This window comes from Zingiber officinale, chromosome 1B (assembly GCF_018446385.1).
Source record: "Zingiber officinale cultivar Zhangliang chromosome 1B, Zo_v1.1, whole genome shotgun sequence".
In the NCBI taxonomy this organism is placed as follows: domain Eukaryota; kingdom Viridiplantae; phylum Streptophyta; class Magnoliopsida; order Zingiberales; family Zingiberaceae; genus Zingiber; species Zingiber officinale.
Genome location: NC_055986.1, coordinates 6,002,248 through 6,070,946, shown reverse-complemented (window position 1 = coordinate 6,070,946; position 68,699 = coordinate 6,002,248). Strand labels below are relative to the sequence as shown.

The 68,699-nt window shown below is 40.1% G+C and overlaps 1 protein-coding gene and 1 long non-coding RNA gene across 2 annotated transcripts; both read right to left on the bottom strand.

Moving 5' to 3' along the window:
- Nucleotides 1–50,120: 50,120 nt before the first annotated feature.
- Nucleotides 50,121–50,705, bottom strand: LOC122029879. Its single transcript, XR_006125337.1, has 3 exons — nt 50,592–50,705; nt 50,258–50,404; nt 50,121–50,175 (listed from the first exon to the last, which is right to left on the bottom strand). It is a non-coding gene; the product is annotated as an uncharacterized LOC122029879 (long non-coding RNA).
- Nucleotides 50,706–52,235: 1,530 nt separating this feature from the next.
- On the bottom strand, nt 52,236–56,040 carry LOC122023005. The gene is made up of 5 exons (XM_042581136.1): nt 54,709–56,040; nt 53,672–54,486; nt 53,478–53,583; nt 52,839–53,400; nt 52,236–52,600 (listed from the first exon to the last, which is right to left on the bottom strand). Exons 1-5 carry the CDS (start codon nt 56,038–56,040, stop codon nt 52,236–52,238), a joined length of 3,180 nt encoding a protein of 1,059 aa, XP_042437070.1.
- Between the last annotated feature and the right edge of the window lie 12,659 nt (nt 56,041–68,699).

Genomic DNA, 68,699 nt, shown 5'->3' with positions numbered 1-68,699 from the left:
GTTTTTAAAGCATGTCATTTGAAATATATGCTGAACAGGTAAAAGTATGGCATGGTAGCATACAACATGGAAACCAAAACTGATCATGGAACAATCACGTGCAACAATAATGAAAAACTAAGCTGAAGCATGAATTGAGCTAGACTAAAACTATGCTAACACTGAATTTAAACTGTATACACAACTAATTTGTGAGTTTTGAAAACTATTTATCATAATAGATTAAAATACATAATCATGCTGCTGATGGGCCCGGCAACTGTACGTGCTATGCGCGCATCCCTAACTAGACCCGAGTTTGCAAGTCCCGAATTTAGTAGGGTTACTAGGTTATCTAAACCTAGGGACAACTGTGGGAGCCCAACCCAATGGATATCTAATCCAGTACAGTGCCATTGCTAAAATAAAATACTGATTATAGCTAAACTTTACTTATCTTGCTATTTCTAGGTTATCTGAACCTAGAGCTAGGTTATCTGAACCTAAAGGCGACTGTGGGAGCCCACCCATGGATCGTAGTCCCATATAAGCTGTACTAAAACTGAATATACTGAATAAATGTTTCTATTGCATTTAGCTAAGCCATTAAAATGCCTAAGTTGCATTTTAAATGTGCTGTACATACTATCAAGCATTTGGTGTGCGCTAAAGCACATCCTATGTGCCTAAAGTCTGTATACTAACAAACGAAGCATAAAAATGGATAAAAAGCTACTTATACTGCAGGTGAGGGGTTTCTTACCTTCCGCTCTAATTTTCTGACGATTCTAATCGCTAGATTTCCGGAGAAGATGATCCTTTCGACAATCTTCTCGCGTCTATGTGTTCCTCTCGCGGAGGGGAGCGCCCCCGTATCCTAGATGTCGCCGGAAGGAGCCCTTCGGACCCTAGGGATGGAGCCCTATGTGTGCTTGTGGTTGGCGCCGAAAAGAGGAACGGGAGAAGGGAGGGGCGACGTGACTAGGGTGAGGGAGAGGAGAAGTTGCATTAAAACCCAACCCCACTTAATAATTCCCTATTTATATTAAGTGGGTAATTCACCCAACTTAAATATAAATATAATTGATTCCCCTTTCTTTCAGCACGGCCCTGCTGGGTTCTCCTGGTTACTAGAGTTTACCTTAAGTCGTAGGACCCAATAGGTCTTGGGTTCAATTCCCGCGTAGGCTATTTTACGATTCTATTTAATTTTTTGCTATTTCTGCTACTCTAAAAATTCTGTAAAAATATCCTAAAATTCCATAAAAATCATAGAATATTTCTAAAATAATTTTGAGAATTTTCGGGTGCTACAATCCCCCATACCTTATAGAAAGTTCATCCTCGAACTTAGAATAACTCTGAGTACTCCTGTCTCATACTGGCTTCTGTCTCCCAAGTTGCCTCTTCCGCTGTGTGACTTTGCCAAATGACTTTTACTAATGATACCTCATTGTTCCGCAATTTCTTAACTGCTCGGTCTATTATCTGAATAGGTCGACTATCATAGTTGAGGTCTTCGCGGACTGGTACCGACTGGGGCTCAATCACCTGGGTGGCATCTGGGATATGCTTCTTCAGCATAGAGACATGAAATACATTATGGATGACTGACATCTCCTGTGGTTGCTCTAGATCATATGCTACCTTGCCAACTCTTCTAGTGATAAGGTACGGTCCCACATATCTGGGACTTAGCTTTCCCTTTTTCCCAAAACGCATTACTCCCTTCATGGGAGCCACTCTGAGGAATACTGAATCCCCAACTAAAAACTCTAATGGTCTGCACCGTGTATCAGCATAGCTTTTCTGGCGGCTCTGAGCTGTCTCTATCCTCTGGCGGATCTGCTGTATAGCTGCTGTGGTATCTGCTACTAGATCTGTCTGAAGTTCTAGTTCTTTCTGTTCACCACTCTCATACCACCAGATTGGAGATCTACACCTCCGCCCGTAGAGAGCCTCGTAAGGTGCCATGCCGATGGTGGCCTGATAGCTATTGTTGTATGCAAATTCTGCTAGACTCAGATATTTGCACCTACCTCCCTTGAAATCTAGGGCACATGCTCGGAGCATATCTTCGAGTACCTGATTTACTCGCTCCGTCTGACCATCTGTCTGAGGATGGAAAGCTGTGCTGAATTTCAACTATGTGCCCAATGCTGACTGTACACACTCCCAGAAGTGTGATGTGAATCGACTGTCTCTGTCTGAAATAATGGTCCATGGGACTCCATGTAGTCTGACGATCTCCTTGAGATACAACTGAGCTAGCTGTTCCATGGAGTAGGATATCCTGATAGCTAAGAAGTGGGCTGATTTAGTCAATCTGTCGACTATTACCCAGATGGTATCAAAACCATTCGTGGTTCTGGGTAGTCCCACTATAAAATCCATAGAAGTGTCTTCCCACTTCCATTCTGGGATCTGGATAGGCTGCAGAACTCCTCCTGGTATCTGATGTTCTACCTTGACCCTCTGACAGGTCAGGCAGATGCTAACATATCTAGCGATGTCTCTTTTCATCCCGGGCCACCAAAAACGTTTCTTTAGATCTTGGTACATATTGGTGGAGCCTAGATGCATCGCATAAGATGTCCTGTGAGCCTCGTCTAAAATCTTCCTCTTTAGTTCCTCCTGATCTGGAACACAGAGTCTGTCACCGAAATATAATACCCCACTATCGGACACTCTGAATTCTCTATTTTCTGATTCTGCTAACCCTTGCTTGATTTTCTGAATTTCAGGATCCTGTTCCTGAGCTGTCTGGATGTCACCAAGCAGGGTAGATGCTAATGTCATAGTAGAGAGCTGTCCCATTATGAGTTCGAGACCAAAATCTGTGATCTCTTTCTGTAGGGGCGGTGACATGGCTGCTAGTGATAGTAAGGTGGCGCTTGACTTCCTGCTAAGTGCGTCTGCCACCTTATTGGCTTTTCCTGGATGGTAGAGGATGTCTATGTCGTAGTCTTTGACCAGCTCAAGCCATCTACGCTGTCGCATATTCAGATCCTTCTGAGTGAAGAAGTATTTCAGACACTGATGATCTGTATACACTCTACACTGAGCTCCATATAAGTAATGTCTCCAGACTTTGAGAGCGAACACTACTGCTGCAAGCTCAAGGTCATGAGTAGGGTAATTCTTCTCGTATTCCTTGAGTTGTCTGGAGGCATAGGCAATCACCTTGCCATTTTGCATCAGTACTGCTCATAGTCCCAACTTAGAGGCATCACTATAAATATCAAAGCTGTCTGTGTTTTCTGGTAGAGTCAAAATGGGAGCACTGGTCAATCTCCTCTTTAACTCGCTGAAGCTGTTCTCACAATCCTCTGTCCATTGAAATTTTCTGTTCTTTCGGGTAAGAGCTGTCAGTGGGGAGGCTATTCTGGAGAAGTCCTCTACAAACTTTCTATAATAACCTGCTAGTCCCAAAAAGCTTCTGATCTCACTAGCGTTCTTGGGTCTTTTCCAGTTACTTACAGCTTCTATCTTACTGGGGTCTACCATGATACCATCCTTTGAGATGATGTGACCCAGGAAGGCTACCTGATCTAACCAAAATTCACATTTCGTGAACTTGGCGTACAGCTGGTTCTGCTGAAGGGTCTGCAATACTATTTTCAGGTGCTCTGCGTGTTCTTCCTGAGTTCTTGAATAGATAAGAATGTCATCGATAAACACGATAACAAATCTATCTAGGTAGTCCCTGAATACTCTGTTCATGAGGTCCATGAAAGTAGCTTGAGCATTTGTCACATCAAAGGGCATGACTACGAACTCATAATGTCCGTATCTAGTCCTGAATGAAGTCTTGGGTATATCCCCTTCTTTAACTTTCACCTGATGATAACCTGATCTGAGGTCTATCTTAGAGAACACTGCTGCTCCCTTTAGCTGATCGAACAGGTCATCTATTCTGGGAAGAGGATACCTGTTCTTGATGGTGACTTGGTTCAGTGCTCTGTAATCTATGCACAGGCGCATGCTCCCGTCCTTCTTCTTCACGTACAATATATGCGCTCCCCATGGTGAGTGACTAGGACGTATGAAGCCTTTGTCAAGCAGCTCCTGTAGTTGCTCATAAAGTTCCTTCAGTTCTACTGGAGCCATGCGGTAAGGCGCTTTGGAGATAGGATTTGTACCTGGAATGAGCTTTATCTCAAATTCAATCTCCCTGTCTGGTGCTAGGCCTGGTAACCCTTCGGGGAAGACTGCTGGGTAGTCACATACGACTCGGACCTCTGCTAGCTGGTGGTCCTTGTTCTGAATGGCACTGACTACATGCGCTAAAAATCCCGTACATCCTGAATCCATTAATTTTTGTGCTTTTAGAGCTGAGAGAAACTTCTTGGCCTTTCTCTTTGGTTCTTCGATGTACTCGAATTGTACTTCTGCTTCAGGTTGGAATACGACTTTCTGTTTATGGCACTCTATAGAGGCACCGTATCTGATCAGGAAGTCCATCCCAAGGATGACATCATAATCAGTCATATCTAGCACTATCAGATCCCAAAAGAGTTCTCTGTCTGCTATAATGACTGGCACTGCCCGGAGCCAGTGCGTGGACGCCATAAATTCTCCCGAAGGTAGCGTCGTCAAATAGTGACCACTGAATACCTCTGGGGGTACTGCTAACTTTTCGGCGAATGCCCTGGATATATAAGAATGGGTTGCCCCAGTTTCGAATAAGACAGTTACACTTTGCTGTAAAATACTAATCTGACCTGTAACAACTGTCGAGGCATTCACTACGTCTTCTCGGGTTAAGGAGTAGATCCTTGCATTCATTATAGCTGGAGGGGCTTCTAGTCTGTCCTGGTTGATGTGTGGACCATCTAACACGGCCTGCATCTGATGTAGCTGTGCTGGCTGTCCTCCAAACTGTATCGGCTGTGGTTGAGGAAGACTTGTCTTGTTCGGGCATTGCTTAGCCATATACCCTTCTTGTCCACATTCAAAGCATCCTCGTGTGCCCTTGCGACAAACTCCTGGGTGAAATTTCCCACAAGTAGCACATTTGGGATAACTAGGCTGTTTGCTGGCTGGTCCTCCCTTTGGGTAACTCCCTGGTTTGCGCTTGTTGATGGAGTTCCCTTTCCAGTTAGAGCTGTGGCCCTGTTGTTTCTGAGTACCTGAGCCTCCTTGCCTTTTGGACTCTGAGAGGACTTGCTTCTGCTGCTTGATATTATTCTGGTAGTGCTTGGTGGTCAGAGCACTGCTGACTAGTTCTTAGGTGGTTTGCAGCCTATGAACGCCGCCAGCCACGTTCATTGCTATTTCCGGCCTCAGCATCTTGAGCATCAACCGGACTCGTTCTTTTTCTCTGCTGACTAGTTCAGGGCATAGACGAGCGAGTCTATTGAATTTCTTCACAGCTTCCTCAACTGATAGGTTGCCCTGACGAAACTCAGTGAACTCATCGTAGTGGCGGTTTGTGACCCGCATGTGAAAGAACTCCTCGAAGAATTCTTTCTCGAAGTCGGCCCATTTCATCTGGATCACTGGGCGCTTCGCTCTAATTCTCTCCCACCATATACGTGCATCTCCTGTCAAGCAGAAGGAGGCGCACTTCACCTTTTCATGCTCTGGCCAGTCCAGAAGCTCCATCGTACTCTCCAGTGTTTTGAACCAGGCTTGTGCATCCCATGGTTCACTGGTGCCTGAGAAGTTCTCTGGCTTAACTCTCTGCCACTGGATCAGATAGGCTTCTCTCTTTGCCTTTGTTGCTGCTGGGGCTACTGGTGCTGTTGGCTGGACTGGTGGAACCTCTATAACTACTGGGGTTGCTATGTTTGGTTCCGGGGTGACAGTGGGAGTATTCTGGTGATTAGCCTTTAAAGTGGCTATCTCCTGTTGCTGTTCTGCTAGCTGCTGCTATAACTGAGCCACTAATGCTGTAAGGTCTGGGGGAGGCACTGAACTGCCTGCCTCATGCTGGGGCTCAGTAGCTAGTGCCCTTCTAGCTGGGCGTACTCTTGCCATTTCTAAAGGAACAAATGACATACATAACTAAAGCATCATATTTACATAGCTAATATTATCATGTTAGTTACTATCACAGATAAGCATACTTTAGTTATCTACAAACATGAAAGCAATAAACATAACTAAGTAACAGGTAATCTTACTTGGAAGCTACAGGTTCAATGCTGATGTGTGTGTAGGAAGTAAAGAACTTTGCTCTGATACCACTCTGTAACGACCCACCTTCTACTGGCTAGGCTGTAAGGCCGGACCGTCACAATATGCTGTGCTAAGCTATATCCATGACCATCACTAAGTCTAGGTGCGGAAAACTGTACCAGATTAAAACTTTACTATGCTAATCCAAGTTCTTGGCCCTACATGTGCTAAGGGATGCAATCTAAGGTATACATGGCATATCCTGAATCCCCTATGGTTAAGGAGCTGAACTACAAGGTCTCTTGGTCGAAACCCAGCTTCCCAATCGATCCAGATTGAAATCAATCGATTGCAAGCTGTTGAATCGATCCGTGGATCGATTCCGATGGCTACTGTGCTCGGGTTAATATTCTGGATCGATCGGCTGATCGATCCAGACTGGCCAATCGATCCATTGATCGATTCTAGAGTTCTCTGTTCGCGGGGTCGATTTCCCCGATTGATCGAACGATCGATCCCCAAACTCTTTGTTCACGACAGAACGCGACTGGATCGATCGACAGATCGATCCAGAAGCTTACTGTTCGCGTCAGAATGCGACTGGATCGATCGGCAGATCGATCCAGAAGCTTACTGTTCGCGACAGAATGCGACTGGATCGATCGGCTGATCGATCCAGAAGCTTACTGTTCGCAGAACCAAGCTCCCAATCTATCCGCTGATCGATTGAGGGTCCCCAATCGATCCACTGATCGATTGGGGTTTCTGATTTCGCAACAAACTCTGATTTTAGCACTGTTTCGTGACAAACTCACATACATAAGTTCTAAAATAGCTGGGAAACATTCTAACAACAAATATTTAGTATTCTAAGCATAGCCTAATGCATAGTTCACTAGTTCATGGCATTTAAACATACTAAAATGCGGAATGAATAGAAACTACAGAGTTCTAATGCTTAAAACAAAACTGGCTCAATCCCTAAGAACTTTATTCCAAACTCCTTTTCCACACACATCTTCGTTGCATTGACCTCCAGCCTCCGCTAGTCCATCTTTCCTTTACGTTTATCTGCAGTATAAGGAAAAGAGTATCTGTAAGCTTGAGAGCTTAGTAAGAAACCATCTACCTCACTAAAACATGCATACGATGCAAATTATATTTTTAAAGCATGTCATTTGAAATATATGCTGAACAGGTAAAAGTATGGCATGGTAGCATACAACATGGAAACCAAAACTGATCATGGAACTATCACGTGCATCAATAATGAAAAACTAAGCTGAAGCATGAACTGAGCTAGACTAAAACTAAGCTAAAACTGAATTTAAAATTTATACACAACTGATTTGTGAGTTTCAAAAACTATTTATCATAATAGATTAAAATACATAATCATGCTGCTGATGGGCCCGACAACTGTACGTGCTATGCGCGCATCGCTAACTAGACCCGGGTTTGCAAGTCCCGAATTTAGTAGGGTTACTTGGTTATCTAAACCTAGGGACAACTGTGGGAGCCCAACCCAATGGATATCTAATCCAGTACAGTGCCATTGCTAAAATAAAATACTGATTATAGCTGAACTTTACTTATCTTGCTATTTCTAGGTTATCTGAACCTAGAGCTAGGTTATCTGAACCTAAAGGCGACTGCGGGAGCCCACCCATGGATCGTAGTCCCATATAAGCTGTACTAAAACTGAATAAATGCTTCTATTGCATTTAGCTAAGCCATTAATATGCCTAAGTTGCATTTTAAATGTGCTGTACATACTATCAAGCATTTGGTGTGCGCTAAAGCACATCCTATGTGCCTAAAGTCTGTATACTAACAAACGAAGCATAAAAATGGATAAAAAGCTACTTATACTGCAGGTGAGGGGTTTCTTACCTTCTGCTCTAATTTTCTTACGATTCTAATCGCTAGATTTCCGGAGAAGACGATCCTTTCGACAATCTTCTCGCGTCTATGCGTTCCTCTCGCGGAGCGTCCCCGTATCCTAGATGTCGCCGGAAGGAGCCCTTGGGACCCTAGGGTTGGAGCCCTAGGCGTGCTTGTGGTTGGCGCCGAAAAGAGGAACGGGAGAAGGGAGGGGCGGCGTGATTAGGGTGAGGGAGAGGAGAAGTTGCATTAAAACCCAACCCCACTTAATAATTCCCTATTTATATTAAGTGGGTAATTCGCCCAACTTAAATATAAATATAATTGATTCCCCTTTCTTTCAGCACGGTCATGCTGGGTTCTCCTGGTTACTAGAGTTTACCTTAAGTCGTAGGACCCAATAGGTCTCGGGTTCAATTCCCGCGTAGGCTATTTTACGATTCTATTTATTTTTTTGCTACTTCTGCTACTCTAAAAATTCTGTAAAAATATCCTAAAATTCCAATAAAATCATAGAATATTTATAAAATAATTTTGAGAATTTTTGGGTGCTACAATCCCCCATACCTTATAAAAAGTTCGTCCTCGAACTTAGAATAACTCTGGGTACTCCTGTCTCATACTGGCTTCTGTCTCCAAAGTTGCCTCTTCCGCTGTGTGACTTTGCCAAATGACTTTTACTAATGGTACCTTCTTGTTCTGCAATTTCTTAATTGCTCGGTCTATTATCTTAATAGGCCGACTATCATAGCTGAGGTCTTCGCGGACTGGTACCGACTGGGGCTCAATCACCTGGGTGGCATCTGGGATATGCTTCTTCAGCATAGAGACATGAAATACATTATGGATGGGTGACATCTCCTGTGGTAGCTCTAACTCATATGCTACCTTGCCAACTCTTCTAGTGATAAGGTACGGTCCCACATATCTGGGACTTAGCTTGCCCTTTTTCCCAAAACGCATTACTCCCTTCATGGGAGCCACTCTGAGAAATACTGAATCCCCAACTAAAAAATCTAATGGTCTGCGCCGTCTATCAGCATAGCTTTTCTGGCGGCTCTGAGATGCCTCTATCCTCTGGCGGATCTGCTGTATAGCTGCTGTGGTATCTGCTACTAGATCTGTCTGAAGTTCTAGTTCTTTCTGTTCACCACTCTCATACCAGCAGATTGGAGATCTACACCTCCGCCCGTAGAGAGCCTCGTAAGGTGCCATGCCGATGGTGGCCTGATAGCTATTGTTGTATGCAAATTATGCTAAACTCAGATATTTGCACCAACCTCCCTTGAAATCTAGGGCACATGCTCGGAGCATATCTTCGAGTACTTGATTTACTCACTCCGTCTGACCATCTGTCTGAGGATGGAAAGCTGTGCTGAATTTCAACTTTGTGCACAATGCTGACTGTACACACTCCCAGAAGTGTGATGTGAATCGACTGTCTTTGTCTGAAATAATGGTCCGTGGGACTCCATGTAGTCTGATGATCTCCTTGAGATAAAACTGAGCTAGCTGTTCCATGGAGTAGGATATCCTGATAGCTAAGAAGTGGGCTGATTTAGTCAATCTGTCGACTATTACCCAGATGGTATCAAAACCATTCGTGGTTCTGGGTAGTCCCACTATAAAATCCATAGAAATGTCTTCCCACTTCCATTTTGGGATCTGAATAGGCTGCAGAACTCCTCCTGGTCTCTGATGTTCTGCCTTGACCCTCTTACAGGTCAGGCAGGTGCTAACATATCTAGCGATGTCTCTTTTCATCCCGGGCCACCAAAAACGTTTCTTTAGATCTTGGTACATCTTGGTGGAACTTGGATGCATCGCATAAGGAGTCCTGTGAGCCTCGTCTAAAATCTTCCTCTTTAGTTCCTCCTGATCTGGAACACAGAGTCTGTCACCAAAATATAATACCCCACTATCGGACACTCTGAATTCTCTATTTTCTGATTCTGCTAACCATTGCTTGATTTTCTGAATTTCAGGATCCTGTTCCTGAGCTGTCTGGATGTCACCAAGCAGGGTAGATGCTAATGTCATAGTAGAGAGCAGTCCCATTATGAGTTCGAGACATGGCTGCTAGTGATAGTAAGGTGGCGCTGGACTTCCTGCTAAGTGCGTCTGCCACCTTATTGGCTTTTCCTGGATGGTAGAGGATGTCTATGTCGTAGTCTATGACCAGCTCAAGCCATCTACGCTGTCGCATATTTAGATCCTTCTGAGTGAAGAAGTACTTTAGAGTCTAATGATATGTATACACTCTACACTGAGCTCCATATAAGTAATGTCTCCAGACTTTGAGAGCGAACACTACTGCTGCAAGCTCAAGGTCATGAGTAGGGTAATTCTTCTCGTATTCCTTGAGTTGTCTGGAGGCATAGGCGATCACCTTGCCATTTTGCATCAGTACTGCTCCTAGTCTCAACTTAGAGGCATCACTATAAATATCAAAGCTGTCTGTGTTTTCTGGTAGAGTCAAAATGGGAGCACTGGTCAATCTCCTCTTTAACTCGCTGAAGTTGTTCTCATAATCCTCTGTCCACTGAAATTTTCTTTTCTTTCGGGTAAGAGCTGTCAGTGGGGAGGCTATTTTGGAGAAGTCCTCTACAAACTTTCTGTAATAACCTGCTACTCCCAAAAAGCTTCTGATCTCACTGCGTTCTTGGGTCTTTTCCAATTACTTACAGCTTCTATCTTACTGGGGTCTACCATGATACCATCCTTTGAGATGATGTGACCCAGGAAGGCTACCTGATCTAACGAAAATTCACATTTCATGAACTTGGCGTACAGCTGGTTCTGCTGAAGGGTTTGCAATACTATTTTCAGGTGCTCTGCGTGATCTTCCTGAGTTCTTGAATAGATAAGAATGCCATCGATAAACACGATAACAAATCTATCTAGGTAGTCCCTGAATACTCTGTTCATGAGGTCCATGAAAATAGCTGGAGCATTTGTCACACCAAAGGGCATGACTACGAACTCATAATGTCCGTATCTAGTCCTGAATGCTGTCTTGGGTATATCCCTTCTTTAACTTTCACCTGATGATAACCTGATCTGAGGTCTATCTTAGAGAACACTGCTGCTCCCTTTAGCTGATCGAACAAGTCATCTATTCTGGAAAGAGGATACCTGTTCTTGATGGTGACTTGGTTCAGTGCTCTGTAATCTATGCACAGGCGCATGCTCCCGTCCTTCTTCTTCACGAACAATACAGGCGCTCCCCATGGTGAGTGACTAGGACATATGAAGCCCTTGTCAAGCAGCTCCTTTAGTTGCTCATGAAGTTCCTTCAGTTCTGCTGGAGCCATGCGGTAAGGCGCTTTGGAGATAGGATTTGTACCGGGAATGAGCTCTATCTCAAATTCAATCTCCCTGTCTGGTGCTAGGCCTGGTAACCCTTCGGGGAAGACTGCTGGGTAGTCACATACGACTCGGACCTCTGCTAGCTGTTGGTCCTTGTCCTGACTGGTACTGACTATATGTGCTAAAAATCCCGTACATCCTGAATCCATTAAATTTTGTGCTTTTAGAGCTGAGAGAAACTTCTTGGCCTTTCTCTTTGGTTCTCCGATGTACTCGAATTGTAATTCTGCTTCAGGTTGGAATACGACTTTCTATTTACGACACTCTATAGAGGCACCGTATTTGATCAGGAAGTTCATCCCAAGGATGACATCATAATCAGTCATATCTAGCACTATCAGATCACAAAAGAGTTCTCTGTCTGCTATATGACTAGCACTGTCCGGAGCCAGTGCGTGACGCCATAAATTCTCCCGAAGGTAGCGTCGTCAAAAACTGACCACTGAATACCTCTGGGGGTACTGCTAACTTTTCGGCGAATGCCATGGATATATAAGAATGGGTTGCCCCAGTATCCAATAAGAGAGTTGCACTTTGCTGTAAAATACTAATCTGACCTGTAACAACTGTCGAGGCATTCGCTACGTCTTCTCGGGTTAAGGAGTAGATCCTTGGATTTGTTATAGCTGAAGGGGCTTCTAGTCTGCCGTGGCTGATGTGTGGACCATATTACACGGCCTGCATCTGATGTAGCTGTGCTGGCTGTCCTCCATACTGTATCGGCTGTGGTTGAGGAAGACTTGTCTTGTTCAGGCATTGCTTAGCCATATGCCCTTCTTGTCCAAATTCAAAGCATCCTCGTGTGCCCTTGCGACAAACTCCTGGGTGAAATTTCCCACAAGTAGCACATTTGGGATAACTAGGCTGTTTGCTGGTTGGTCCTCCCTTTGGGTAACTCCCTGGTTTGCGCTTGTTGCTGGAGTTCCCTTTCCAATTAGAGCTGTGGCCCTGTTGTTTCTGAGTACCTGAGCCTCCTTGCCCTTTGGACTCTGAGAGGACTTGCTTCTGCTGCTTGATATTATTCTGGTAGTGTTCGGTGGTCAGAGCACTGTTGACTAGTTTTTCAGTGGTTTGCGGCCTATGAACGCCGCCAGCCACGTTCATTGCTATTTCCGGCCTCAGCATCTTGAGCATCAACCGGACTCGTTCTTTTTCTCTGCTGACTAGTTCAGGGCATAGACGAGCGAGTCTATTGAATTTCTTCACAGCTTCCTCAACTGATAGGTTGCCCTGACGAAACTCAGTGAACTCGTCGTAGTGGCGGTTTGTGACCCACATGTGAAAGAACTCTTTGAAGAATTCTTTCTCGAAGTCGGCCCATGTCATCTGGTTCACTGGGCGCTTCGCTCTAATTCTCTCCCACCACATACGTGCATCTCCTGTCAAGCAGAAGGAGGCGCACTTCACCTTTTCATGCTCTGGCCAGTCCAGAAGCTCCATCGTAATCTCCAGTGTTTTGAACCAGGCTTGAGCATCCCATGGTTCACTGGTGCCTGAGAAGTTCTCTGGCTTAACTCTCTGCCACTGGATCAGATAGGCTTCTCTCTTTGCCTCTGTTGCTGCTGGGGCTACTGGTGTTGTAGGCTGGACTGGTGGAACCTCTATAACTACTAGGGTTGCTATGTTTGGTTCCGGGGGTGACAGTGAGACTATTCTGCTGATTAGTCTTTAAGGTGGCTATCTCCTGTTGCTGTTCTGCTAGCTGCTGCTGTAATTGAGCCACTAATGCTGTAAGGTCTAGGGGAGGCACTGAACTGCCTGCCTCATGCTGGGGCTCAGTAGCTGGTGCCCTTCTAGCTGGGCGTCCTCTTGCCATTTCTAAAGGAACAAAGGACATTTATAACTAAAGCATTATGTTTACATAGCTAATATTATCTTGTTAGTTACTATCACAGATAAGCATACTTTTGTTATCTACAAACATGAAAGCAATAAACATAACTAAGTGAGAGGTAATCTTACATGGAAGCTACAGGTTCAATGCTGATGTGTGTGTAGGAAGTAAGGAACATTGCTCTGATACCACTCTGTAACGACCCGCCTTCTACTGGCTAGGCTGTAAGGCCGGACCGTCACAATATGCTGTGCTAAGCTATATCCATGACCATCACTAAGTCTAGGTGCGGAAAACTGTACCAGATTAAAACTTTACTAAGCTAATCCAAGTTCTTGGCCCTACATGTGCTAAGGGATGCAATCTAAGGTATACATGGCATATCCTGCATCCCCTATGGTCAAGGAGCTGAACTACAAGGTCTCTTGGTCGAAACCCAGCTTCCCAATCGATCCAGATTGAACTCAATCGATTGCAAGCTGTTGAATCGATCCGTAGATCGATTCCGATGGCTACTGTGCTCGGGTTAATATTCTGGATCGATCGGCTGATCGATCCAGACTGGCCAATCGATCCATTGATCGATTCTAGAGTTCTCTGTTCGCGGGGGCGATTTCCCCGATCGATAGAATGATCGATCCCCAAACTCTCTGTTCATGACAGAACGCGACTGGATCGATCGGATGATCGATCCAGAAGCTTACTGTTCGCGGAACCAGGCTCCCAATCGATCCGCTGATCGATTGAGGGCCCCCAATCGATCCACTGATCGATTGGGGTTTCTGATTTTGCAACAAACTCTGATTTCAGCACTGTTTCATGCCAAACTCATATACATAAGTTCTAAAATAGCTGGGAAACATTCTAACAACAAATATTTAGTATTCTAAGCATAGCCTAATGCATAGTTCACTAGTTCATGGCATTTAAACATACTAAAATGTGGAACGAATATAAACTACAGAGTTCTAATTCTTAAAACAAAACTGGATAAATCTCTAAGATCTTTATTCCAAACTCCTTTTCCACACACATCTTCGTTGCATTGACCTCCAGCCTCCGCTAGTCCATCTTTCCTTTACGTTTATCTGCAGTATAAGGAAAAGAGTATCTGTAAGCTTGAGAGCTTAGTAAGAAACCATCTACCTCACTAAAACATGCATACGATGCAAATTATGTTTTTAAAGCATGTCATTTAAAATATATGCTGAACAGGTAAAAGTATGGCATGGTAGCATACAACATGGAAACCAAAACTGATCATGGAACTATCACGTGCATCAATAATGAAAAACTAAGCTGAAGCATGAACTGAGCTAGACTAAAACTAAGCTAAAACTGAATTTAAAATTTATACACAACTGATTTGTGAGTTTCGAAAACTATTTATCATAATAGATTAAAATACATAATCATGCTGCTGATGGGCCCGACAACTGTACGTGCTATGCGCGCATCGCTAACTAGACCCGGGTTTGCAAGTCCCGAATTTAGTAGGGTTACTAGGTTATCTAAACCTAGGGACAACTGTGGGAGCCCAACCCAATGGATATCTAATCCAGTACAGTGCCATTGCTAAAATAAAATACTGATTATAGCTGAACTTTACTTATCTTGCTATTTCTAGGTTATCTGAACCTAGAGCTAGGTTATCTGAACCTAAAGGCGACTGCGGGAGCCCACCCATGGATCGTAGTTGTTAGGATGTATACTAAAAGCCTAGCTTTTGGTATAAACATTTATCTAGAAATAAGAATCACATTGGTCAAATGTCTACATTTATGATAAATGTAGTTGTTCAATTAATTTATATTGAAAATAACATGGTGTGTGGTGTCACACACAGAAGATCATGTTATCGGTTCCTTATAAATTATAAACAGTAGCTCACGACCAAGATGGAAAGGAACAAACCATTGGAAGGTCGAAGTGTAATTAGGTATTAGTTTATCTTAACTATATAATTACACTAGTACACTTAGAGTGTATTGAGTAGGACCATTTGAGTTCATTCCTTTTATACTGACTTTATAAAAGAACAAAGACCTCAGTTATTATGGAAGTGTGTGCTCTTAATCCTAATATAATAACAAGCACATATATTTGATATTTATTTCTTTAATTTATCAATGGGTGAGATTTAGTTCGATGAATCAATAAGCCCGATAAGTTGGGAAATGATATCACTTATAGTGTGTGTTGTTGATTATAGAAGGAAACTGTGTCCTAGAGATACTAGGTTGAGAATGTCCCCAAGAGGAGCTCAAAAGGATTGTTATGTTAAACCCTGCAGGTGGACTTAGTCCGACATGACTATAAAGTTGAGTGGTACTACTCTTGGAGCTAGATATTAATTAAGTGAGTTGTCAGTAACTTACTTAATTAGTGGACATTTGTTATCTTAAACATAGGGAGATTAACACACTCATAATAAGAAGGAGCCCAAAAATGTAATTTGGGATTGGTGCGGTAGTTCAATAATAATTCTCTAGTGGAATGAATTATTATTGATAAAATTAAGTTGTGTGTTCGAGGCGAACACGGGATGCTTAATTTTATCGGGAGACCAAAACCAATTTCTCCTCTCGGTCCCTATCGTAGCCACTTGATTATAGAGTACTATACCCACCATATACCCACCTTTTACCCATCCTATAGGAGGTCGGCCATGTTTTGGTTCATGGGTGAATTCATGTGGCCGGCCCTAGCTTGAACTCAAGCTTAGGTGGCCGGCCCTATTAAAATAAAAAGGAATTTTATTTTATTTTTAAAATTTTTCTTATGTGGATAACATGATTTAAAAGAGAGTTTAAAAATTTAAATCTTTCCTTTTATAAGATTCTACAAAATATTAAGAGAAGAGTTAAATCTCTTTCCTTATTTGTAGATTAAAAGGTTGATTTTAATTTTGGTAAAAACTTACCTTTTAATCATGTTTATGATTTAAAAGAGAGTTTAAAAATTAAATATCTCTTTTATAAAGCATCTACAAAGATTAAGAAAAGATTAGATATCTTTCCTTATTTGTAGATTGGAAGAGATTTTAATTTTTAAAGATAACTTTCTTTTTATCCACATGTTTAAAAGAAATATTTTAATTTATAAAATTTCCTTTTTATTAACCATCATGAAGGAAAAAATTATTAGAGAAATTTTTTATAAAATTTCCGGAAACAAATTAGGAAAGTTTTAATTTTTGATTGAATTAAATTTCCTTTGCTTGGTTTAAAGTGGCCGGCCACATTGTTGATGAGAAAAAAAATTGTTTTTAATTAAATAAATTTTCCTTATCAATGGCAAAAGAATTAAGGAAATTTTTATTTAAATTTCCTTATTTGCCAAGGCCAAGGATTATAAAAGAGAGGGTAGAGGTGCCTTCATGGTGAACAACTCTATTATTTTTCCTCTCTCTTTTTCTTCCTTGGTGTGGCCGGCCATCCTCTCCTCCTTTCTTCTCTTTGATGGCCGAACCTCATCCTTCTTGTGGAGACTCATATGGTGGCCGGATCAAGTTTAGAGAAGAAGAAGAAGAAGGAGAGAAAGAAAGCTTTGTTTCTAGCATCCCTTGGAGCGTGGTGGTGGTGGCCGAACCTCTTCATCCTAGAAGATGTTTTGATGGCCGAAACTTTCAAGGAAGAAGAAGGTGCTTGGTGGTTCTCATCTCGGAAGATCGTTGCCCACACAACGTCCGAGGTTAGAAGAGGAATACGATAGAAGATCAAGAGGTCTTTCTAAAAGGTATAACTAGTATTTTTCCTTTCCGCATGATACTAGTTATTTTTGGAAATAATACCAAATACAAGAGGCATACGATTTTAGTGTTTTGAATTTGTTTTTGATATAGTGTTCTTTTGTTTTTCTTTTTCTTGTGATTTGATTGTTCTTTTCGGTTGACCTAAAGTTATTTTAGGAAATTAAATATTAGCTTTCTATAAAAGGTTTTGTCTAGTCGGTGGTGGTTGCTCCCATATCCAAGAAGGCCATGTGCCTCGCCACGTCAGTTCTAAGAACCAATTATGAAAATTAATATTTAATGGAATTAATAACTTAAGGTGATTTGGATCGAACGTGTTAAGTTCCGCAGGAGATCCAAGTCTAAACCTAAGAGAACAAATAGATTAAGTTTTGGATCAAATATGTTAAGTTCCGCAGGCGATCCAAAATTTAATTTAAAAGAACACATGGTAGCTAGGAAAAGGTTCAGACCTTTGTACAAAATTTTTGTACAATGGAACCTCTAGGTTTTCCGAGTAGCAACCAACAATTGGTATCAGAGCTAGGGTTTTGCCTCTGTGTATTTGGTATTTAGGATAATTATGCACATGTCAAACATAATTTAAGCAGGATAATAGTAGGATGTGCTAACTCTTTGGTTGCAGGCTCCAACTATTATGCCTTTTAGTTATTATGTGTGTGATTAGACCCTTGGACATGTCAAGGGCATTTATATGTGTGTGCATGATTGTATTATAAAATACAGCAGGAGCTGTATTTAGTTTTATTAGGATTTTATTTTTTGATCTAGTATCATGTACATTCCTTTTATGGAATATAGGATCGATGGATGTAAATTTTATTTTATGTTCGATCTAGTTTACATGTACATTCCTTCGAGGAATATAGGATCAAAAAATGTAAAATTTTATTTATGTCGCGGATCAAATCTTGCAAGGCGTGGAACCTTTTGAGGACCAGAGGCGCAGCGGAACAAGGAGCAAGATGGATGCGGCAACTAGACCCGGTGGCGGTAGCCAAAGATGGCAGCAGCTAGGGTTGGTGACACACGGAGGACATCAATAGATAAAAGCCATAATAGTTGAAAATTAGTTTTTCTATTTATTGCTTTTTATGCTGTGTTGTGTGTGCTTGCTAGTATGCATATTAGGTAGGCTAGCATAGTCAAAATTCCTCACTTTCAATAACTAAGTGGGAGAGGGATTTATTTTAAATAAATTCCATGGTCTCCATTACTGGTTTATAAGTGATGCAACAAGGTTGCGCGTTGGCTCTGAGTGCCTTCCTCCATATCGGATGAGCTTGTTTGCGGATCACTAGATTAAACTTCCATTTTGGATGACTATAGGAAGTTAATTAAGAGCGTGTGATCTTCCTCATCGGAAGGGGCATAATCTTATTAATGGACTTAGTGTCAAGTAATGGTATACACTTAGGCACGTCTAATAGTATCCTCCTCATCGGAGTCACTGCTATTATTTGTGTGACCGAAGAAAACCAACTATTAATTTGTCAAATAACTAGGTTGACAAGATAATAAAATTAATGGGTTAAAACCTCTCTTACAAATGATTGATTTTGTATACGTCCACACTAACGTGGCATACAAAATTAACGGTGTTTGAGATAATTTTATTTGTCATAAAGTTAGGTTGACAAGATAATTAATGGGTAAAACCCTCCTCTTACAAATGTTGATTTTGTATACGTCCACACTAACGTGGCATGCAAAATTCACGGTGTTTTGAGGTGTTGGTAAATTTAAATAGTATTGTTAGAGGAATCAATATTATTTTAAATTTAGAGTCTTGACCAAATATTTGATCAAAGACAGACCAACTATTAATTTTATTTGTCATAGGTTGACAAGATAATAAAATTAATGGATAAAATCTCCTTTTAGAATTTGTATACGTCCACACTATCGTGGCATACAAAATTCATGGGGATTTTGAGATGTTGGCCTTGACCAAATATTTTTGTGATTCTTAGGTTTTCAAATGATTAGTCAATTCCCTAGTTGTTATACTATAGAATAGACTTAATTGTCCCAATTTGTAATGATTGGAAATAGGACTTGGACATTAAGGTAAACTGTCTTCTTAGAACTAAGAACAATATAGGTGTATTTAATTCATTAGTTGAAACATGTTTAGTGGTGTTATCTACCAGAACCTGGAGTGTAGATACAGATACCATTAATCATGTCCGCAATTCATTGCAGGGTTCCAGGAAACCCGACAACTAAATGAAAATTAAAACACCGTCCACATGGGCACTACTGTAAAAATGGTAGCTGTTGCAGTGGGAGATGTTTATCTTTTGATAAGAATAAAACATGGATTTTTGAGTAATTGTCTTTATATACCAAGTTTAGAAAGAACTAGTTTTCAGTTTCTAAACTATTTAAAGAACTTGATATTCTGCCTCTTTTACTAACAAAGTTGTTATTAAGAAAAAGAGAGAAGTTATCTGTTCTGGTATGTTGGTTGGCAATTTAAAAATCTAATAACTCCCACGATGCAACAAATGGAAATTAGTAACACATCTTCTAACTTTAAGAGAAAACAACCTTCAGAAATGAACCAATTATATCTTTGGCATCTAAGGCTAGGTTATATTATCTTGAGTAGGATTCATTGGTAGCTGATGAACTATTGGGTTTATTAGTATTGGAAATCTTTCCAACCTATGAGTCTTACTTGGAAGGAAAAATAACCAAGAAGCTTTTAAGTATAAGGGGTATGGAGCCAAAGATATGTTGGAATTAGTTTATTCTGATTTGTGTGATCCTATGACTATCCAGGCAAGAGGTTCTTTCAAATATTTCATCTATTTTATAGACAACTATTTGAGATATAAATACATTTACTTTATGTGCCGCAAGACTAAGTGCTTTGATTAGTTCAAAGAGTACAAGGCTGATGCGGAGAAATGTTAAAGTAAAAGTCACTATGGTAAGATAGTAGTGGCAAGTACCTCTTGGGAGAATTTAAGAGTTACTTATCAAAAGTAGGGATTCAATCCCGACTAACTGCACCTGGTACACCCCAATAGAATGGTGTAGAAAAAGGAAGGTATAGGACTCTTATGGAAATAAGTAGATTGATGAGTTATTTAGAATATTACCAAAATCATTTTAAGGATATACTCTGGAAACGGAAGTGAATATAGTACTTTCCAAAGTTAGAACTCTCTACTCATATAGAATTGCTGAATAGGCGTAAGCCTATTTCGATGCATATTCGGATTCAGGTAATCCAGGACATATGCCGAAGAGAGACAATGATAAGTTGGACAGGAATTCACTTGTTTGTGGGTTATCCTAGAGAAATGAAAGTAGGTTTATAGTCTTAAAAATCAGAAGGTCATTGTTAGCATCAATGACTGATTTTTAGAAAAGGACTATGTAATAAACCACGTGCCCATAAGAAAATTTATTCTTAAGGAAATAATAAAAGACATGTCTAATCTAGTACCAACTGTACAAGATGAGATACCACAAGGAAGCTGCAACACGTATCACAAATGATACACAATTGCAGAAAGTGCCTCGTCGTAGTGGGAGGGTTGTTAGGCAACCTAAAAAGATTCATGTTTTGGGAGAGTTTTTGGACTCGATCCCTGGAGGACATGAACCTGATCTCCAGACATATGACGAAGCACTCCAAGATAAAAATACAGCATCTTGGCAAAGAGTAAATGAATAAAAGAATTAGAATATATGTATTCTAATAAAATCTGGAAGCTTGTAGAACCACCAAATGATATAAAAGCCTTTAGGTGTAAAAAGTTCTATAATAGGAAAAGAGGGATAGACAGGAAGGTAGAAACTTTCAAAGCAAGGCTTGATGAAGAGGAAACTTTTTCACTGGTAGCCATGCATAAGTCTATTCCGATTCTTTTATCTATTTAGCAAGTGGATGTTAAGACAGCATTCCTTAATGGAAGTCTTGAAGAAAGCATCCATATAAAGCAACCAGAAGGGTTCATTGCAAAGGGCTAAGAGCATCTTGTGTGTAAGCTTAATCAGTCTATGGACTGAGGCAAAGCTTCAAGATCTTGGAACATCCAGTTTATTAAAGTAATCCAGACCTATGGATTTATTTAGTAACCGGATAAGTCTTGTGTATACAAAAGGTGTGATGGAAGCGTGGTGGTATTTCTTGTACTATACGTAGAAAACATTTTTGGTAGTTGGAAACAATATCAAAATGTTGTCAGAAGTAAGGGTATGGTTGTCCAAACAATTCGATATAAAGGACTTGGAGAATGTATATATTCTTGAGATCGAAGTAATAAGGGATCGCAAGAAAAGAATATTTTACTTATCCCAAGCTTCATACATCGGAAAAATCCTTGCTTGTTTTAAGCATGCAAAACTCCAAGAAAGGTTTCTTACCTTTACAGGATGGATAACTTTATCTAAAGATATGTCTCTGTAGACATCAAAGGAGATAAAGGAAATAAAGGCAGTTCTTTATGCTTCGGCTATCGAAAGCCTAAAGTATGTTATGCACAAGATCAGAAATCTATTTTGCCAAGGGCATAGTTAGCATATATCAAAGTAACCCTGGACAAGGACAGTAGACTGCAGTAAAGCATATATTGAAGTATCTTAGAGGCACTAGAGATTATATGCTAGCTTACAAGGCAGTTAATTTGGTCCCTGTGGGTTGCATGGATTTTGACTTCCAATCGGATAGGGACAATAATAAGTCAACCTCGGGGTTTTGTGTTTACTTTAGGAGGTAAAGTCATAACTATGGAAGAGTGATAAGCATAGGTGTTTTTCTAGATTCCACCATAGAAGCTTAGTATATGGCAAGCCTCTAAGGTAGCCATAAAAGCTGAATGGCTCAATAACCTCAAGATAGACTTAGATATGATTTCTGGTTTGTCCAAGAATTATTACAATTTATTGTAATAATATTGGTGCAGTAACAAACTCGAAGAAACCATAAGTCTATAAGGCAAGTAAACACAATAGAGCGCAAGTACCACCCAATACGAGAAATCGTATAAACGAGGAGAAGTTGTTGCCGCCTAGATTGCATCAGGTGATGACCTATAGATCCTTTCACTAAGGTCCTTAAGGTAAGAGCTTTTGATGGGCATGTTGAAGGGTTGGGAATCAGATGTATGGTAGTAGATATAACAGCTTAGTCTTTTAGTATAAGTGGGAGATTGTTAGGATGTATACTAAAAGCCTAGCTTTTGGTATAAACATTTATCTAGAAATAAGAATCACATTGGTCAAATGTCTACATTTATGATAAATGTAGTTGCTCAATTAATTTATATTGAAGATAACATGGTGTGTGGTGTCATACACAGAAGATCATGTTATCGGTTCCTTATAAATTATAAACAGTAGCTCACGACCAAGATGGAAAGGAACAAACCATTGGAAGGTCGAAGTGTAATTAGGTATTAGTTTATCTTAACTATATAATTACACTAGTACACTTAGAGTGTATTGAGTAGGACCATTTGAGTTCATTCCTTTTATACTGACTTTATAAAGGAACAAAGACCTCAGTTATTATGGAAGTGTGTGCTCTTAATCCTAATATAATAACAAGCACATATATTTGATATTTATTTCTTTAATTTATCAATGGGTGAGATTTAGTTCGATGAATCAATAAGCCCGATAAGTTGGGAAATGATATCACTTATAGTGTGTGTTGTTGATTATAGAAGGAAACTGTGTCCTAGAGATACTAGGTTGAGAATGTCCCCAAGAGGAGCTCAAAAGGATTGTTATGTTAAACCCTGCAGGTGGACTTAGTCCGACATGACGATGAAGTTGAGTGGTACTACTCTTGGAGCTAGATATTAATTAAGTGAGTTGTCAGTAACTTACTTAATTAGTGGACATTTGTTATCTTAAACACAGGGAGACTAACACACTCATAATAAGAAGGAGCCCAAAAATGTAATTTGGGATTGGTGCGGTAGTTCAATAATAATTCTCTAGTGGAATGAATTATTATTGATAAAATTAAGTTGTGTGTTCGGGGCGAACACAGAATGCTTAATTTTATCGGGAGACCAAAACCAATTTCTCCTCTCGTTCCCTCTCGTAGCCTCTTGATTATAGAGTACTATACCCACCTATATCCACCTTCTTACCCATCCTATAGGAGGCCGGCCATGTTTTGGTTCATGGGTGAATTCATGTGGCCGACCCTAGCTTGAACTCAAGCTTAGGTGGCCGACCCTATTAAAATAAAAAGGAATTTTATTTTTATTTTTTTAAAATTTTCTTATGTGGATAACATGATTTAAAAGAGAGTTTAAAAATTTAAATATTTCCTTTTATAAGATCCTACAAAAGATTAAGAGAAGAGTTAAATCTCTTTCCTTATTTGTAGATTAAAAGGTTGATTTTAATTTTGGTAAAAACTTTCCTTTTAATCATGTTTATGATTTAAATGAGAGTTTAAAAATTAAATATCTCTTTTATAAAGCATCTACAAAGATTAAGAAAAGATTAGATATCTTTCCTTATTTGTAGATTGGAAGAGATTTTAATTTTTAAAGATAACTTTCTTTTTATCCACATGTTTAAAAGAAATATTTTAATTTATAAAATTTCCTTTTTATTAATCATCATGAAGGGAAAAATTATTAGAGAAATTTTTTATAAAATTTCCGGAAACAAATTAGGAAAGTTTTAATTCTTGATTGAATTAAATTTCCTTTGCTTGGTTTAAAGTGGCCGGCCACATTGTTGATGAGAAAAAAAATATTTTTAATTAAATAAATTTTCCTTATCAATGGCAAAAGAATTAAGGAAATTTTTATTTAAATTTCCTTATTTGCCAATGCCAAGGATTATAAAAGAGAGGGTAGAGGTGCCTTCATGGTGAACAACTCTATTATTTTTCCTCTCTCTTTTTCTTCCTTGGTGTGGCCGGCCATCCTCTCCTCCTTTCTTCTCTTTGATGGCCGAACCTCATCCTTCTTGTGGAGACTCATATGGTGGCCGGATCAAGTTTAGAGAAGAAGAAGAAGAAGGAGAGAAAAAAAGCTTTGTTTCTAGCATCCCTTGGAGCGTGGTGGTGGTAACCGAACCTCTTCATCCTAGATGATGTTTTGATGGCCGAAACTTGCAAGGAAGAAGAAGGTTCTTGGTGGTTCTCATCTCGGAAGATCGTTGCCCGCACAACGTCTGAGGTTAGAAGAGGAATACGATAGAAGATCAAGAGGTCTTTCTAAAAGGTATAACTAATATTTTTCCTTTCCGCATCATACTAGTTTTTTTTTGGAAATAATACCAAATACAAGAGGCATACGATTTTAGTGTTTCGAATTTGTTTTCGATATAGTGTTCTTTTGTTTTTCTTTTTCTTGTGATTTGATTGTTCTTTTCGGTTGACCTAAAGTTATTTTAGGAAATTAAATATTAGTTTTCCATAAAAGGTTTTGTCTAGTAGGTGGTGGTTGTTCCCATATCCAAGAAGGCCATGTGCGTCGCCACGTCAGTACTGGGAACCAATTATGGAAATTAATATTTAATGGAATTAATAATTTAAGGTGATTTGGATCGAACGTGTTAAGTTCCGCAGGAGATCCAAGTCTAAACCTAAAAGAACAAATAGATTAAGTTTTGGATCAAACATGTTAAGTTCCGCAGGCGATCCAAAATTTAATTTAAAAAACACATGGTAGCTAGGAAAAGGTTCAGACCTTTGTACAAAATTTTTGTACAGTGGAACCTCTAGGTTTTCCGAGTAGCAACCAACAGTAGTCCCATATAAGCTGTACTAAAACTGAATATACTGAATAAATGCTTCTATTGCATTTAGCTAAGCCATTAAAATGCCTAAGTTGCATTTTAAATGTGCTGTACATACTATCAAGCATTTGGTGTGCGCTAAAGCACATCCTATGTGCCTAAAGTCTGTATACTAACAAACGAAGCATAAAAACGGATAAAAAGCTACTTATTCTGCAGGTGAGGGGTTTCTTATCTTCTGCTCTAATTTTCTTACGATTCTAATCGCTAGATTTCCGGAGAAGACGATCCTTTCGACAATCTTCTCGCGTCTATGCGTTCCTCTCGCGGAGGGGAGCGTCCCCGTATCCTAGATGTCGCCGGAAGGAGCCCTTGGGACCCTAGGGATGGAGCCCTAGGCGTGCTTATGGTTGGCGCCGAAAAGAGGAACGGGAGAAGGGAGGGGCGGCGTGACTAGGGTGAGGGAGAGGAGAAGTTGCATTAAAACCCAACCCCACTTAATAATTCCCTATTTATATTAAGTGGGTAATTCGCCCAACATAAATATAAATATAATTGATTCCCCTTTCTTTCAGCACGCCCATGCTTGGTTCTCCTGGTTACTAGAGTTTACTTTAAGTCGTAGGACCCAATAGGTCTCGGGTTCAATTCCCGCGTAGGCTATTTTACGATTCTATTTATTTTTTTGCTACTTCTGCTACTCTAAAAATTCTGTAAAAATATCCTAAAATTCCAGAAAAATCATACAATATTTCTAAAATAATTTTGAGAATTTTCGGGCACTACAATCCCCCATACCTTATAAAAAGTACGTCCTCAAACTTAGAATAACTCTGGGTACTCCTGTCTCATACTGGCTTCTGACTCCCAAGTTGTCTCTTCCGCTGTGTGACTTTGCCAAATGACTTTTACTAATGGTACCTCCTTTTCCGCAATTTCTTAACTGCTCGGTCTATTATCTGAATAGGCCGACTATCATAGCTGAGGTCTTCGCGGACTGGTACCGACTGAGGCTCAATCACCTGGATGGCATCTGGGATATGCTTCTTCAGCATAGAGACATGAAATACATTATGGATGGCTGACATCTCTTGTGGTAGCTCTAGCTCATATGCTACCTTACCAACTCTTCTAGTGATAAGGTATGGTCCCACATATCTGGGACTTAGCTTGCTCTTTTTCCCAAAACACATTACTCCCTTCATGGGAGCCACTCTGAGGAATACTGAATCCCCAACACTAAAAACTCTAATGGTCTGCGCCGTGTATCAGTATAGCTTTTTTGGCGGCTCTGAGCTGTCTCTATCCTCTTGCGGATCTGCTGTATAGCTGCTGTGGTATCTGCTACTAGATCTGTCTGAAGTTCTAGTTCTTTCTGTTCACCACTCTCATACCAGCAGATTGGAGATCTACACCTCCGCCCGTAGAGAGCCTCGTAAGGTGCCATGCCGATGGTGGCCTGATAGCTATTGTTGTATGCAAATTCTGCTAAACTCAGATATTTACACCAACCTCCCTTGAAATCTAGGGCACATGCTCGGAGCATATCTTCGAGTACCTGATTAACTCGCTCCGTCTGACCATCTGTCTGAGGATGGAAAGCTGTGCTGAATTTCAACTTTATGCCCAATGCTGACTGTACACACTCCCAGAAGTGTGATGTGAATCGACTGTCTTTGTCTGAAATAATGGTCCATGGGACTCCATGTAGTCTGACGATCTCCTTGAGATACAAATGAGCTAGCTGTTCCATGGAGTAGGATATCCTGATAGCTAAGAAGTGGACTGATTTAGTCAATCTGTCGACTATTACCCAGATGGTATCAAAACCATTCGTGGTTCTGGGTAGTCCCACTATAAAATCCATAGAAATATCTTCCCACTTCCATTCTGGGATCTGGATAGGCTGCAGAACTCCTCCTGGTCTCTGATGTTCTGCCTTGACCCTCTGACAGGTCAGGCAGGTGCTAACATATCTAGCGATGTCTCTTTTCATCCCGGGCCACCAAAAACATTTCTTTAGATCTTGGTACATCTTGGTGGAACCTGGATGCATCGCATAAGGAGTCCTGTGAGCCTTGTCTAAAATCTTCCTCTTTAGTTCCTCCAGATCTGGAACACAGAGTCTGTCACCGAAATATAATACCCCACTATCGGACACTCTGAATTTTCTATTTTCCGATTCTGCTAACCCTTGCTTGATTTTCTGAATTTCAGGATCCTGTTCCTGAGCTGTCTGGATGTCACCAAGCAGGGTAGATGCTAATGTCATAGTAGTGAGCTGTCCCACTATGACTTCGAGACCAAAATCTATGATCTCTTTCTGTAGGGGCGGTGACATGGCTGCTAGTGATAGTAAGGTGGCGCTGGACTTCCTGCTAAGTGCGTCTGCCACCTTATTAGCTTTTCCTGGATGGTAGAGGATGTCTATGTCGTAGTCTTTGACCAGCTCAAGCCATCTACGCTGTCGCATATTCAGATCCTTCTGAGTGAAGAAGTACTTCAGACTCTGATGATCTGTATACACTCTACACTGAGCTCCATATAAGTAATGTCTCCAGACTTTGAGAGCGAACACTACTGCTACAAGCTCAAGGTCATGAGTAGGGTAATTCTTCTCGTATTCCTTGAGTTGTCTGGAGGCATAGGCGATCACCTTGCCATTTTGCATCAGTACTGCTCCTAGTCCTAACTTAGAGGCATCACTATAAATATCAAAGCTGTCTGTGTTTTCTGGTAGAGTCAAAATGGGAGCACTGGTCAATCTCCTCTTTAACTCGCTGAAGCTGTTCTCGCAGTCCTCTGTCCACTGAAATTTTCTGTTCTTTCTGGTAAGAGCTGTCAGTGGGGAGGCTATTCTGGAGAAGTCCTCTATAAACTTTCTGTAATAACCTGCTAGTCCCAAAAAGCTTCTGATCTCACTGGCGTTCTTAGGTCTTTTCCAGTTACTCACAGCTTCTATTTTACTGGGGTCTACCATGATACCATCCTTTGAGATGATGTGACCCAAGAAGGCTACCTGATCTAACCAAAATTCACATTTCGTGAACTTGGCATACAGCTGGTTCTGCTGAAGGGTCTGCAATACTATTTTCAGGTGCTCTGCGTGTTCTTCCTGAGTTCTTGAATAGATAAGAATGTCATCGATAAACACGATAACAAATCTATCTAGGTAGTCCCTGAATACTCTGTTCATGAGGTCCTTGAAAGTAGCTGGAGCATTTGTCACACCAAAGGGCATGACTACGAACTCATAATGACCGTATCTAGTCCTGAATGATGTCTTGGGTATATCCCCTTCTTTAACTTTCACCTGATGATAACCTGATCTGAGGTCTATCTTAGAGAACACTGCTGCTCCCTTTAGCTGATCGAACAGGTCATCTATTCTGGGAAGAGGATACCTGTTTTTGATGGTGACTTGGTTCAGTGCTCTGTAATCTATGCACAGGCGCATGCTCCCGTCCTTCTTCTTCACGAACAATACAGGCGCTCCCCATGGTGAGTGACTAGGATGTATGAAGCCCTTGTCAAGCAGCTCCTATAGTTGCTCATGAAGTTCCTTCAGTTCTGCTGGAGCCATGCGGTAAGGTACTTTGGAGATAGGATTTTTACCGGGAATGAGCTCTATCTCAAATTCAATCTCCCTGTCTGGTGCTAGGCCTGGTAACCCTTTGGGGAAGACTTTTGGGTAGTCACATACGACTCGGACCTCTGCTAGCTGTTGGTCCTTGTCCTAACTGGCACTGACTACATGCGCTAAAAATCCCGTACATCCTGAATCCATTACTTTTTGTGCTTTTAGAGCTGAGAGAAACTTCTTGGCCTTTCTCTTTGGTTCTCCGATGTACTCAAATTGTACTTCTGCTTCAGGTTGGAATACGACTTTCTGTTTACGGCACTCTATAGAGGCACCGTATCTGATCAGGAAGTCCATCCCAAGGATGACATCATAATCAGTCATATCTAGCACTATCAGATCACAAAAGAGTTCTCTGTCTGCTATAATGACTAACACTGCCCGGAGCCAGTGCGTGGACGCCATAAATTCTCCCGAAGGTAGCGTCGTCAAAAACTGACCATTGGATACCTCTGGGGTACTGCTAACTTTTCGACGAATGCCCTGGATATATAAGAATGGGTTGCTCCAGTATCGAATAAGACAGTTGCACTTTGCTGTAAAATACTAATCTGACCTGTAATAACTGTCGAGGTATTCGCTACGTCTTCTCGGGTTAAGAAGTAGATCCTTGCATTCGTTATAGCTGGAGGGGCTTCTAGTCTGCCCTGGCTGATGTGTCGATCATCTAACACGGCCTACATCTGATGTAGCTGTGCTGGCTGTCCTCCATACTGTATCGGCTGTGGTTGAGGAAGACTTGTCTTGTTCAGGCATTGCTTAGCCATATGCCCTTCTTGCCCACATTCAAAGCATCCTCGTGTGCCCTTGCGACAAACTCCTGGGTGAAATTTCCCACAAGTAGCACATTTGGGATAACTAGGTTGTTTGCTGGTTGGTCCTCCCTTTGGGTAACTCCCTGGTTTGCGCTTGTTGCTGGAGTTCCTTTTCTAGTTAGAGCTGTGGCCCTGTTGTTTCTGAGTACCTGAGCCTCCTTGCCCTTTGGACTCTGAGAGGACTTGCTTCTGCTGCTTGTTATTATTCTGGTAGTGCTCGGTGGTCAGAGCACTGTTGACTAGTTCTTCGGTGGTTTGCGGCCTATGAACGCCGCCAGCCACGTTCAATGCTATTTCCGGCCTCAGCATCTTGAGCATCAACCGGACTCGTTCTTTTTCTGTGCTGACTAGTTCAGGGCATAGACGAGCAAATCTATTGAATTTCTTCACAGCTTCCTCAACTGATAGGTTTCCCTGACGAAACTCAGTGAACTCGTCGTAGTGGCGGTTTGTGACCCACATGTGAAAGAACTCTTTGAAGAATTCTTTCTCGAAGTCGGCCCATGTTATCTGGTTCACTGGGCGCTTCGCTCTAATTCTCTCCCACCACATACGTGCATCTCCTGTCAAGCAGAAGGAGGCGCACTTCACCTTTTCATGCTCTGGCCAGTCTAGAAGCTCCATCGTACTCTCCAGTGTTTTGAACCAGGCTTGAGCATCCCATGGTTCACTGGTGCCTGAGAAGTTCTCTGGCTTAACTCTCTGCCACTGGATCAGATAGGCTTCTCTCTTTGCCTCTACTGCAGCTGGGGCTACTGGTGTTGTAAGCTGGACTGGTGGAACCTCTATAACTACTGGGGTTGCTATGTTTGGTTCCGGGGTGACAGTGGGAGTATTCTGCTGATTAGCCTTTAAGGTGGCTATCTCCTGTTGCTGTTCTGCTAGCTGCTGCTGTAACTGACCCATTAATGCTATAAGGTCTGGGGGAGGCACTGAACTGCCTACCTCATGCTGGGGCTCAGTAGCTGGTGCCCTTCTAGCTAGGCATCCTCTTGCCATTTCTAAAGGAACAAAGGACATACATAACTAAAGCATCATGTTTACATAGCTAATATTATCATGTTAGTTACTATCACAGATAAGCATACTTTAGTTATATACAAACATGAAAGCAATAAACATAATTAAGTGAGACGTAATCTTACTTGGAAGCTGCAGGTTCAATGCTGATGTGTGTGTAGGAAGTAAGGAACTTTGCTCTGATACCACTCTGTAACGACCCGCCTTCTACTGGCTAGGCTGTAAGGCCGAACCGTCATAATATGCTGTGCTAAGCTATATCCTTGACCATCACTAAGTCTAGGTGTGGAAAACTGTACCAGATTAAAACTTTACTAAGCTAATCCAAGTTCTTGGCCCTACATGTGCTATGGGATGCAATATAAGGTATACATGGCATATCCTGCATCCCCTATGGTCAAGGAACTGAACTACAAGGTCTCTTGGTCGAAACCCAGCTTCCCAATCGATCCAGATTGAACTCAATCGATTGCAAGCTGTTGAATCGATCCGTGGATCGATTCCGATGGCTACTGTGCTCGGGTTAATATTCTGGATCGATCGGCTGATCGATCCAGACTGGCCAATCGATCCATTGATCGATTCTAGAGTTCTCTGTTCGCGGGGACAATTTCCCCGATCGATCCCCAAACTCTTTGTTCACGACAGAACGCGACTGGATCGATCGGCAGATCGATCCAGAAGCTTACTGTTCGCGACAGAATGCGACTGGATCGATCGGCTGATCGATCCAGAAGCTTACTGTTCACGGAACCAGGCTCTCTATCGATCCGCTGATCGATTGAGGGCCCCCAATCGATCCACTTATCAATTGGGGTTTCTGATTTCGCAACAAACTCTGATTTCAGCACTGTTTCATGCCAAACTCACATACACAAGTTCTAAAATAGCTGGGAAACATTCTAACAACAAATATTTAGTATTCTAAGCATAGCATAATGCATAGTTCACTAGTTCATGGCATTTAAACATACTAAAATGCGGAACGAATAGAAACTACAGAGTTCTAATGCTTAAAACAAAACTGGCTAAATCCCTAAGATCTTTATTCCAAACTCCTTTTCCACACACATCTTCGTTGCATTGACCTCCAGCCTCCGCTAGTCCATCTTTCCTTTACCTTTATCTGCAGTATAAGGAAAAGAGTATCTGTAAGCTTGAGAGCTTAGTAAGAAACCATCTACCTCACTAAAACATGCATACGATGCAAATTATGTTTTTAAAGCATGTCATTTGAAATATATGCTGAACAGGTAAAAGTATGGCATGGTAGCATACAACATGGAAACCAAAATTGATCATGGAACTATCACGTGCATCAATAATGAAAAACTTAGCTGAAGCATGAACTGAGCTAGACTAAAACTAAGCTAAAACTGAATTTAAATTGTATACACAACTGATTTGTGAGTTTTGAAAACTATTTATCATAATAGATTAAAATACATAATCATGCTGCTGATGGGCCCGGCAACTATACGTGCTATGCGCGCATCCCTAACTAGACCCGGGTTTGCAAGTCCAGAATTTAGTAGGGTTACTAGGTTATCTAAACCTAGGGACAACTGTGGGAGCCCAACCCAATGGATATCTAATCCAGTATAGTGCCATTGCTAAAATAAAATACTGATTATAGCTTAACTTTACTTATCTTGTTATTTCTAGGTTATCTGAACCTAGAGCTAGGTTATCTGAACCTAAAGGTGACTGTGGGAGCCCACCCATGGATCGTAGTCCCATATAAGCTGTACTAAAACTGAATATACTGAATAAATGCTTCTATTGCATTTAGCTAAGCCATTAAAATGCCTAAGTTGCATTTTAGATGTGCTGTACATACTATCAAGCATTTGGTGTGCGCTAAAGCACATCCTATGTGCCTAAAGTCTGTATACTAACAAACGAAGCATAAAAATGGATAAAAAGCTACTTATACTGCAGGTGATGGGTTTCGTACCTTCCGCTCTAATTTTCTTACGATTCTAATCGCTAGATTTCCGGAGAAGACGATCCTTTCGACAATCTTCTCGCGTCTATGCATTCCTCTCGCGGAGGGGAGCGTCCCCGTATCCTAGAAGTCGTCGGAAGGAGCCCTTGGGACCCTAGGGATGGAGCCCTAGGCGTGCTTGTGGTTGGCGCCGAAAAGAGGAACGGGAGAAGGGATGGGCAGCGTGACTAGGGTGAGGGAGAGGAGAAGTTGCATTAAAACCCAACCTCACTTAATAATTCCCTATTTATATTAAGTGGGTAATTCGCCCAACTTAAATATAAATATAATTGATTCCCCTTTCTTTCAGCACGACCCTGCTGGGTTCTCCTGGTTACTAGAGTTTACCTTAAGTCGTAGGACCCAATAGGTCTCGGGTTCAATTCCCGCATAGGCTATTTTACGATTCTATTTATTTTTTTGCTACTTCTGCTACTCTAAAAATTCTGTAAAAATATCCTAAAATTCCAGAAAAATCATAGAATATTTCTAAAATTATTTTGAGAATTTTCAGGCGCTACATTAGTTACATGCATTGACTTTGATTTTCCAATTTTTTATATTCTTTAATTCATATATATATATATATATATATATATATATATAATCCCCCTTGCTCGATTGGTGGTTCAATACCTATTTTTCTTTTAAAAAGAACCCCCTTGCTCGATTGGTGGTTGCACCAATTCAGAGTGGTACCTGCTCTGATACCACTTGTTGGATCATGAAGAATCGATAGAGGGGGGGTGAATATCGATAACAAAAAATTATCGAGTAAAGTACGTAGCGGAAACATAAAAAACAATGCTAACACTGGTCTTTTTACTTGGTTCGGAGCCTGTGTCGACTCCTACTCCAAGGCCCGCACACAAGGGTGCTTTCGATGGGCAATTCACTAGCAGTTCCAAAGTTATTACAAACTAAGTACAAAGAAATGACAATGAAAAATTAAAGCAATACCGACAAAGTAAGAGACCAAAAGAAAAACAGCACGTTTGTCGGAGCTTCGTAGTGTCGCAGGAGCACAGGAGAGCGAATTCTGAGTTGTGTTGGAGCTTCAGCCTTAACCTTCCTTATATAGGAGGTTCGGGGGCACCTGGAACCTTCAGGGTGCCCCGGTGTGACGTAGCTGACCCAACCAGGAGCCTCCATGTGGCGTTGACGCGAAGGGGATAAAACTTTGCCTCCGGGTGCCCGGACCTCCGGGTGCTTGGGTACCTCCCGGGCGCCCGGACCCACGTTTTCCAGCAGACTCCTTCCTACACGAAACACATTAGTCCGAGGCAATTTTACCCTGCAAAACAGATTATTAACACAATTCATTGTTTAACAGAAATGAGTATGACTTAGATTCATCTTTCCGAGACCGGAATCTAGTCACGATCTCAACTTAGATTTCCGAAATGGATCTAACTTGGATCGACGCCTAAGTTCTCTTCTCGGGAACGCGTCATCACAGTCACTCCCCTCCAGTGACTTACCTTTACTTACCTGCCAGACGTTCGGTCAGCCCTTCGACCCGTCTGGACTTCTTGCCAGCTATCCTATCAGCTCGTCGACCTAGCTGGACTTCGTGCCAAACGTCCGGTCAGCCCGTCAACCTGTTTGGATTTCGTGCCAACTATTCGGTCGACCCGTTGACCTAGCTGGACTTCGTGCTAGACATCCGGTCAGCCCATCGACCTGTCTGGGCTTCTCCAGCACACTCGGTCAGAATGTTAGATTAACAACAAAACTAACTTAACCAATTTTGTCATTCATCAAAACTCAGGTTAGACCGTTAGTGTTAATCGCACCAACACTGTCGGCCCATTGACCTATCTAGTTAATCTCCTGCACACTTGGTAAGGTTGTTAGATCACACCAATACCTAATTTAACTTACTTGTCATTCATCAAAATCTGAGTTAGACCATTAGTGCAAACTGCACCAATAATTAATAGAATTTATTGTTTGGTCAATCAATCCTTAGGTTTAGTCGACTGATTAGCCCAATTTCCATCTTTGTAGAGATTCTATCTTCTTCGTCATTAATGATTTTAATTGTTCGATCAACTGATCGTTGGGTTCAGTCGGCCGATCAACCTAAATTCTAACTTTGTCGAGATTCGATCTTCCAGGTTGTTTATCAAAATATGTTCGGTCGATCGATCCTTGTGTTCATTTGACCGATCCTTCTTGAATACCAGATGTGCTTTGCTTGATCTAAAATCTATGCCATGTCAGCTTGGTTCTGTCAATTGAACCTCCTATTCAGTTAATTGATCCTTTAGAATCCACAAAATAGAGTTAGATGCACAATATATAAAAGATATCCTTGCAACACAAAGTTAGCACAGAGATATGATGAATGAGTAATAATAATAGAGAGTAAAATTTGTCTCAATCTCAACTTGGAAACATCAAAATATTTCAGTTGGATCAGCGACCTAGGGTTTATCCCTTCCCCAGACACGACCTCCCTGGCGCACCTCTCCAGTTGCTTACCTCAACCTACCTACCAAACATCGAGTCCTCCTGACATGTTTGGACTTTGGCTTAGCATAAGATCGGTTCACCTGGGTTTCCTCTCGATATTAGGTCCTCCAGACCTATCAACTCCAACTACCAGGTGGCAGGTCCTCCACGCACTTGGACTTCTTGCCTGACTTCCATGATCTGCTAACACTTTCCTGCCTAGTCGCAACTAGGGCTTTCTCAATTGAGTGATGTAGGAACCTTCTTAACTAGAAAGCTTCTTGCACAACCATTGAACAAGCCTCATACTCAGCTTTCATTGTTGGCATCACTACACAAGCTTACTTTTTGCTATTCAATTTGATGATGCTACCATTTAGCAAGAAGGTATAGTCAGATGTAGATTTTCTATCATCAAGGTTCACTGCTCAATCTACATCTATGTAACCTTTCAAACTCATATTAGATCCTTGGAAATAGAAATAATAATTTATTATCCCTTTGAAATATATGAATATTCTCTTCACCACTTTTCAGTGTCTCCATCCTAAGTTTAATTGGAAATAACTAACTAAGCCAATAACATAGCTGATCTCAGGATGTGTACATAACATAACGTATATCAAACTATCAGTGACACTGACATATGTTGTTTTTTCTACATCTTGACTATTTACTCAAGAGTCTTAGGACATATATTTTTTTTCTTAGAACATTATCTTTTGTTATAGGAATTTGTTCAATGTTGCAATCTGACATATTAAAGTATTGTAGAATCTTAGTGATACAAGTCTCTTGAGATAAATCAAAAAGTCTTTTTGATTGACCTCTTGTGATATGTACTCCTAAGATATACTCAGCTTCTCTCATATCTGTTATATCAAATTATGATGAAAACCATGATTTGACTTCACAAACTTTATGTTACTTGCAACTATTAGTATATCATCAACATATAATGATAAAATGATAAACTTTTCTTTTTTTCTTTCTTATGTAAATACAATGATTCTCATTGAACATTTCAAAAACATAAAGATAATATAACTTTATTAAATCTTATGTTTCATTGTCTTGACACTTGCTTTAGATCATATATAGACTTTTTAAGTCTACATATTTTATTCTCTTGGCCTTTAGCAATGTAACCTTCTAGCTGTACCATATAAATTTGCTCGTCAAGATTAACATTAAGAAAAGTTTCTTTTGCATTAATTTGATATAATTCCATGTCAAAATGTGCTACTATAGCTAAAATAACATGAATTGATACAAATTTTATAATAGGAGAAAATGTCTCTTCAAAATCAATGTCCTCTTGTTGAGTATATCCTTTTACCACTAGACGAGCTTTGTATCGATTGATCGATCCATTTGCTTTTCTCTGAATTTTGAGAATTCACATATTTCCAATAGCCTTTCGGCCTGGTGGAAGATCGACTAATTCTCAAACTTGATTTTTTTTTCATAGACTATTTCTTCATCTATTGCAAATCTTCACTTTTCTTTAATTGGACATCTCAATGCTTCCACAACTGTTTGAGATTCTTCATATTTAACTAGGAGAATCATTAATGTCTCATTCTCAATATCAAATATTTTTCGAGAAATAATCTTACGACTACTTCTTTGTAAGTTGAACTATTGAGAAATCAACTTATTAAATTACAAATCACTCCCACTAGATTAATTAAATTCAGGCCTCCCTTATGATATCTAATTTATTGATAAATTACCATCCTCCTCTATTGCAAATAAAGGAATAGTTTTATCAATATCACCTCTTGTTGGCAACTCAGTTTCGAGAAAGGTTCCATCTCTCGATTCTATTTTATAGATGATTCCATATTATTGCTCATCAATGAAAACAGAACCTTGGAGGTATCAAAATACGTAACTCATATACACTTTTTCCCCTGAGTTATAATTTTTCATATTTGTAAGTCTTATTATGAACATAGGCAGATGATCCCCAAGGTCTCAGATTATTCAAATATGGTTTTATGTCCGTCCAACATTTATGTGAAGTAAATAGAACAGATTTAAAAGGAACTCGGATAAGGATATAAGTTGTTGTTAATAATGCATTTCTCTAATAGGAAATTAGGAAATTAACTTGAGTCATAATAGCCCTAACTATATTTACAAGAGTTCGATCCTTTCTTTCAGCAACCCTATTTTGTTGTGAGATTGTTAGTTGTCTAATAATTTCTTTATTATTACACATTATTTTAAACTGATTAGATAAATTTTCACCTCATGGTCAGTGCATAAGGTTTTAAGCTTATGATCTAATTGATTCTCAATTTTATTCAAATAATGGTTGAAGAAATCTAATACTTCATATTTAACCTAAATGTTGCTTTTTGGGTCTGAATCTTGGTGGTTACGGGTTCTACGATAATAAATATCGATCTCTGAATTTTGCATGCTTGGTCAGCGACGGAGTCTGATTTCAAGTCTTAACTCAAAAATTATGACCCTTTGAATTTCAAAAAGTCATGTTGGGTTGGTCCCGTATCAGATAATAATATATATATATATATATATATATATATATATATATATATATATATATATATATATATATATATATTTATGCAAAATATTTATGCAAAATATTGACTATAATATTAGAAATTGGTAGCTAAATAGCATAATGAAAAAGAATAACTTCACAAAACATTTCAGACTTTACCGAAATATATATATATATATATATATATTTCGGTAAAGTCTGAAATATTTTGTGAAGTTATTCTTTTTCATTATGCTATTTAGCTACCAATTTCTAATATTATAGTCAGTATTTTGCATAAATAGGTGGTTATCTTCTCAAGAAAAGAACAATTCTTGAATACCTATGCCCTTCAGAACACATCCCTCAAAAAATTGAGGTGGAGCTATCAAAACTGGATATTGGAGACAGAGTTCTAGCGCGTGGTGTTTTACCCCACCCTTAGCTGAAGTTGCTGAGGAAGATAGTTGGCTACAAGCCAATCTGTAAGATTTTAGCAGCGGAGCCGAAGGACCCAACAACTAAGCTTGGAAGGAAGGAGACCAAAACAAATGACTCAACAACTAATCTTGGAAGAAAGGAGACGAAAACAAATGAACCAAAAACTGAACCTAGAAGAAAGGAGACCAAAACAAATGACCCAAAAACCAAACTTGGAAGAAAGGAGACTAAAATGACAGTAGGTGAAACCTAATTAATATGCTCAGATCCTTAAATCTCGTGGAAAATTCATTTGTAAAATATCGAAAAAGGGAGAATAACCATAATGGAATTTTTCAGAATTTTTAAAAAATTTCTGAAATTTTTTCGAAAATCGTATGGTATAAATTATGGGGATAAATATTGGGCCACGGGCAAGCCTGTTTAGGCAACCCTATTTAAGCGAGGAAAAGTTTACTTTTTCTTTTGTTTTTTCCTTTTCTTTTTTCTTCTCCTCTCATGTCGTCTCTTCCTTTTCCTAACCGGTGTCGCACGCGACGGTTTCTCCTCCCCTCGCGTACAAAATCGTGGCCAAGGGAAGCCTCACGCCTCTTATCTTCTCCCCTTCGATTTCCTAATCTCCTCTTCTTCCCCTTCCTCTTCGATCAACGCTGGGCAAGCTTCTGCTTCCCCACCTCTTCCTCTCTTCCAGCTGAGCAGCGTCGATGCCTCCTTCCTCTCTGATCCGTGCATTTCCTCGTGCCAAGCAGCATTGACCAGAGCCCTAGATCTTCCTCGTCTCCTTCCTCTCGGCTCTGCCCCGACCCTATCTTCTTCCGCGTCCCCTTCTGTAAGGCCATAAATTTTCTCTATGTCAAAAGAGCAAAAATAAATAGGATGCAATAAAAGAAATAAACTAGATTATAAATAGCCGGTGTCGCACGCGACGGGTTCTCCTCCCCTCGCGTACAAAATCGTGGCCAAGGGAAGCCTCACGCCTCTTCTCTTCTCCCCTTCGATTTCCTGATCTCCTCTTCTTCCCCTTCCTCTCCGATCAACGCTGGGCAAGCTTCTGCTTCCCCACCTCTTCCTCTCTTCCAGCTGAGCAGCGTCGATGCCTCCTTCCCCTCTGATCCGTGCATTTCCTCGTGCCAAGCAGCATTGACCAGAGCCCTAGATCTTCCTCGTCTCCTTCCTCTCGGCTCTGCCCCGACCCTATCTTCTTCCGCGTCCCCTTCTGTAAGGCCATAAATTTTCTCTATGTCAAAAGAGCAAAAATAAATAGGATGCAATAAAAGAAATAAACCAGATTATAAATAGCCTTGGGATAAGATTGAACCCAATACCTTTTATTTAAGATTAATTGAAGTTGCCAATAGGGTGGTGGTAAAGCATCACATTGATAATCGGAAATAATTAATTATAAGCAGATTTTTTTCGGGTAAAGAGATGCTTCAACTTCCACTTAGTATAAAATGGGATGGATGAGATCAAAACCTAGATTTCATCTCCCTCTTTTCCTCTCTAGCCGAATTCTTTCTCTCCCATCCTTGCAAGTTCGGCCAAGAACCCTAGGGCTTCAAGTTGTAAGGCTTTTCAAGGGGAGAATCCAAAGGGAAGGTCTCCCGCAAGGAGGTAGTTCGCGCGGGGAAGGGTATCTTGGAGATTGAAGCGTACAAGAGAGGTTGTCTTCTCTACATCTAGAATAGTAAGATATAGCGAAAGGATGTAAGTACTACTCACCTGCAATATGAGTTGTTATGATTATGCATGCGAAAACTTCCTTGTGGTAGTTTTAGTATAATTTCTTCATGTTAAAGAGAATACATGCTATGATATGTTTTATATATGTTATGAAGATACATGTTATGATATGTGAGATGCCCCTCTAAGTTTTGGGGATTAAGAGCATGTTTAGAGTATTTGATTTGCTTCCCATTAAGTTTTTGGGACTAAGAAGCTTAATCAAGTGCCCTAAGATGCTTCCCTATAAGTGTGGGGGATTAAGTGCACATAAGGTGTTTGTTTAAATGACAAACAAAGTTCAAGTATATGAAATGAAAAATTAAAAAGAAGTATTTTACTTTAGAAGGCATGTACTAGACACAAGGTCCATAGGTGAGCTCCCAAAGCGCCCCTAGGCCCCTAGATCGCCTAGTAGTACCTTAATAGGTTCGGGATTAGCTACCTTGGACTTTATTAAGGATGCACGCAAAGTGATACAATGTCGGGCCCAAAGCAAGTGATTATTATTATTTTCACTAGTATATAATATAAAGTTTTCAAAGCTCATGGAATCGGTTAAATGAAAACAAAACCGAGTTGAGAACTAGAGGAACTAGAGTTAGAGAGTACAATATTTGATCTCTAGAGCATAGCAAGTTTTATGTTTTTCATTGTATGTTGATGTTACTAGCATGGTTTTATGTGGATGTCTTGCATGACAAACTGATTTAGAAATGCATGTCATATACATATTTCTGAGTTACGTATTTCAGCATGAATTGCTAACAAGTGCATGTTTGGATTTCCGCAAGCGGTTTTGAGATGCATGTTCTTCTTTAATGCATTGTTTTGTGAGTAGATGGTACTTACTAAGCGTTTGCTTATAGATTACTTTTCCTTATACTACAGATAAAAGTAAGGGAAAGCTCGAGTAGGAGGGAGGCAGCAGGAGCAATGCTTGCTGGTGTGTGTGACGAAACAGTGGGAAACGATCTTGGAATTTGCTAGTGCCAGATTATGTTAGATTTTGGCACTGATGGCATATTTTTTGTATCTCCGCTTAGTATAAAAATACTATTAAGAGTTGTGTATAATGAATTTGCACTTTGGTAGTGATTGGTGTGTCAAAGATTCTCCCTAAAGTGGTGGGATAAAGTGGTAAACCAAGGAGGAGAACAAAGGGGAGAATACCCCATTTGGAGTAGCAGGTTGTGACCCCGCACGGCCCGTGACACGACCGTGTGGAATCACACGGCCATGGTTCTCTTCTCCTCGACCCAAGTGACACGGCCTTGTGAGCCACACGGTCGTGCCCCTCTTCCTCTCGGCCAAGCTGACATGGTCGTGTGATTCCACACGGACGTGCACCTTCTCTTATCGTCCAGAGTAACACGGTCGTTTGGATTCACACGGCGGTGCACCCCTTACCTCAACCAAGGTGGCATGGCCGTGTGAGCCACACGGTCATGCCCCTCTTCCTCTCTGGCAAGGTAACACTGCCGTGTGAGCCACACGGTTGTGCCCTACTCCAACAGGAAGGACCTTACACGGCCGTGTGCCTCACACGGCCGTGCCCAGTTTCAGGTCTAGTAAGTCTACACGGCTGGCCATCACCACACGACCCTGACCCTTTAGTAGCTCTAGACTTCACCTCAGCTCCGCATCATTTCAAAACATGACTCAGCAGTCGAAACAAATTCAGAGTAGATTTCTGGACTGAGCTGTGTACATATAACGAAGTCTTTAGAAGGTATGAAAAGGAGTAACGTCCGTGACTTGGGTCAGGGTTAAGAAGGGCGGTCGTGACAGTATGGTATCAGAGCGAGGTTCCACCCTTCCGTCACACACACATCAAGTATTGATCCTGCAGCTTCCAAGTAAGAAAGTACCTTCTCACAACTTTTATGCATTTTTGTTTCTATTATGATTAGTAAGAAATGTTTGTTAAGATTAAGTATGCTTATACATGAAGCATTAATAATAGTAAGTAAGAATGATGATGGGCTGACGTATGTTTTCATTGGTTTTGTCTTATAACATGTAGAATGGCTAGAGGATGACCAGCTAGACAACCGAGGGTTAATGAACTTCAACCAGGGGAAAATGAGTCTGCATCACAGCCCAACCTTTTAGAAGTAGTAGCTCAGCTTCAGAGACAAGTGGTTGAGCAGTAGCAGGTTATTGACGCCCTAACTGCTAACCTGCAAGCTTCCCCTGTAGTCCCACCGGAGGTCAATCTGGTAACACCTACTATAGCTGAAGTACCATCCGTTACACCTGTAGTCCCAGCAAAGGTGGTGAGGCAAGAAGCATACCTCATCCAGTGGTAGAAACTGAAACCAGAGAATTTCTCTAGCACCAATGAACCATGGGATGCTCAGGCATGGTTCAAAATCCTGGAGAGTATAATGGAGCTACTGGATTGGTTGGAGGTAGAAAAGATTAAGCGTGCCTCCTTCTGCCTCACTGGTGATGCAAGAATGTGGTGGGAACGGGTCAAGGCAAAACGAAAAGTAGATCAAATGACCTGGTCTGACTTCGAGACTGAGTTCTTTGAAGAATTCTTTCATATGCGAGTCACGAACAAACATTACGATGAGTTCATGGAATTCCGACAAGGGAGTTTAACAGTAGACGAAGCCGTGAGGAAATTCAATAGGTTGGCTCACCTATGTCCCGAGCTAGTCAGCACAGAAAAAGAAAGGGTAAGACTAATGCTCAAGATGCTGAGGTTGAAGATAGCTTTGAATGTAGTGGGCGGAATTAATAGACCTCAAACTGTCGAAGATCTGATTAGTAGTGCCCTGATCATGGAGCACTACTTGAATAACATCAAGCAGTAGAAGCCAGTCCTGAGTGAGAATAAAAGTCAAGGAAGTTATGGCACTCAGAAACCCCAGAGTCATGGGTCAACCTGGAAGGGAAACTCCAAGAGGAAGCAGTGGAGTAATAAGAAGGGAGGATCCGCAAGCAAGCAACCTAAGTATGCTACATGTTCCACGTGCGGAAAGATGCATCCTGGAATCTGCCGCAAGGGCACGAGTGGTTGTTATGCATGTGGTCAAGAAGGGCATATGGCCAAGAATTGCCCGACCAAGATCAACCTATCTCTCGCACAACCTGTTCAATATGGAGGCAAGCAGGCACAACTACACCAGATATAGGTGTAGGACCGTTGGGCCGGCTAGGAGGGGGTTGTTGGATATCCTGCAAACACAAAAACACAAACGCTCCTCAAACTCTTTAAACTAACACTTGCATATATAAAGTAAGCAGATAAATTAAAAACATAAAGAGAAAGCGAGGCACAAAAGGTTTACTTGGTTACAACCGATGTGGTTGTTAATCAAAGGAAGATTAAGCTTACTATAAATCTCCTTCAGGCGGAGAAGCCTCGTACAGCAATGTAGCGCAGAAAACAAAAGCTAAACTAGAACAGAAGTGCACAAGTGTTTGGAATTACAATTTGGAGTACATTGAAAAGCTTCTGGACCAAGGCTATATTTATAGCCTTGGTCGGGGTGCCTGGAAGGGTTAAGGGCGCCCTGGGGGGATAAAACTTATCCCTCAACATTCAGATCAAGTCAAAACTCGATCTGGTCAATTTTACTGCTCAGGGTGCCCCGGAGGGCTCCGGGCGCCTCGGAGGGCTCCGGGCGCCCCGGAGCCCAAAGTCAACAGTTGTTGACTTTTTCGTCCGGGACTTCTTCTCTGGTTCAGTCCCGCCTCGGTCCGGTTCTTCTCCTCCGGATCCGCTCGCTTGGGTGATCTCTGCCATCCGGAAAAGGGCTCACCCGAACCCAACTTCCGGCCTTCTCGAGCAACCTTCTGCTCCGGCTTCTCGTCCCTCGGAATCGCTGCGTGTTTCCTTCTCGTCCACCAGCGTACTCATCCGCAGTCTTCGTCCCTCGGTCGCACAGTTTGCCGACCTTCTCGCTAGCTGCGTCTCTTGCTCCCCGAGCAATCTTCTGCTCCGGCTTTCGTCCCTCGGAACCGCCACACGCTTCCTTCTCGTCCACCGGGGTACTCTTCCGTAGCGCCTCGTCCCTCGGAGGCACCGCGTGCGTCCTTCTCGCTAGCTGCGTCTTCCACTCGAGTACCTGTGCTCCTAAGCTCCTGCACACTTAGACACAAGGTTAAAACAACGCAGGATCTAACTTAACTTGTTGATCACTCCAAAACAACCTTGGGGTTCCAACAATCTTCTCCTTTTTGGTGTGATAAACCCAAGTTAAGCTAGGGTTACAAATAGACATAGAATAAAAACAATTTATTGCAATAACATGCAACATGATAGAAAAAATTGAATTTCAAAAAATTTCAAATTTTAATTTTCAATTTTCTACCTCCCCCTAGACTTATACTTTCCCTTCTCCCCCTTTGATCACAATAAAAATGGGGTTTCAAGAAAAATAATCTAAGGGTTTGACACTTAGAAAAATTATAGAAATCTATTTCAATGTTTTTCGGAGAAAAAAATATTTCCAAGTTAAAGAAAAAAATTTCTAAGTCAAAGAATGACTTTTGAAAAATTTCTAAGTTTTCGCCAAAAATAAATCTTTCTAAGTCCAAAAATTTATGCAAGAAGATTTAAGAAAATTGATAGCATTAAAATTTTTTTTTATGCATTTATTTATTTATTTTATACTGATACTTATATCAGCAAGTTTTAAATTTCCATTTCAATTTTTCATAACTTCTTAAATTACACTTTTTCAAATTTAAAGCCACAGATATTAAACATGCAATAATTTGTATCATGTTAATTTCTATTATTTTTTGAATTTCTACTTCACAAAAATATTCAAATAGTATAGATTCTAACTTGATAAAAATTTTTGACAATATAAAAGATTCTTTCGGCAATGTGTAAAATTCGTTCGAAAGAATATTTTGTAATTTGCAAGAATTTTTGAACAACAAAAATTCTAATTTACAGGAATCTATTAACAATAGATTTCTTAATCCGAAACACCTTTTCGGTGACTCAATTTCTAAATCACAAAATTCTTTCGAGAGAGTAATTTGTAATTCGAAAAATTCTTCTAATTTGCATAATTCTTTTGTCAAAATATTTTTTAATTTGCAAATTTCTTTTGATAATATTTCTAATTTGTAAGACAAATTTGACAATTAATTTTCTAATTCAAAAAACTTTTTCAGTAATTCAATTTTTAAATCGCAAAAATCTTCAGGCAATTTTTCTATTGAATTAACCGGTTGTTCAGAGGGTAGAAACCATACCTTACTTACCTCGTCGGCGGTTGGTTCTACCCCTGTTGAATTACTTTCTTCCGAAGATTCTCCCCCTTCATTGATCTCGGGATGTACTTCGGTTGTTGGGGTTGTCTCAGATTCTGATGATGGCTCGATGTCTATTGAGGGGACGGCTTCAATCGGTTCTTCGTAGAGTTTTAAGAACTTTTCCCAAAGTTCTTTTGAGTTGTTATATTCGCCGATTCTTTTGAGATCTTCATTTGGTATCACGGTTAGGAGATGAAATTCTGCCCGTCCGTTTGCCATCGATTCGTTACGTTGCTTTTTGTCCCAGAGGCGTAGATCGAGTCTTTCTCCGTTTGTGTTCTTCGGTTCTTCATAACCAGATTTTAAAATTAAAGAAATACCAAGGTCTGAGTTAAGGTATACCTCCATTTGTTTCTTCCATGAAGAAAACTCCCCCTCGAATGCTGGTGGACATTCGCTAGCTCTGGCCATCGTTTTGTTGCATCAGACGACGGTTAGTCCTTCTGAGGCATCTCGGCTCTGATACCACTTGTAGGACCGTTGGGCCGGCTAGGAGGGGGTTGTTGGATATCCTGCAAACACAAACCCTTCTCGAACTCTTAAAACTAACACTTGCATATATAAAGTAAGCAGATAAATTAAAAGCATAAAGAGAAAGCGAGGCACAAAAGGTTTACTTGGTTACAACTGATGTGATTGTTAATCAAAGGAAGATTAAGCTTACTAAAAATCTCCTTCAGGCGGAGAAGCCTCATACAACAATATAGCGCAGAAAACAAAAGCTAAACTAGAACAGAAGCGCACAAGTTTTTGGAATTACAATTTGGAGTACATTGAAATGCTTCTGGACCAAGGCTATATTTATAGCCTTGGTCGGGGCGCCTGGAAGGGTTCCGGGCGCCCTGGGGGGATAAAACTTATCCCCCAACGTTCAGATCGAGTCAAAACTTGATCTGGTCAATTTTACTACTCAGGGCACCCCGAAGGGTTCCGGGCGCCCCGGACTGCTCTGGGCGCCCAGGAGCCCAAAGTCAACAGTTGTTGACTTTTTCATCTGGGACTTCTTCTCTAGTTCATTCCCGCCTCGGTCCGGTTCTTCTCCTCCGGATCTGCTCGCTTGGGTGATCTCTGCCATTCGGAAAAGAGCTCACCCGAACCCAACTTCCGGCCTTCTCGAGCAACCTTCCGCTCCGGCTTCTCGTCCCTCGGAATCGCTGCGTGTTTCCTTTTCGTCCACCAGCGTGCTCATCCGCAGTCTTCGTCCCTCGGTCGCACAGCATGCCGACCTTCTCGCTAGCTGCGTCTCTTGCTCCCCGAGCAATCTTCCGCTCCAGCTTTCGTCCCTCGGAACCACCGCACACTTCCTTCTCGTCCACCGAGGTACTCTTCCGCAGCGCCTCGTCCCTCGGAGGCACCGCGTGCCGTCCTTCTCGCTAGCTGCGTCTTCCGCTAGAGTACCTGTGCTCCTAAGCTCCTGCACACTTAGACACAAGGTTAAAACAACGCATGACCTAACTTAACTTGTTGATCACACCAAAACAACCTTGGGGTTCCAACAGTAGGCTGCGTTAGAGGGTTCTCATATTAGCCAAAGTAGACTGGTAGATGCAACCTTGTAGCTTTGATATGTACAACGACGCTTCTAAATTGGGACTCGGAGCTGTACTGATGCAGAATGGTAGAGTCATTGCCTACGCCTCAAGACAACTCAAAGATTATGAGAAGAACTATCCCACTCATGACCTCGAGTTAGCAGCAGTAGTCTTCGCTCTCAAAGTCTGGAGGCACTACTTATATAGAACTCAGTGAAAGATTTACACAGATCACCAGAGCCTGAAGTATTTCTTCACTCAGAAAGATCTAAATATGAGACAACGAAGATGACTTGAGTTAGTCAAAGACTATGATTGTGAAATCCTCTACCATCCAGGGAAGGCGAATAATGTGGCAGATGTGCTAAGTAGAAAATCTTGCACAACTTTATTGTCCTTATCTGCCATGTCCCAACCCCTACGGAAGGAAGTAGTAAATTTTGGGATAGAAATTATTACTGGCCAGCTCTCCACTTTAACACTAGTGTCAACCTTGCTTGACAATATACAGAAAGGGCAGGATGAAGATCCTAATATTCAGAAGATCAAGCAAGGAATACAAGGATGAGAAAATGGGGAGTTTCGAATATCAGACTGTGGGATACTATATTATGGTAATCGTCTTTGTGTCCTTAATCAAGAAGGACTGCGAAAGAAAATTCTAGAAGAAACCCATGGAACACCCTATGCAATGCATCCTGGTTCCACCAAGATGTACCAAGATTTAAAGGAACGCTTCTGGTGGTTTGAAATGAAGAGAGATGTTGCTAGATATATTAGTACCTATCTGACGTGTCAAAGGGTTAAAGCAGAACACCAAAGACCAGGCGAAGTTCTGCAGCCTATCCAGATTTCAAAGTGGAAGTGGTAAGATATATCTATGGACTTTATATTAGGATTACCCAGAACTACGAACAACTATGATGCTATCTGGGTAATAGTAGACAGATTGACCAAGTCTGCATATTTCCTAGCAATCAGAATATCCTATTCTATTGAGCAGTTAGCACAACTGTATGTGAAAGAAGTTATCATATTACATGGAGTTCCCAAAACCATAATTTCTGATAGAGATGGTCGTTTTACTTCACACTTCTGGGAGTGTGTTTAGAGAGCTCTTGGCACTAAGCTACGATTCAACACTGCATTTCATCCTTAAACAAACGGGCAAACAAAACGAGTGAACCAAGTTTTGGAGGATATGTTACGGGCTTGTGCCTTAGATTTCAAAGGGAGCTGGTGTCGATACCTATGCTTAGCAGAATTCACATACAATAATAGCTATCAGGCTACTATTCGAATGGCACCCTACGAGGCTCTATATGGGAGGAGATGTAGATCTCCTATCTGTTGGTATGAAAGTGGTGAAAAGAAGGAAATGAGACTCTAGACAGACCTTATCGAGGACACCACGAAAGCCGTTCAGAATATTCGCTAGAGAATTGAAACTGCTCAGAGCCGACAGAAAAGCTATGCGGATGTGCGCTGTAGACCGCTGATAATTTGAGGATGGGGACTCAGTGTTCCTCAAAGTAGCTCCTATGAAAGGAGTGATGCGGTTTGGGAAGAAAGGAAAGTTAAGTCCATGATATGTGGGGTCGTACTTGATCACCAAAAGAGTTGGCAAGGTAGCTTATGAGTTGGAACTACCTCAGGAAATGTCAGTTGTCACTATGTGAAAAACGGCTTTTTACTTCGTTGATTACCTGAAGTAAAAGACCTGTTTTTACTGAAGTAGACACGCGTGTAGTAAAAAGATTCATTTTACTTCGGATAAACTCCGAAGTCGTAGGCCCAGAAAAAACGAAGTCGTATTGGGTGTCGGGTTCGGACATATTACGAAGTAAAAAGTGCATATAACTTCGTCGGTTTTTAAAAACACCGAAGTAATTAATCCTTTTCGACTTCATCGTTTAGTATTTGTTGTGAAGTAATATACCTACTTTAACTTCGGTTAAAAATGAAGTAAATGGATTACTTTTACTTCGTCATATATCGTTAATTCCTGAAGTAATTATCAATTAAATTACATTTAGCTTCGTTCTGGATCGAAGTAATAGATAGATACTACTTCAAAATTTTTGGTAATAACCGAAGTAGTTGATACTATTTTACAGCAACAAATTATATTGCTTCGAAGTTATAAGTAGATTTTACTTCAGATTTTATGAATAAAGTGAAGTATTTTTTCTCTTTTTACTTCATTATTTTTAGACTTCAGTAATTTTGAGCATCACATGATTTCAGCATATATTTATACAAAACAAATCTCCCTAAATATGATCAAAATAAGCTATAAAAAACCAAAAACATGTACTGGTTCATTCACACAACTTGCAATTCACTTCAAATACGAGTACACAAATTCACTCCATTCAATTCTCACTTCATCATATTGTGTCTGCGTATAGTACTGGTTCTTCACACAACCTGCAAACTGCAATTTAGAAAGAACCATCATGTTATGTTTTGTAATTGAAAACACTAAATCAAAGCACAGTAAGTTGACAAAAAAAATCATGAATTAAATTAACAAAAGCATGATAAGACAAATAAATATGTATTGTTATATGCACTCTTATAGTAACAATAACATTTCATCAAATGTGCAATAAAAATGATCCAACAGTTTTTTGAACCTTAAGTTTTAGTAGTTCCAATCGCATGGTGATTAGATGCTCAGTTAAATTAATGTATTGCATTCTTAATTTCACATGCACTATGACAAAAAAGCAAAAAATTGTACAATGAGACTTGCTCAATAATCACACAACACGAAAGTACTGAATTAGCGGTGTGGACAGATAACTGGATCTTTCAAGTAGCCTAGCTGATATGCTGAACATTTTCTTATGGTAGCTTGGGCATGGTTTTCGTGGAGATGTCAGTATTCTACCCACCTTGGTCATAAATAATGTTCAATATCGAGGTATGACTTATGATCCCTTGTCTCTCATCTTAAAATATCTAAATTTCAACTCATAATACAGTTTATATTTTGATGCCTAAGGTTCTATTGGATTTGATTTAAACTAAGCACGTGTCTAGAAAGGTTTTGTCATTGTTATTAGCAAATGACTAGTATTAATTAAAAGCATTTTATAACATTAGTGCTAATAGCAAGACTATTATAGTTGTTCCTTGACAGCCTTCTATATTCTCAATCATCGGCAAACAAAAATTTAATAGTTTATTAGGTCTATAAGGTAATCATGCCCAAATCAGTTACTAATTTCCCCCAGCTACTAATAGAACTATGCATAACACAGTTTTGTATAAAACCATAAACAGGGTGTCATCTAAGGGCAAGGAAAAAAAAGAAGGAAAGAAGCCATATCAAAGCATGAGAAGAAAGCAGTAGCAGGGCGTGAACGATTTGATTCAGTATGTGCATTCCTGTTCAAAATGGAAGAAATTCACACACCTTCCTCTCCAACTGTAGATCCTCACATTCAACAATCTCCTTCATGTACCGCATGACACAATATCCACATTCAACATAACCTTGTTGTTTGAGATTACCCTAATGAATCAAAGTTAATGCAAAGTGAAAAACCAAATATATAAGAACCAGGAATGCATGTTTTCAATAAGACATACCGTCAACTGTTTGAAAGTTGGTCGTTTTGGATTACCCCTCATACAAAGGTACGTCCTCACTCCACTACATTGTAAAAATAGAACTTATTTCATTTCATATTTGCTAATCAATCTATTCATAATCTATATAATCTAAAACATACTTGCACACTATAGTTTTCCAAGCGTTATCTCTGTTCCTATTACCCATTGAGTCCAACAAATAAATTGTATCTTTGTCCTCGTTTATAACGGTCAAGATCCAGTGGTTCCTGCAAGATTGTCAATATATAGCTAAGCTACTATGTATTAGGAATTGAGCAGGGATTAAAAATATACCCAGTGTTGTATGGGATAAGGCATATGCGGTCTCCGTTTGATGCTTTCAACTGATTAGCAATGTGTTGTGAAGAGGTACTGCCATCTTGAGCAGCTAGTATTTTGTTGGGATCCACAAACGACACATACTCAGCCCTGTTTGTTTCCTTCAAGTACTTGTACAAGTAACTGCATTCAAGTAATAAAAAACATGGTTACTTAAGACATGAACTCATGCAAAGAGAAGAATTGTATATAAGACATAACTTACCCCATGTAAACCAAAATTTGCCTTGACCCTATCTCTCTCATTTCCATACAGCGCATGATATCCTCTCTCAACAACGATGTACTCACATTACGTCCAAACATGGCTTCATCAAATTCGATAGGAATGGTCTCCTCCTCAGTCATCAGTCTAACAACAAAAGAATACAAAAACTTGCATGGCATTGGTAGAGCACTTTCAACTTCCTTGAATTTATTTTTCTCATCAGGAACCTCCAAAATAGCAAATGGTGGTGCAGGTTTCTCCTTTTTCTGTAATTTTAAATAATTATAGCAAAATATATAACTATAGCAACAGAAAAGTGAACTGAAAATACCTTTGTCGTCGGAAATATCACCAATTCTTTTGGCCAGCCAACCACAGTTCCAACAGCATCTACCATTACTGTTGGTCCCGACTTAAGTGGAATTGGAAGCTCTGCTTCCTCCTGTAAAACAACATCAACAGACACCTTTAAGTTGCCTTCCCCAAGTGGAGCATTGTGCAGCATTACATTTGGGCCTCCGTCGGATACTATCGTGCCATATGCCACCACATTCCCCTTATTCTTCAGAGCCAAATGATATTTTTTCCCCTGAACAATAAGATATTATCTTTTAATATCTGAAGCTAGGAAACAAATTTAATGTACCAAATATAATACAAAACCTGATTGAATGAATTGTCGCATTCAAAAACTTCCACATCATCTTCCAATATTTGAACTGCCATGTGCGATGACTTGTTAGATGCTACACGTTCAGAAACTCGATCACTTGTTTCTGGCATAAATCGAGCAAGAAGAGCCTTCAGTTTTTCAACTTCAGCTTTCAAAATCTTTGTTTCCTCCGCTTGCTCTTTGAAGTTTTCAGTCAAAGCCTTTGACACCAACTCCCTCTTCTTCCTTGGAGTTTTGAAGTAGACTTGGGGCTTCACAAATCCCCCTACACCTCTAACCCTTCCGTAAGGTTCTTGGCTCCCTAATGCAGTAGTTAATACGTCATTGCTTCCAGAAGATATGAACTCTCCCCTCTATTTTTTGTCCAACAAATCATCCTACAAATATGGAGGTAACATTAAATATCCAATGAAGACACTTTTTTCACTTATTATGAATGAACTTGAAATAAAACTAAAATAATACAATTTTTTCAGCAACTTCAGCAGTCTTTGTATTTGTGATGTTTCCGGATTTGTCTTCGCGGGCCTTACGCCAAAGGAATGACCTATCAACTTCCTCATCCTCCCTGAATATTTTTCTCTGCCTCTACAATTCCAAAAAATGATCATTTAAAACATGACGTACCACATGAAAAGGATAATATAATGCTCCATGGATTACCAATTCAGTCTCCAATCCAATGTATCCCTTGCGAGACATTTTGTGATGATACTTGCAATTGCTCGCCCGTTCCTTTTGCTTTTCATGAGTGACCTATGTCACGTAAAAAAAAGTAAATTTTTATAAGAATGGCTAGAATTTAAAAACAATAGGATGGAGTATGATGAACTTATTATATATATTCCTGCTGTACATGAACTTATTATATACAGAACTTCATTTTGTTAATTAAATGCCCTAAATGTTTTAAATCTTGGTGCATATAATAATTTAAATATAACATGATAATATCATCAAGTACCTCCCAAGATGGATGTAGCCTCTCATCAACAAAATCTTTCCAAATTGAAGATGGGATCTGATACTGCTCCGGTGGTGACCTCAGTTTTTCAGGATTATCTCTATATGGCCAGACAAACCTACTGTTGAGTTTGTTTTTGAAGTCTCTCCATTTCTGGCCTGCTGAACTCATCACTGCCGCCTCGCTTTGAGGTGCTAAGTCGAAGACATTTTGTAACACACAGCAGTAATTGCTATCAGTTTGTATATTGAAAAAATCACAATGAAAAAAAAACATAAGCAATCTCATAAGGAAGTGTATTATTGGATTATACTCACCGATATTTCTTCCCACACTTTCTATTTCATGTTCTCTGGAACAGTGGGCCATGACTTTATGTTAATAGGCACCATGGATCTAACAACAGAGCCTATGAAAGATTGTAGTGCCTTCCCATTTTCATTGTACACAGGTCGTCCTATGTCATCATATTCAATCGTCGACTTTTTTCCCCATCCTGCAGCAGCAATAAGTCTGCACATTGATGTAGGCCCTCGAGTCTTCTTCTGCCCAGTAATAGGAGGTTCTTCTATTTCAGTCTCTCCTCGTAGCTCTGCAGCTGCTAACCCATCAGCATCTTGGTGTAGTTCGGTGTCCTCAACTACACGTGGCTCATCATATTTTGCTATTTTTCGCTGTTTTTTACGACGCATTGTTCTTTTCCCTGCATATAGGAAAATAAATGATGAGATAACGGTATATAAAGTCTGCAGTGACAATATAATAAAAGAAGACGTGATACAAATAATAACATTAACACATACGAACAAGTAAAAATAATACTAGTAAAAACAATAAATATTAATGCAGATGACATAAAAGTGGAAAACATCATTTTTTCTTGTTTGTTACAAAGAAACCCTCTTTAGAAGATCTAAAGTATCCTTCATGTATAGGAATACAATGAATATCAACATTATCAATTGGTCGAGCTTCGGGAATTATGGTCCAAAGATCCTCTTCTCCCTCGTAACATCTATTTGGAACTTGAAGCACTATTGACCACCCTTTGTTCAGTGGGTCAGCAACATAAAATACTTGTCTAACTTGACTTGCAAGCACAAATTCATCCTTCTGGTGGCCTCGTTTAGTCAGATTAACTAAGGTGAAGCCACATTCATCATTGTATTGTATTCCTTTGTCATTTGATACCCATGCGCACTTGAAAAGAGGAACTTGAAATTGATGATAGTCTAGTTCCCATATCTCTTCAATAACTCCATAAAAAGTCACATTCTCTAACACGGGATTCTTATCTTTGGCACTACAAACAAGCATCATGTTGGCAAGTAGAGAAACACCACTGTTTTGACAAACTTTCTCATCATCCCGCTCTTTTGTTTGGTATAAATTGCCATTTATGACATAGCTATCACACTTTAAGACTCGCACACGTGGTCCATGGGCCAGCCATCTCAATGACGATGTCATTCCACCATTGCAACTATCGATTTCAGCAGCCACCTGACATGCATTCCTATTAATTAGTGTGATCAAAACAATGATTAACAAATATTGTATGTTAGCATCTTCTACATCACCTTTGCACGAAACCAGTCAATGAACCTCTTATTATGAGCATCTTGTATCCACCTTGCATCTTTCTGTTTCTTGGGAAACATTGTCTTCAAGAAGGATTTGTGTTCACTGAAGAATTTTACTTCTAAAGTTTTATTTTCATGAATACATATGGACTGCCAAGTACATATAATTATTAGTTATGCAGTACACTTACATAATGTATGGAGATATTTCTTCTGTATTTTCTAGAACAGTCAAGTGTGCTTGTTGGAGATCAATTTGTTGGACGATGATTGATGAATTGCTTGCTGAGAATCCAGGAATGCTTGTGTTTGGGTCACGTAGTGATTTAGGGACCCCAACAGGATCAAGGTCATTGAGATATTCTGAACAAAATTCAACTGCTTCTTCTGCTGCATATCTCCGAACAATGCAACCTTCTGGATATTTTCGACTGCCTACGTAACTTTTCAACACCTTCATGCATCTTTCAAATGGGTACATCCATCTGAAGTAGACTGGTCCACATAATTGGACTTCACGAACAAGATGAACTGTTAAGTGGAGCATGATATCGAAGAAAGAAGGGGGGAAATACTGCTCCAATAAGCAGAGTGTAACAATCAAGTCAGATTGCAGCTTATCTAACTTGGCTACATCGATAATCTTGCAACAAATATCTTTGAAAAAGAAGCATAATCTTATGAAAGCATATCTAACATATTTTGGCAGAGAATTACGTATGACTATTGGCAGGAAGTGCTGCATTATAACATGAGAATCATGTGATTTCAAGCTACTCAGCTTCATCTCATCCATGCAGACAAGATTCTTCATGTTTGATGAGAAACCTTCCGGAGCTTTTATATCCATTAATGACCTACATACTTGTAATCTCTCATTTTTTGTGAATGAGCATGCTGCAGGAGGTAGATATGTTCTTTTCTCACCAATTTTAGGAGCCAATTGAGGCCTAATTCCCATCTGAACCATGTCCAACCTAGCTGCCACATTATCCTTGGTTTTTCCCTTGATGTTCATCAAAGTATTAATCAGAGACTCGAAAACGTTTTTCTCAATGTGCATAACATCGAGACAATGCCTAACATGTAGGTATTTTCAGTATGGAAGATTGAAAAAAATTGACTTCTTCTTCCAACATTTACTGAAATTTGTAGCTCCAACATACTTTTCTTCTTCAATGTCTTCCACAATATTCTCCTTTGCTTTTTTCCTTATTTTCCCCTTCACACTTGTTTTCTTTCCAAACTCACATGTTATGTCCAAAAGCTTGTCAAACAACTTAATTCCAGATAATGGCCTATCTGCTTCACCAAGTTCCTCCATGCCATTAAACTCCTTTATTTGCCTCCGATATGGATGAAATCGTGGTAGGAATCGTCTATGCCCAGCAAATGACATTTTCTTCCCATTTGGTAAGTGCTTTGCATAAGTATCCTCACCACATATTGGGCATGCGTAATAACCATGTGTAGTACATCCACTAAGGTTACCATATGCAGGAAAGTCGTTGATGGTCCATAAAAGAACTGCTTTAAGAGTGAAAACCTCCCTTCGATAAGCATCATAAACTCCATCAACTCCTTCCCACAAGAGCTGCAAATCATCAACCAAAACCTCAAGGTAGACGTCGATATCGTTTCCAGGCTGTTTCGGCCCTGAAATGAGCATCGTTAGCATGATGAATTTCCTTTTCATGCACATGTCTGGAGGCAAATTATATGTGGCCAGCATGATTGGCCAGCAACTGTAGCGACTACTAAGATTGCTGTGAGGATTAATTCCATCGGCTGCAAGTGCCAGGCGAATATTTCTTGCCTCACTTCCAAAGTCGGGCCACATATGATCCACCAATTTCCATGATGGTGAATCAACTAGATGGCGTAACTGACCAACAACTCTTGTGCTATCTGCATGCCATGTTAAATTTCTGGAAGTTTCTAAAGATTTAAACATGCGCTTAAATCTTGGTATGGGAGGGAAATACCAAACCACTTTGGCAGGAACACCTTTCTTCTCAACATTTTTCTTGGTTAGCTTCCATCTTGATAAGCCACATTTTGGGCAGCTTACGCAGTCTTTATATTGTTTCCTATAAAGGATGCAATCATTGGAACAAGCATGAATCTTTTCATGACTCAAAGCCAAACAACTCAACGTCTTCTTTGCTTCATAAATTGACGATGGAAGATTGTGGTTATCTGGCAACATGTCCCCAAAATCTGCTAGTAGATCTGAAAATAGAGCATCACTCATCCCATGCCTTGCTTTGGTATTGTATAGTTTTACAAGTGCACTCAACTTTGTGTAACGTTTGCATCCCTTATACAGTGGCTTCTCTGCTTCCTCCAAAAACTTCATAAATGCTTCTGGATTTTCTGTATGGTTATCATACGCTGTCTCACACAAATTAACAGTTTCAAAATCATCATGACAATTATCAGTTGGCTCTTGGTTGACACTCGAATTTAATCTATCCTTCTCCGCAGCCTCACCATGCCAAATCCAATTCAAATAATTTTTACTGAAACCATTGAAGTAAAGATGCTCCCGAATCCACATAACCGCTCCCTTTTTAAGATTCATACATTTGCAACAAGGACAATGAATTAAATTGGGGTTGATATGTGGATTCTGCAAACAACTTCTAATGAATTGTTCCACACCCTCCTCATACTCTTTGGACCTCCTATCTAAGTAAATCCAGGATTTATCCATTATAGTACAAAAGAATCCCAAGAAACTTCTTCAGAATTATTGTGCTAAAATTATTTACCGCTAGCTCAATGTGTTCTTTGATCAAAACCTGAAGATACTACATATATGTTAAGCAAACGTTAGAGTAAGACTGCAAAAAGGTAGTCAAATTCATATCGAGCACAGTTCCATATTTTATACTCATTCCAACAGCTGTCAATATTTTCTACTCATCATGAAGAAAAATAATGCGTATTTTGTACAATATGTGGATATATAAAGAACGAAAGTATGGCACCAGTTGAATTTCCAAACACTTGTCTTTTTTTGAACATGCACACTCAATCATTTGACATATGAACGCTCTTAAATAGATTGAATCTATTGGGTTGTCAGCAATCCAGTGTCGGAGACCATTCAGCCTGATATTAGTAAAAGAAAACCCCTCTAATTTCTGATTTTAAAGTTAGTTTTTCATAATCATGCTGTTGTGATTGTTGAAATTTGTGATGGAAGCAGTTTTGAGTTCGTTTAATCCAATTGTAACCAAATTTCTTGAAATTTATGGTGGTTATAAATTGTTCATGGATGGAGCATTTCAGAATGTAGGAGATATGCTGGGTTGCATTTGTACAAGTTGTGTGATACATTTTCAGAGAGCTTACACAAGTTTTTTTATTAGAACTTTTTTTGTCATCCTGAGGAGTTAGGAAAGGTTTGAGATGTAACTATAGAAAGTGTGAATAGTAATTTTATTTAGTTTTATTGTATTTTTACTCTCATATTTTTTTTAGCCAAAGATTTACTTTGAATTTTATTAAATTATTTATCTTAAGTGGTATCATAGTTAGAAATTGTTAAATTAAATTGTTGTATTTGTGCTGGATGAAGCAGTTACACATTTAATCTCAATAAGTGATAGCATAGTTGAGATTGTTAGATTCTGAAATGCTGTATTTGGGATCTTCATAGTGGATGAAACAGGTAGCACAAAGACAAATTATGTTAGGATGGTGAGAATTTACTATAACTATTAGTGAATGTTGTATTTAAAAGTTATTATCATCATCTACCTAGTGGAGAAAATGCTAAGCTATCTTATGCCAAAGAGAGTAGCAAATAATAGAGAGATGTAATCACTCTTTATCAAATTATACCTAGTGTGGATCGAGTATACAACACAAGGCATTAGATAGAAATTAGATGCATCTCTGTTTTATTTCAATCCATTTCAAGAGGACAAAGATAAAGTATCTGATCACATTTATATAAAGAAAGGAGGCATTCATCATCAAGATTTGAATAGGAGTGTAGTGGTCACCGAGAGAGCAAGGACAAAATAGAAATTATAAAGGTGAGTGTTCTAGCAATATTGATTTGTATATGAATGTTGATGGTTGCTTAGCAAATTGTCTGAACAAGGAAACAAAAACACACATTAGTTACATTAGTTTTTGCTATCTCATGGGAAAACAATCCATCTTCTATAGTTGATATTTAAATTCAACTGGTGCTATGCTTGCTTGCATTAGGAGGCAGGTATTTTTTTTAAAGAAAAATTAATACATGTGGAACTGAGATTTTGAGGGACAACTTGAAGGAGTAAGAGTACAACACATGTCTTACTCTAACTTGAAAGCATGTGTATTTTTAGGTAATGACCTCGTAAACATAGAGAATGAAAAAAAAAAGCAAAAAAAATTTCCAAACACTTGTCTTTGTTGGAAGAATAGCACCAAACCTACAACAAATTGGAGACCGTCTAAAACATGATTTTACAAAATAAAGGAGGAGAAAAAGAAGAAGAATAAGAAAAAGAAATCAAAGGAAAGAAAACATACGGTATATCTCAAACACTTGCAACCTAAACCCTGCGTAAGAAAGTTCAAGTTGCCAAACCTTATTTCGGAAGCCCTAACGAGGAAACCTTCGTCTCTGTTGCCTAAGACTCCAAATCGGAAGCCCTAACGAGAGGGAACGGAGAGGACTGAAATGAAGGGGAAGGAAGAGGAGGTCCAACCTTATTTCGGCAGAGGGAAGCCCAATGAGAGGGAACGGAGAGGACTGAAATGAAGGGGAAGGAAGAGGAGGTCCAACCTTATTTCGGCAGAGGGAAGTTAACGAAAAAGTGGGGGGAAATAAAAGTGGTCTCAAAATAAAAGTTAACTCTTGTACTATTACTTCTGAGTAAACACTAAAAATTCTATTCACGACGTTACTACTTCGGTATTTAACAACTTTCCGAAGTAATAGCTTATTTCAGTTTAAAGCGAAGCCCGCGTTTTTAAATATGCGAAGTCTATATTTGTATATACTTCGTCAGTTTTTTCAGCGAAGTTGCTTATACACTTTTACCTCGTATATTTAAATTGATGAAGTAAATCGTGGCGAAGTAAAACATCGTTTTTCACATAGTGTTCATAATATATTTCATGTCTCAATGCTGAAGAAGCATGTTCCCAATGCAAGCCAACTGATTGAACACCAGACGGTACAAGTTCAAGAGGATCTCAGTTATGAAAGTCGACCTATTCAGATAATAGATCGAGAAGTTAAGAAGCTGAGGAACAAAGAAATACCGCTAGTAAAAGTGTTGTGGAAAAGTCAACAGTATGAGGAAGCTACATGGGAATGCGAGGATGATATGAGACAGAAGTATCCACAATTGTTCTAAATTCGAGGACGAACTTTTTATAAGGTATGGGGAATTGTAAGGCCATAAATTTTCTCTATGTCAAAAGAGCAAAACTAAATATGATACAAAAAAAGAAATAAACTAGATTATAAATAGCCTTGGGCTAGGATTGAACCCAAGACCTTTTATTTAAGATTAGTAGAAGTTGTCATTAGGGTGGTAGTAAAGTATCACATTTGCAATAGGAAATAATTGATTATAAGCAGATTATTTTTGGATAAAGAGATGCTTCAACTTCCACTTAGTATAAAATGGGATGGATGAGATCAAAACCTAGATTTCATCTCCCTCTTTTCCTCTCTAGCCGAATTCTTTCTCTCCCTCCTTGCAAGTTCGGCCAAGAACCCTAGGGCTTCAAGTTGTAAGGCTTTTCAAGGGGAGAATCCAACGGGAAGGTCTCCCGCAAGGAGGTAGTTCACGCGGGGAAGGGTATCTTGGAGATTGAAGCATACAAGAGAGGTTATCTTCTCTACATCTAGAATAGTAAGATCTAGCGAAAGGATGTAAGTACTACTCACCTGCAATATGAGTTGTTACGATTATGCATGTGAAAACTTCCTTGTGGTAGTTTTAGTATAATTTCTTCATGTTAAAGAGAATACATGCTATGATATGTTTTATACATATTATGAAGATACATGCTAAGATATGTGAGATGCCCTCTAAGTTTTGGGGATTAAGAGCTTGTTTAGAGTATTTAATTTGCTTCCCATTAAGTTTTGGAGACTAAGAAGCTTAATCAAGTGCCCTAAGATGCTTCCCTATAAGTGTGGGGGATTAAGTGCACATAAGGTGTTTGTTTAAATGACAAACAAAGTGCAAGTATATGAAATGAAAAATTAAAAAGAAGTATTTTACTTTAGAAAGGCATGTACTAGACACAAGGTTCATGGGTGGGCTCCCAAAGCGCCCCTAGGCCCCTAGATCGCCTAGTAGTACCTTAATAGGTTCGGGATTAGCTACCTTGGACTTTATTAAGGATGCACGCAAAGTAATACAATGTCGGGCCCAAATCAAGTGATTATTATTATTTTCACTAATATATAATATAAAGTTTCCAAAGCTCATGGAATCGGTTAAATGAAAATAGAACTGAGTTGAGAACTAGAAGAACTAAAGTTAGAGAGTATAATATTTGATCTCTAGAGCATAGCAAGTTTTATGTTTTTCATTGTATGTTGATGTTACTAGCATGGTTTTATGTGGATGTCTTGCATGACAAACTAATTTAGAAATGTATGCCATATATATATATTTCTGAGTTACATATTTCAGCGTGAATTGCTAACAAGTGCATGTTTGGTGCATGTTCTTCTTTAATGCATTGTTTTGTGAGTAGATGATACTTACTAAGTGTTTGCTTATAGATTACTTATCCTTATATTGCAAATAAAAGTAAGGAAAAGCTCGAGTAGGAGGGGGGCAGCAGGAGCAATGTTTGCTGGTGTGTGTGTGGAACGGTATAAAGAAAGACATCGTGGAATTCGTAGCTAGATGTCTTATCTATCAACAGGTGAATGTTGAGCACCAGACACCTGCCGGATTACTTCATCGGATTCCTATTCCTGAGTGAAAATGGGAACACATTACTATGAAATTTGTGGTGGGTTTTCATAGGACATGATGAGGCCATGACGCGATTTGGGTAATCGTTGATCGATTAACCAAATCGGCGCACTTCTTAGCGATCCGGAAGACTGATTCCCTGGATCGATTGGCAGATCTGTATTACCGAGAGATCATCAGATTACATGGAGTTCCTTTGAGTATTATTTCAGATAGAGACCCTCGGTTCACATCTTGATTCTGGCAGAGTCTGCAGCAGGCCTTGGGCACTCAGCTCCATTTCAGTACAGCTTTCCATCCGCAGACAAATGGACAGTCAGAGCAAACCATTCAGACTCTAGAAGATTTGCTGAGATCTTGTGGGATTTCGGATGTAACACCCATAAATTTTCTCTATTCAAAAAGGCAAAAAGAACTAGAAGAAGAGAAAAAGAAATATAAATAGATTTAAAAATGGCCTTGGGTAAGATTGAACCCAAGATCTCTTATATATGATTGGTTAGAGTTTCCATTAGGGTGGTGGTAAAGCATCACACTAACAATAGGAAACAATTCCCTATAAGCAGATTTTGGGAGAAGAGATGCTTCAACTTCCACTTAGTATAAAAGGTAAGGGAAGAGATCAAAACCTAAATCTCTTCATTTTTCCTTCTCCCATACCTAGCCAAAACTCCTTTCCTCTTCTTCTCTTGCAGTTTTGGCCAATAACTCTAGGGTTCCAAGGTTCTAGGTTCTTCAAGAAGAGAATCTAGAGAGGATTTTTCATCAGGATTCGTACGTACGAGGTGGGTGGTTTGGAGATCAAGGCATACAAAAGAGAGTGTTGCTTTTCTTACACCCTATAAGAGTAAGATCTAGCAAAAGAATGTAAGTACTCCTCACCTGCAGTATAAGTTGTTTCGATTATGCATGAAGGAACCTATTTGTGGTATGTTTGTATGGTTGTATGCATGATTAGAAAATTTCATGTTAAAGAAGATATAATGCATGATATGATGTCCCTCTAAGTTTTGGGATTAAGAGCATGTGAGTACTTTGATTTGCTTCCCATTAAGTTTTTGGGACTAAGAAGCAAAATCAAGTGCCCTAACATTCTTCCCAATATGTGTGGGGGATTAAGTGCACATAAGGTGTTTGTCGAAATGACAACAAGTGCAATTATAAGAAAGTACCGAGTAGAAGAAAGTATTTTACTTTAAAATGGCATGCACTGGACACAAGGTCCATGGGATGGGCTCCTAGATTGCCCCTAGGCATAAGTTCGCCTAGTAGTACCTTAATAGGTTCGGGATTAGCTACCTCGGATTTTATTAAGGATGCGCACAAATGGTACATTGTCGGGCCCAAGAAAGTTGATTATTATGTTCACTAATATGTATGATAAAGTTTTCAAAGTGCATTGGTTTGTTGAAGTGAAACCATCATTAAGTGGAGAACTTGGGTTATAAAGTGTAGTGTTGGTGAACTCTATGATATGCCAGGATTTCTATTTCGTTACATTACTAGCAAGGTTTAAGTTGGTGTTTAGCATTTCTAAAACTGTTTAAAAATACATATCATGTGCATATTTACAAAGCATATGTTTTAACGTGAACTATACTCGAGGGCATATTTGTTGTTTCCTAGGATGAATTTGCTAGTATCTGACCATGTTAGATTTTGTCGCGGATGGACATATGTTCTTATCTCCGCTTAGTATAAAAGTACTGTTAAGAATGGTGTACAATGAATTTGCGGTTTGGTAGTAGTTGAAGTGTCAAATGTTCTTCATAAGGTTGTAGGATAAAATGATAAGCTAAGAAGAAGTACAAAGGGGGAGAACCACTCCTTTTGGGGCGCAGGGCATAACCCCCACACAGCCGTGACATGGCCGTGTGGAGTCACACGGGTCCAACCCTCTCCCTCTCGGCCAGGGTTGCACGGTCGTGTGCCACACACGACCATGCAAGGTTTAGTCTTGGAAAAGTCGCACGGCCGTGTGCCACACACGACCATGCAAGGCTTAGCCTCTGGGAAAGGTTGCACGACCATGTGCCACACACGGCCATGCACCTCTTCTCCTCGTGAAAAATGACACGGCCGTGTGGATTCACACGGTCGTGCACCCCTTTGACTCAACTGAGGTGACATGGCCGTGTGAGCCACACGGCCATGCCCCTCTTCGTTACGGCCAAGGTGACCCGGCTGTGTGGAAGCCACACGACCGTGCCCTGCTCCAGCAGGGAGGACCTTACACGGTCGTGTGGCACACACGGTCGTGCCCTACTTAAGAAGTGCGGTCGTTACATCAGAGGCAGTTGGGAGGACCATTTACCATTAGTTGAGTTCGCCTACAACAATAGCTTTCATTCGACTATCCAGATGGCACCGTTTGAAGCGTTGTATGATAGGCCTTGTCGGACACCCACCCTCTGAGAGGAGGTTGGAGAGGCCAGTTGCTAGGGCCTCATAGAACTCAGCAGGATGCAGAGTTGGTCCGTACTATCAGACGGAGGATGTCAAAGGCGCAGGACCGCCTGAAGAGTTATGTTGATCGGAGATGGAGACCCCTGGAGTTCTCTACTGGCGATCATGTTTTTATGTGTGTTTCACCCACGAAAGGGGTGAAGAGATTTGGCCTCAGAGGTAAGCTAGCTCCGCGATATACTGGACATTTCCAAATCTTGGAGAGGATTGGAGCGGTAGCTTATCGTCTGGCACTACCACCGTCCCTGGCAGGCGTTCACAACGTATTCTATGTGTCTATGCTGAGGAGATATATATTCGATCCGGTACATGTGCTGACAAATATCTCAGTTCCTATTTATCTTGACGTTACTTATGAGGAGGTTCCAGTACGAATCCTGGACCAGAAAGAGCGTCAGTTGCGGAACAAGACTATCCGGCTGGTTAAAGTCGGATGGCGGCATCATTCGAACGAGGAGGCTACCTGGGAGCTCGAGGATATGATCCGAGTTCAGTACCTCCATCTTTTTACTTGATGTATGTGGGTTAATTTCCATTCGGCATTTATACTGTTTAGCTTTTGCTAGTACTTACTGATGGTAAGGAACAAAATTGGATCAAATTTTTATTAGTGGGGAAGAATGTAAAATACCAGAAAATGGTGAATAACCATAATGGAATTTTCCAAAATTTTTAAAAAATTTTTGAGAATTTTTTGGAGACCGTATGGTATAGGTTACGGGGATAAATATTGGGCCACGGGAAAGCCTGTTTAGGCTACCCCATTTAAGCGAGGAAAAGTTTGCTTTTTCTTTTGTTTTTCCTTTTCTTTTTTCTTCTCCTCTCACGTCGTCTCTCCCTTTTCCTAACCGGCGCCACACGCGACGGTTTCTCCTCCCCTCGCGTACAAAACCGTGGCCAAGGGAAGTCTCACGCCTCTTCTCTTCTCCCCTTTGATTTCCCGATCTCCTCTTCTTCCCCTTCCTCTTCGATCATCGCCGGCTAAGCTTCTGCTTCCCCACCTCTTCCTCTCTTCCAGCTGAGCAGCGCTGATACCTCCTTCCCCTCTGATCCGTGCATTGCCTCACGCCAAGCAGCATCGACCCAAACCCTACATCTTCCTCATCTCCTTCCTCTCGGCTCTACCCTGACCCTTTCTTCTTCCGCGCCCCCTTCCTCTTCTCCAAACAGAGTCGATCCCTCTCTGTGTCACTACCGGCCACCACAACCTGACGCCGGTCGTCGCCACCCGTCGTTGACTGTTCACGCTAGACCAGTCAGCGACACTGTCAATTGTCGCAAGAGCCGCTGAGCCCCTCTGACGCAGAAGTCGTGCCCTAGATTTCTCCTTTGCTATGTTGTACCCTAGGTGTCGCCCTCTCCCGTCGCATCGCCTCGCCACCGCACGGAACAGCGCCAACGCCCCTACAGCCAATTGTCGGCCACCAAATGCTTGAGCTCTTCCAGTGCCAGCCACCCGAGCGCCACGACGACCATGATCTACCACTGATCTCGATGCTAATGTTGAAGTGTATGCTTTTGTGATCAATAGTAGCGTTGATCTCCTGACCACTCATCCCCAGCCAGTGGTAGCATCGTCGGCCTATTCTTGCTTTTCAGACATCGCGCCCCTCATCTGTTCCGGCCAGAAACTTAGGGTTATTTGAGGGTAAGATTTCTAGTTTAAAAGGTTATAGATGAATGATTGAGTTTAATTCACAGTTGAGAATGCAGTGATTGTGAATCGGATATTGGATTCATGCTAGGTGTTGATTTAGGGCAATCTGGTTTGCAGAACAGTAGCTTTACCTAGCTTTGGCCACCGTCTTATGGCTATGGATTGCTCCGGTCGAGAGCCCTATTAGCTACCACAGATTTGGTGAGTATGTAGGATGAATAGGTTAAGCAATTAGGGTTTCCTATTCCTAATTGAGATTTCGTTTGGTTATGCAAATTATGGTAGATTGGTATGATTTATATTTTTATGTTGTAGAGTTTTGGTTCAATTTGAAGCGAGCTCTTGGACTTGAAGTTATTCTGATACGATCTTCGTTTTGAGGCAAGTACCTTGACTTATCTATTTTGATATGTCATGTTGATATGCTTAGTAATATTTAACGAGTAGTGATATTTATGTTCATTTTTGTATCGATATGCCATTATTTATTACCTGAGCATGTTGTATTTATTTCCTGATTTTGCATTCATGTTCCTTTGATTATTTATGTCCTTAAGGTAATGACATACCATGCCTTATTATGTTCAGGACCTAGATTTATTCTACCGTACCTAACCTATGTACCTAGGATATTCTATTTGATCCATATACCTTTTGGTACACATTATATAGAGATGGATAAGATCAGGATATCTCATTGCTTAGTGTCATGCACCATCTTGCATGATTGCATGCTGAGTGATTGGCAGTTTCATTATTGTTGAGCACATCGCCAGTTACATGGATCTGCACACACAACCACTCATAGGTTAATGGTGTATCAGGCAGGGTATGTGACATTATGCTCTGTTAGGCTCCGCTGGTCCACTATTGGGTAGTGGGACGCAGCGTGATAGCCGACAGCCAGATTTGCTCTGTTTGGCTCCGTTGGTCCGCTCATGGGTAGTGTGATGCAGTGTGGTAGCCGACAGGGATCTCTCCTATGGATTGGCTCAGGGAGATGAGAGCATTGAACTTCCCCACTTATGATTTGAGGTAGGAGGATAAGTGTACTCCGACAGCATCTCGTCCACTCGGTCACTCATCAGGAGCAGTGATAGCAGAGTGCACGGTTGTCACAGCCCTATCCACTCGGTCTCGCCATCGTGTGTGAGACGACTGAATGGCATCAAGAGTGACCAGGACATGTTGCATCATATGCACTGACTGCATTTATTGCTTGCGTTTCTTGCACTTTATATGCTGCATATTTGGTGGATACATATATTTGATATGCATACAGGATTTATGATACTCTCAGTCTGACGACCTTGTTATCCTTACACTTAGGTCCTGGTTAGTACAGCTTCTCCCTTCTCTTTCAGTTTTGCATTGTAGATTATCTCAGAAGGTTGTACACATATTTATTACTATTAGTTATAGTTTGCTATGCATGTCAACTTGGTATCCGCTGAGGAGTTGACTCACCCCGTTGATATTATCATTTTTAGGTTGAGGTCGTCGGGAGGATTTCCAGTCGCTAGTCACCCCCCTCCAGATTGCGAGGATTTCGATTTTGGATCTTTTCTTTGGTTTTTTCCTTGTTATGTTTGTTGGTTGCTACTCGGAAATCCTAATGGTTCCACTGTACAAAAATTTTGTACAAAGGTCTGAACCTTTTCCTAGCTACCATGTGTTCTTTTAAATTAAACTTGGATCGCCTGCGGAACTTAACACGTTTGATCAAAAGTTTAATTTATTTGTTCTTTTAGGTTTAGACTTGGATCTCCTACGGAACTTAACACTTTCGATCCAAATCACCTAGGTTATTAATTCCATTAAATATTAATTTTCAAAATTGGCTTCCAGGACTGCATGGCGAGGCACATGGCCTTCTTGGATATGGGAACAACCACCACCGCCTAGACAAAGCCTTTTAAGGAAAGCTAATATTTAATTTCCTTAAATAACTTTAGGTCAACCGAAAAGAACAATCAAATCACAAGGAAAAGAAAAACAAAAGAACACAACATCGAAAACAAATTCGAAATACTAGAATCGCATGCCTCTTGTATTTGGTATTTTTACATGGAGATAAAACTAACATGATGCGGAAAACTATATTAGTTATACCTTCCTTTGTGAACTTTTAATGACCTCTTGATCTTCTACCATATTCCTCTTCTAATCCCGGACGTTGTGTGGGCAACGATCTTCCGAGACGAGAACCACCAAGCACCTTCTTCTTCCTTGCAAGCTTCGGCCATCAAAACTTCTCCTAGGATGAAGAGGTTCGGCCACCACCACCATGCTCCAAGGGATGCTAGAAACAAAGCTTTCTTTCTCTCCTTCTTCTTCTTCTTCTCTTAACTTGATCCGGCCACCATATGAATCTCCACAAGAAGGATGAGGTTCGGCCATCAAAGAGAAGAGAGGAGGAGAGGATGGCTGACCACACCAAGGAAGAAAAAGAGGGAGAAAAATAGAATAGAGTTCTTATCATGAAGGCACCTCTACCCCCTCTTTTATAATCCTTGGTCTTGGCAAATAAGGAAATTTTAATAAAAAAACTTCCTTAATTCCTTTGCCATGAAAAATAAATTTAATTGATATAAAATCAATTTCTCTTTTATTAATCAACATGGCCGGCCACAATAATCTAAGCAAAGGAAATTTAATTCAATCAAGAATTAAAACCTTCCTAATTTGTTTCCGGAAATAAAATTTCTCTAATAATTTTTATCCCTTCATGATTGGTTTATAAAAAGGAAATTTAATAAATTAAAATCTTTCTTTTAAACATGTGGATAAAAAGAAAGTTATCTCTAAAAATTAAAATCTCTTTTAATCTACAAATAAGGAAAGATATCAAATCTTTTCTTAATCTCTTGTAGAAACTTATAAAAGAGAATATTTAATTTTTAAACTTTCTTTTAAATCATGAACATAGTTAAAAAGGAAAGTTTTCTTAAAATTTAAAATCTACCTTTTAATCAACAAATAAGGAAAGATTTCAAATTTTAAACTCTTTTTTAAACATGTAGATGATTTACAAATAAGGAAAGTTTTTACCAAAAATTAAAACCATCCTTTTTAATCTACAAATAAGGAAAGAGATTAATCTCTTCTCTTAATCTTTTGTAGAAAGCTATAAAAGGAAATTTTTAATTTTTAAACTCTCTTTTAAAAACATGATATTCACATAAGAAATAATTTTAATAAAAATCTTTTTTAATATTCTAGTGGCCGGCCACCTAAGCTTGGGACCCAAGCTTTGGCCGGCCACCAACTTGGCTCATCCACTTGGTCTTGGTTGGCCCTAGCTTGGGTTCCAAGCTAGCTTGGCCGACCCCATTGGATGGGTAAGAAGGTGGGTATATGGTGGGTATAAATCTCTATATACAAGAGACTACGATAGGGACCGAGAGGAGGAATTGGTTTTGGTCTCCCGATGAAATTAAGCATCCCGTGTTCGCCCCAAACACACAACTTAATTTCATCAATAATAATTCATTCCACTTGAGAACTATTATTGAACTACCGCACCAATCCCAAATTACATTTTGGGATCCTTCTTATTATGAGTGTGTTAGTCTCCCTGTGTTTAAATAACAAATGTCCACTAATTAAGTAAGTTACTGACAACTCACTTAATTAATATCTAGCTCCAAAAGTAGTACCACTCAACTTCATCGTCATGTCGGACTAAGTCCACCTGCAGGGTTTAACATGACAATCCTTATCAGCTCCTCTTGGGGGCATTCTCAACCTAGATTACTAGGACACAGTTTCCTTCTATAATCAACAATACACACTATAAGTGATATCATTTCCCAACTTATCGGGCTTATTGATTTATCGAACTAAATCTCACCCATTGATAAATTAAAGAAATAAATATCAAATATATGTGCTTGTTATTATATTAGGATTAAGAGCACACACTTCCATAATAACTGAGGTTTTTGTTCCTTTATAAAGTCAATATAAAAGAAACGACCTCTAATGGTCCTACTCAATACACTGTAAGTGTACTAGTGTAATTATATAGTTAAGATAAACTAATATCAAATTACACTACGACCTTTCAATGGTTTGTTCCTTTCCATTTTGGTCGTGACCTACTATTTATAATTTATAAGGTACTGATAACATGATCCT

Excerpts from the sequence above, each read along its gene's own strand:
- LOC122023005 (XM_042581136.1), bottom strand. The coding sequence starts at position 56,040 with ATGTGGATTCGGGAGCATCTTTACTTCAATGGTTTCAGTAAAAATTAT. Across the intron at positions 53,584-53,671 it reads GAAATATCTCCATACATTAT|TGAACACAAATCCTTCTTGA; the intron begins GTAAGTGTACTG and ends AAAATTCTTCAG. Across the intron at positions 53,401-53,477 it reads TTGACTGGTTTCGTGCAAAG|GTGGCTGCTGAAATCGATAG; the intron begins GTGATGTAGAAG and ends AATGCATGTCAG.